The 65,262-nt window shown below is 45.3% G+C and overlaps 6 protein-coding genes and 1 long non-coding RNA gene across 12 annotated transcripts; 3 read left to right on the top strand and 4 right to left on the bottom strand.

Annotated features, from left to right (window-relative positions):
• Positions 1-9,378: 9,378 nt before the first annotated feature.
• On the bottom strand, positions 9,379-16,820 carry tspy (testis specific protein Y-linked). 2 transcript variants are annotated; one of them, XM_055222954.1, is made up of 9 exons: positions 15,818-16,793; positions 15,312-15,784; positions 14,731-14,808; positions 13,721-13,832; positions 13,340-13,494; positions 13,186-13,262; positions 12,041-12,267; positions 11,152-11,202; positions 9,379-11,084 (listed from the first exon to the last, which is right to left on the bottom strand). In XM_055222954.1, exons 1-9 carry the CDS (start codon positions 16,416-16,418, stop codon positions 11,053-11,055), a joined length of 1,806 nt encoding a protein of 601 aa, XP_055078929.1. In that variant the 5' UTR covers positions 16,419-16,793; the 3' UTR covers positions 9,379-11,052. The 2 variants fall into 2 exon arrangements, with proteins under 2 accessions (XP_055078929.1, XP_033825102.1); XM_033969211.2 differs by having other exon boundaries at positions 15,312-16,820.
• Positions 16,821-17,498: 678 nt separating this feature from the next.
• si:ch211-167b20.8 (protein phosphatase 1 regulatory subunit 3F) lies at positions 17,499-23,782 on the top strand. The gene is made up of 5 exons (XM_055222778.1): positions 17,499-18,545; positions 19,686-19,732; positions 19,826-19,911; positions 22,448-22,790; positions 23,388-23,782. The coding sequence occupies exons 1-5, from the start codon at positions 17,698-17,700 to the stop codon at positions 23,780-23,782; spliced, it is 1,719 nt and encodes a 572-aa protein (XP_055078753.1). The 5' UTR covers positions 17,499-17,697.
• A 4,318-nt stretch (positions 23,783-28,100) lies between these two features.
• gpr173 (G protein-coupled receptor 173) lies at positions 28,101-29,378 on the top strand. Its single transcript, XM_033969229.2, has one exon. The coding sequence runs from the start codon at positions 28,165-28,167 to the stop codon at positions 29,368-29,370; it is 1,206 nt and encodes a 401-aa protein (XP_033825120.1). The 5' UTR covers positions 28,101-28,164; the 3' UTR covers positions 29,371-29,378.
• A 6,740-nt stretch (positions 29,379-36,118) lies between these two features.
• Positions 36,119-41,742, bottom strand: wdr13 (WD repeat domain 13). 2 transcript variants are annotated; one of them, XM_033969222.2, is made up of 10 exons: positions 41,686-41,742; positions 41,121-41,180; positions 40,807-41,038; positions 40,474-40,583; positions 40,209-40,339; positions 39,834-40,141; positions 39,119-39,299; positions 38,807-38,948; positions 38,589-38,707; positions 36,119-37,077 (listed from the first exon to the last, which is right to left on the bottom strand). In XM_033969222.2, the coding sequence occupies exons 2-10, from the start codon at positions 41,159-41,161 to the stop codon at positions 36,893-36,895; spliced, it is 1,449 nt and encodes a 482-aa protein (XP_033825113.1). In that variant the 5' UTR covers positions 41,162-41,180; positions 41,686-41,742; the 3' UTR covers positions 36,119-36,892. The 2 variants fall into 2 exon arrangements, with proteins under 2 accessions (XP_033825113.1, XP_055078938.1); XM_055222963.1 differs by lacking the exons at positions 41,121-41,180; positions 41,686-41,742 and having other exon boundaries at positions 40,751-40,888.
• A 638-nt stretch (positions 41,743-42,380) lies between these two features.
• LOC117373295 (uncharacterized) lies at positions 42,381-43,197 on the top strand. The gene is made up of 4 exons (XR_004541571.2): positions 42,381-42,457; positions 42,540-42,571; positions 42,646-42,715; positions 42,927-43,197. It is a non-coding gene; the product is annotated as an uncharacterized LOC117373295 (long non-coding RNA).
• A 1,407-nt stretch (positions 43,198-44,604) lies between these two features.
• LOC117373279 (protein-serine O-palmitoleoyltransferase porcupine-like) lies at positions 44,605-52,251 on the bottom strand. Of its 4 annotated transcripts, XM_033969232.2 has the most exons (14): positions 52,116-52,251; positions 51,843-52,035; positions 50,978-51,021; positions 50,714-50,895; positions 50,075-50,205; positions 49,819-49,839; positions 49,703-49,717; positions 49,129-49,254; positions 48,280-48,380; positions 47,801-47,877; positions 47,659-47,722; positions 46,980-47,065; positions 46,172-46,282; positions 44,605-44,716 (listed from the first exon to the last, which is right to left on the bottom strand). In XM_033969232.2, the coding sequence occupies exons 1-14, from the start codon at positions 52,249-52,251 to the stop codon at positions 44,615-44,617; spliced, it is 1,389 nt and encodes a 462-aa protein (XP_033825123.1). In that variant the 3' UTR covers positions 44,605-44,614. The 4 variants fall into 4 exon arrangements, with proteins under 4 accessions (XP_033825123.1, XP_033825121.1, XP_033825124.1 ...); XM_033969230.2 differs by lacking the exon at positions 49,703-49,717; XM_033969233.2 differs by lacking the exon at positions 49,819-49,839.
• Positions 52,252-57,112: 4,861 nt separating this feature from the next.
• On the bottom strand, positions 57,113-64,882 carry LOC129456358 (uncharacterized). The gene is made up of 5 exons (XM_055222777.1): positions 64,641-64,882; positions 63,487-63,562; positions 60,343-60,484; positions 58,570-59,338; positions 57,113-57,879 (listed from the first exon to the last, which is right to left on the bottom strand). Exons 1-5 carry the CDS (start codon positions 64,843-64,845, stop codon positions 57,113-57,115), a joined length of 1,959 nt encoding a protein of 652 aa, XP_055078752.1. The 5' UTR covers positions 64,846-64,882.
• Between the last annotated feature and the right edge of the window lie 380 nt (positions 64,883-65,262).

The following is a 65,262-nucleotide window of genomic DNA, read 5'->3' as shown; positions in this document are numbered from 1 at the left end:
GACAGTCGGGAGAATATCATCCAAAAATACAGCTCAATTTAGACAAAAATCTGATATTTTAAACATGATTTCAACTAAATAAATGTGTTTTCTTATGATTTTATCTGTCTAATAATAATTTGGTTTGTTCCTGTAAATGGACGATGTGGTTGCTATGGTAACAATTTCAAACCAGGAAGTAAAATCTGAAAAACCTTTAAAAAAATGGCCAAACTGGAGAAAGATTTTTAAGTTTGGTTGGAAAAATCTTAAATCTAATGATCTTAAGTGTGTTTTATTCAAATCCACAGCAGAATGTACTCGAGTATTTGTACTTGTAAGTAATGATACTATGACTAAAGTACATATCCTCTCGATCTGTTTGTGTATAAATATTCTTTTTCAGGGTGGAGATGTGGAGGATCTCTGCGTGTTCCAGCCAAAGAGCCGCCATCTGCCCCCGAGGCCAGACTGGCACCGGCGCCGCGCTGAAATGTGGGAGATGCAGCAGCTGTCCAGCAGGAGGCAGGCCAACGGTCACACGCCAGAGCCACAGAGCGAAGACGAGGAAGCAGAGGAAGAAGAAGAGCAAGAAGAAGAAGAGCAAGAAGAGCAGGAGAACAAGGGCCGAGTTTAATGAGCCACAAATGTAAACGTGACGAGGGAAAACAGCAGGACTTTATAGAAATGTGTGTGATGTGATAAGAAACAGAAACAGACACAGACACACACAGACACACACACACACACACACACACATTGTGGCACAGGGGGGTTAAGTGTCTTGCCCAAGGACAGACATCTTTCATCTGTGGAGCTGGAATCATCATCATTTTGTCCTGAGGGGGATTCAAACCTACAACCTCCAAATCAGAGACAAACACTTTACACTGAACTACAGTCGCACAAAGAGCAAAGGACAGGAGGAAAGAGGGACAGGTGGAAGGGTGGACAGATGGACAGGTGGACAGGTGGACAGGTGGACAGATGGACAGATGGACAGAGGGACAGGTGGACAGATGCACAGGTGGACAGGTGGACAGGGAGCACCTGGACACAGGAAATGGTAAGTTAAAAAATCCACAAAAATTCCAAAAGCCGATCATGACCTGAACAGAAACATGGACGTGATGAAGAGTCGATGAAGAGCCGGACGTCTCATCAGCAGCACACGGAATGTTTGAGGACAGGTGTGCGGTCTGCCAAACAGGACACGCCCCTGCCACGCCCCTGCCACGCCCAGGTAAGATGGAGACTCAGACACAGAGGAGGAGGAGGTAAAAACCAGGAGCGGATCATGACACTTTAGGAATTAAAATGTCTGACTCTAAATAAAACCACAGTTTGTCACTTGCATCACAGAGACAAACCAACAGGGGGCGAGAGAGAGAACGTCCTGCGTCAACAGAATCATCACTTTTACACTTTATATTTACGTTTCATTAAGTAAAGAAACTGTTGAGTCTGTGAAACACGTCAAATATGATTTTAAACTTATGACACGTTTCAGTCACAATAAAAATGTTTTTATTTGAAGTTTTTATCTCGATTTGGCAAAAGCAGCAGAATGTTTCACCTTCGCTCAAGTGAAACAAACAGAAAAGATACAGTTCATAAACCAGATGGAATCATGGGAATCCTCAATCTGACCCAAGCCCCGCCCCCAAACTCTATGCCCCGCCCTCCGCACATAAGCCACGCCCCCTCGTGTCCTTTGTGTCATAAATGTGTCGTCTTTTACACTGGAACAGTTTCATGTTCAAATTAAACATAATTATCTCACATTTGTCTCATCACACGATCATAAAAAATAAAATAAATATCTGTTTATATTTGTTTATATTCAACATTTGAAACGTGTTTGTCTCCTCAGACTCTGCAGTTTAAATAAAATCAAACACACGTCGACCACAGCGACTCATTTCACCTTTTCATTAAGAGAAAAACATCGATTTATCTTATCAGTCCAAACACACACACACACACACACACACACCCCGACACACCACACAGACACACACACACCAACACACCCCCTCTCACACTCACACACCAACACACACTCTCACATACACACACACACACCCACACACAGACACACACACCCCGACACACAAAGGTACACACACGCACAGACACACACACACACACACCCCGACACACCACACAGACACACACACTATCACACACAGACACACCCCGACACACACACACAAACACACACACAAACACACACACAAACACACACACAGACACACAAAGGTACATACACACACTCTCACATACACTCACACACTCAGGGTAAACCCGTCCGTCTGTTCTCTGTCAGACGCTGGTGGAGGTGTGAATGTGGCGTTGGGGGCGGGGCTCTGCGTCCGTCTGGTGAGATTCTGGAGAAGAAGAAATTCAACGTTTTCAAAACGTTTAAAAAAAACAAAATAAATACAAAATAGAGTCGAGGTCGAGATCGATCACGACACAACTGTGTATGCTAGAACGAAGAACTTTAACGTCTGTGGGGTTTTCAGTGTCCACTCCTGGTTTAGTCCTGGTTTAGTCCTGGTTTAGTCCTGGTTTAGTCCTGGTTTAGTCCTGGTTTAGTCCTGGTTCAGTCCCGTTTTAGTCCTGGTTTAGTCCTGGTTTAGTCCTGGTTTAGTCCTGGTTCAGTCCCGTTTTAGTCCTGGTTTAGTCCTGGTTTAGTCCTGGTTTAGTCCCGTTTTAGTCCTGGTTTAGTCCTGGTTTAGTCCTGGTTCAGTCCTGGTTTAGTCCTGGTTTAGTCCCGTTTTAGTCCTGGTTTAGTGCTGGTTTAGACCTGGTTCAGTCCTGGTTTAGTCCTGGTTTAGTCCCGTTTTAGTCCTGGTTTAGTCTTGGTTTAGTCCCGTTTTAGTCCTGGTTTAGTCTTGGTTTAGTCCTGGTTCAGTCCTGGTTCAGTGCTGGTTTAGTCCTGGTTTAGTCCTGGTTTAGTCCTGGTTCGGTCCTGGTTCAGTCCTGGTTCAGTCCTGGTTCAGTCCTGGTTTAGTCCTGGTTTAGTCCTGGTTTAGTCCTGGTTTAGTCCTGGTTTAGTCCTGGTTTAGTCCTGGTTCGGTCCTGGTTCGGTCCTGGTTCGGTCCTGGTTCAGTCCTGGTTTAGTCCTGGTTCAGTCCTGGTTCAGTCCTGGTTCAGTCCTGGTTTAGTCCTGGTTTAGTCCTGGTTTAGTCCTGGTTTAGTCCTGGTTTAGTCCTGGTTTAGTCCTGGTTCAGTCCTGGTTTAGTCCTGGTTTAGTCCCGTTTTAGTCCTGGTTTAGTCCTGGTTTAGTCCTGGTTCAGTCCTGGTTTAGTCCTGGTTTAGTCCCGTTTTAGTCCTGGTTTAGTGCTGGTTTAGACCTGGTTCAGTCCTGGTTTAGTCTTGGTTTAGTCCTGGTTTAGTCCTGGTTTAGTCCTGGTTCAGTCCTGGTTTAGTCCTGGTTTAGTCCCGTTTTAGTCCTGGTTTAGTGCTGGTTTAGACCTGGTTTAGTCCTGGTTTAGTCCTGGTTTGGTCCTGGTTCGGTCCTGGTTCGGTCCTGGTTCAGTCCTGGTTCAGTCCTGGTTCAGTCCTGGTTCAGTCCTGGTTTAGTCCTGGTTTAGTCCTGGTTTAGTCCTGGTTTAGTCCTGGTTTAGTCCTGGTTCGGTCCTGGTTCGGTCCTGGTTCGGTCCTGGTTTAGTCCTGGTTCAGTCCTGGTTCAGTCCTGGTTCAGTCCTGGTTCAGTCCTGGTTTAGTCCTGGTTTAGTCCTGGTTTAGTCCTGGTTTAGTCCTGGTTTAGTCCCGTTTTAGTCCTGGTTTAGTCCTGGTTTAGTCCTGGTTTAGTCCCGTTTTAGTCCTGGTTTAGTCCTGGTTTAGTCCTGGTTCAGTCCTGGTTTAGTCCTGGTTTAGTCCCGTTTTAGTCCTGGTTTAGTGCTGGTTTAGACCTGGTTCAGTCCTGGTTTAGTCTTGGTTTAGTCCTGGTTTAGTCCTGGTTTAGTCCTGGTTCAGTCCTGGTTTAGTCCTGGTTTAGTCCCGTTTTAGTCCTGGTTTAGTGCTGGTTTAGACCTGGTTTAGTCCTGGTTTAGTCCTGGTTTAGTCCTGGTTCAGTCCTGGTTCAGTCCTGGTTCAGTCCTGGTTTAGTCCTGGTTTAGTCCTGGTTCAGTCCTGGTTTAGTCCTGGTTCAGTCCTGGTTCAGTCCTGGTTCAGTCCTGGTTTAGTCCTGGTTCAGTCCTGGTTTAGTCCTGGTTTAGTCCTGGTTTAGTCCTGGTTTAGTCCTGGTTCAGTCCTGGTTCAGTCCTGGTTCAGTCCTGGTTCAGTCCTGGTTTAGTCCTGGTTTAGTCCTGGTTCAGTCCTGGTTTAGTCCTGGTTCAGTCCTGGTTCAGTCCTGGTTCAGTCCTGGTTCAGTCCTGGTTTAGTCCTGGTTCAGTCCTGGTTTAGTCCTGGTTTAGTCCTGGTTTAGTCCTGGTTTAGTCCTGGTTCAGTCCTGGTTTAGTCCTGGTTTAGTCCTGGTTCAGTCCTGGTTCAGTCCTGGTTCAGTCCTGGTTCAGTCCTGGTTTATCTTGTACATTACATAACAGAAATAAAATTACACAGGTCCAGATCTCTTGGCTTGTCTCCAGGGAGATGTCATTGCTTTGCCTTGTTCCGCAGTGTGGCATTAAACGTATCAGTCTGGTGATGTTATTGTTGTCATTTCTCCAAAATACCTTGAAAACCTGTAACGTGTCGGGTTATGACTGCATACCTCCGTGGAAATAAGTTTAATGCCACTGTGGAACATTCCAGGCAAAGCATTAACCTCAATGGAGAGCAGAAAATGTACAGAGTGTAGCTTTAAAGTGTGAGATTTCTGAGTAGAATGTCCCTGTTCTTCCCTGTTCTTCCCTGCAGTTCTTCCTGTGGTGTTCGTTCCAGTGATGTGTGATGCAGTGGAGGTGGGGGTGGGGGTGGAGTGGGGGGGGGGGGTTAGTTGGTGGAGGTGGGGGTGGAGTCGGGGGGGGCGTCGTTCTCGTCTGTCTGGTGTGATCGTGGCGGCGTGTCGCGGGGCGGAGGCGTGAGTGTGCGCTCTGTGATCCTGATAAGACTCATCCATCTGCTCCTCGATGTGTCAGGCCCAGGCTCAGCACCTCCAACCATTACTCCAACCATTACTCCAACCACTACTCCAACCATTACTCCAACCATTACTCCAACCATTACTCCAACCACTACTCCAACCATTACTCCAACCACTACTCCAACCACTACTCCAACCATTACTCCAACCATTACTCCATCTACTACTCCATCCATTACTCCATCTTTTACTGGGTTTTTGGTGCTGATTTGGTTTGTTCTTTTTACATCGTCCACACATTTTGTCTCAAACTTTCCTTAAAGTGAAACTGTTTGATCTGAGTCTTTTGTAGAATCTTCTGTCTGTGATGAAGTTCATTAGAGGGGCCCATATTAAGGGGCCCATATTAAGGGGCCCATATTAAGGGGCCCATATTAAGGGGCCCATATTAACCTCTCCCTGTGGGCCACATGGACCAGGGGACATGGGACTATTTAAGATTTAAAAAAGGTGAAGTTGAAGATTATTATATAATGATGATAATATAATTTGTCCTTTGCAGTAAATTTTATTTTCTAAGGTTTTATCAGGAGTTTGGACATAAATGTAAATAAAACAATTATATAATAAAATATGATAGAAATAATATTAATATTAATATTTATTCACCTACAGAATCATCGACTCGAGAATAAAAAGGATTTGAACCACTGAGCATCCACCCAAAAGACAGGACAGGTCCAGCTCCACCAGTGGGTGGTGCAGTTGTGTCTTTGGGCAAGACTCTTCCTCCACCCTGTGTGAAAGAGGTGAGGGAGGGATTGATGGAGTTGGTGGAGCTGGTGGAGCTGGTGGAGTTGGTGGAGCTGGTGGAGCTGGTGGAGTTGGTGGAGCTGGTGGAGCTGGTGGAGCTGGTGGAGCTGGTGGAGTTGGTGGAGCTGGTGGAGCTGGTGGAGGTGGTGGAGCTGGTGGAGCTGGTGGAGCTGGTGGAGTTGGTGGAGCTGGTGGAGCTGGTGGAGGTGGTGGAGTTGGTGGAGCTGGTGGAGTTGGTGGAGCTGGTGGAGCTGGTGGAGCTGGTGGAGCTGGTGGAGCTGGTGGAGTTGGTGGAGTTGGTGGAGCTGGTGGAGCTGGTGGAGTTGGTGGAGCTGGTGGAGCTGGTGGAGCTGGTGGAGCTGGTGGAGTTGGTGGAGTTGGTGGAGCTGGTGGAGCTGGTGGAGTTGGTGGAGTTGGTGGAGCTGGTGGAGCTGGTGGAGTTGGTGGAGCTGGTGGAGCTGGTGGAGTTGGTGGAGCTGGTGGAGCACATGTGGAGCCTCATTTCTGTTAAAGTGATAAAACTGTGGGTGAATCCTGATGTGAACATTTAAAGCTCAAAGTGACACATTAAACTCGTTACATCAAAACGACGACACAAAGTCATTTTCATGAGTCAGACCTGATTATTTGTCCAGTGTATCAGGTTTTTAGTGTTTGTGTTTTTACCTTAAATCTGCAGCTCTGAGGCACAAACACAAAACAAATGTGACGCTTTAAAATGATCATTTCAAACTCGCACGAAGCAACGAGTATGAGCTCATTAAAGGTATTACGGAACATGTTCTTTCTGTTCATCCAGTGGAGCAAATCCTGCGTTTGACACAAAGAGAAACGAGCCGGTTACATTTATGACGTCTTCACTTTAAACTGTGAGACTGAGGCTTTGTTTGTACAGAAGCACCTCCTGCTCATTTAAAGGGAGTGGAGTTTACTCAGGGGATCGACTTAGGCCTTAGACGCTCCACACAAAACAAAGACTTCACAGACGACGACAACAACAGTCCTGCTTTGTCTCCACTCATTTTGTCCCGTCAGATTCTACCAGTGCAGTTTATTTCACTGTCTGGACAAAAAAAGGTCCCACTCTAATATTTGGTTGTTCCTCCTTTAGCTTTGATTTCTCTTCTGCAACGTCACAGATTTATTTCCATCCAGTTGTTGCTTTAATGTTTCACCTGTTGCATTGATGATGGTCGAGTCTGACGCTGCTCAAAGCTTCAGCACAAAGATTCTCACTGGGGTTAAGGTCTGGACTCTGTGGTGGACGTGTGTGAAAATGACGTCTCTGCTCCTGATCCTCTGTCACAGTCTGAGCTCCATGAATCGTGACATCGTCGTCTTGGAATATGCCCAAAAATCCACAAATGGAATAACCTGGTCATTCAGTTTATTCAGGTGTCAGCTGACCTCACTCTGCTGGACCTCGACTGGACCGACTGCAGGAGGAGACGACCTGTTTGTTTAGTTTAATCCAGGTGGAGACAGTTTATTATCAGGATTTATCTGCAGAACAGAGAGACTGAGGACCTGGAGTCTGGGTGTTTGTTGTGGTTTGGTCCTGGTTTGAGTCCAGTTTGTGGACTCGGTCTGGACTTGGTCCAGTCCAGGTTTAGTTCTGGTTTAGTCACAGGTTTTGATGTGAACTTTAAACTGCCGTTTCACTTTTGAATATGCTGTATATTACACAAGATCCTAACATGTCCTAAAGATGGACAGGACACGTCTTTAGGCCTGTGGTCAATGCAGTGGTCAGTGCTGTGGTCAGTGCAGTGGTCAGTGCTGTGGTCAGTGCTGTGGTCAGTCCTGTGGTCAGTGCTGTGGTCAGTGCTGTGGTCAGTCCTGTGGTCAGTGCTGTGGTCAGTGCAGTGGTCAGTGCTGTGGTCAGCTCTGGTCTCGTCTCAGAACTTCAGGCTGAGTCCATTCTTGGATAAAAGCCCCCTGGAGGTCTCAGGGGACACACTGGGGCAGCAGTGACCTCAGCAGCGGCGCACACTGGCAGCCTCTGTTCTGCAGTCTGCCCCAGGGCAGCTGTGGCACTGCTCTGTAACGAGTTTGAGAGTCCAGAATGTTCTATAGAAATGCATTTATGTATTTATCCGACAGTAAATCACATGTGGTTAACGACTTAAATCTGACACAAGCCGCATGTCACAGGTGAGATTCCTCTGAGATACAGAAGTACGTGCTGACGTCATCAGTATTAATAGTATATGTCTCTCCCCGCGCGCCCGCCCCGCGCGTGCCCGCCCCGCGCGCGCGTGCCCGCCCCCCGCGCGCCCGCCCCGCGCGTGCCCGGGGAGCTGCAGCAGGTTTTTGCCCGTGGAATATTTATAGCTCTGCATTAAACGTGGCATCAAAGGTTTGGGTGTCCTGTTCCAACACCGCCGCTGCTCCTTTGTCTGGGCCTGTCCAAAAATGTCCTACCTCAGGCGGTTTGGGGCTGCTCCGTCCCACATGTCAGAGACATCACACCCTCTGTCATATCAAACACCACAGTCTTTACACAACAGCTGCATCTGCACTGAGCATCTGTCAACAACAAGTTCAAGCAAAGTTTTACATAAAGTCTAAACGGAAGATAATGTGTTTCAAGTTCATACAAAAGAGATTAGGACTGACAAGACTCAGAGGTCAGACTCCTGCAGAGGTCAGAGTCCTGCAGAGGTCAGACTCCTGCAGAGGTCAGAGTCCTGCAGAGGTCAGACTCCTGCAGAGGTCAGACTCCTGCAGAGGTCAGAGTCCTGCAGGAGGCTGGAGCACACTTCACTTCAGTCTTCAGAGGACACTCCCTGAACATAAAGTGAGCAGCACTGCCCTCTTCTGGACAAACTAAACTTGACACATAAATGAAAACACACTGTTGCTCTAAAACAGAGCTTAAAGCTGCACTGTGCACTTTTCTAGGGGGAGTCTGCCACCTGCTCGTCTCTATGGAGATGTTGTTGCTTTTCCTGGATGTTCCACTGTGCGGCATTAAACACATTTATTACATTAGAGATCTGAGCTTGACCTTGTGGCGTCACCTGCTTATTTCCATGGAGACAGGTTTAAAGCTATACTACGGAACAATGCAGTGACATAGAGACACAGAAAGGGTCAACCCTCCACCTGTAAAAGTTTAAAAGTTCATATTAAGATGTGCAGACAAAACTAAATCCAATATAAAAGGCACAATTTGAAAACCTCGGAGAATAAAAGTATTTAAGGCTGTTTATGTTTTCACTGAGTTTTATAGAATTCAGTTTATTTTATTTAATGCGCTTTTTATATAAATATAGTAGCTGCATTTATTAGGACTTGAAATGGTAAAAAAAAAAACATGAAATAAAAAAACAAACATTGAAATTGTTGCTCAGTTCAGGCCCATCGACTGAACTTGAAGAGCCCGGAGCAAACAGCCTCACGTCGGCCCCGTCTAATATAAATTTATAAGAAGAGGGTCCAGTTCTGGGCCCCTAAGACCCTGGGGCCCGGGACAATAGACCCCTTTGCCCCCCAGTCGACTCCCCTGGCTCAGAATATGCAAAAAGAATAAAAAATCATGACAAAAATCAAGTCAAACAACTGGCCGTTTTATTAAGTATCAGTTGAAAGGTGAAACATCCTAAAAATATATCAAAGAAACAAAGTATTTCACTACAATATTCTATAAAACATCACAAAATATTATTTCCAAATCAGGTTCATGAAACAGACTGAAGGTTCATAGATTCTGGTTGTGTTTTGGGTCTGGGTGACGTTTCGCTCGTGTGTGAAATCTGATAAATCGTGAGATATTTTCAAACATGCTGAGAGATCCTGAACACCGACAAAAAGGAGTGATCGTCTTTTTGTTTTACGCAACATTTAGAGGCTTTTTCCTCTATTCAAAACATAATATTTTTGGTTTAAATGGAGCTCCACAGACAGTCTAAGTTTCCAGAAGTTAAATTTCCATTCATTTTTCCCCACAGACTTTTCGAAAAAAAATTAAATATTAAAGTTCAAAGGCATCGCGTCGACCAACAGTGACGCGCTAACATCCATAAACGGCTGTTTTAAGTCGAAAAAGACCGTTTAAAATGCAAGATTCATCAAAATGTTTTCTTTTTTTATATAATTTAGCAGTTTATTAAGTTTCATAAACATCTTCTGGTCATTACTTCCACAGATCTGATTATCCTTGAGCAGCTTTCAAACATTTAATTTATTTTTTTTCGTAAAGTCTATGAAAAACGAGCTCCATTTTGAATCACTATGGCAACAGTCCTTACTCTCCATTATCCTGAACTCACAGAAACAAGTCCTTCTTATAAATGCCAAGTTCACTATTTTCAGTTTTCGTTATTTCGTCAATAACGATCACAAATATTCTCGTTTATTCCATGATGTACATTTCTGCGGCTCACATCGTCCAGTCCTAAAGTCCTCCCTGAAAACGTGACACATAATTCTCCGTCTCTGAAACACGATGATGAACTGAAACACGACGCTCCTGTTTTTCAAATGTACACGAGCAGATTTATGCACAGTGGATTATTTTACTTTCCATGGCACAACACATGGAAAATGAAACAGGTCTATTCACAAAAATACATCATTTCTATTCACACGAAAAAATAAAAAATAAACTTAAAGCAACGCATGTAAATTACACAAAGGAAAAGGTCAAAGGTGAACAGTTAATTTAACAGCACGATCTGTTGAGATACGACCAGGGAGAGGTTCTAAGAGCAGAATGACAAAAGCAAGTCCGGGTTTGTTTACAACAGTAGAACACACATCGTAAAATACAGAAAAAACCTCTAAAAAGCTCCACTCAAACATGATGATCCCTGAGAACTCGTTTGGTTGGTACTCAGAACATTTACACTTCATTTACGACAGAACCCATCTGTCAAGCTTAAATAAGAATAGTTATAACAATATCTGATAAGAATATGTTGGCTTGATTAAAATCTTCTGATTGAGGTTAACAGACGTGTTGTGACGGTACAGGTTTAACCGTGTACGTTCAAACGTGTGAAACAATAAACTGTCTCTATATTATGTGAATTTTGTCTCATTATAATACAATGATTTATCAAAATGTTAAGTATAAAATACAGGGGGAACACAACACCGTGGCTTGGCTTCGTAGCAAACCTGATTTTAAATGTCGATTTCAAGGTAGAAAAAAATATTCTTGTGCATATTATTTCCTTACATAGTTCTGGTCCCTCAGTGACGCCTCCTGCTGGTCACGTTTAAGAGTCGTCCTGGTCCGTCTCATCAGAGCCTGAGCGACACAAACCATTTATGACACGTACAAACAGGAACCAGAGCATTATCTGAGTGTGTTTTACCATCGATGACGATCTCTCCAGCGTCGTCCTCCTCCTCGGCTGGACTCTCATCTGTGGAACATGTTTGGGTTTAATTTGGGCACATTTAAAATACGACTTCAGCCATCATCAAAAACTCAAATCCAAATAGAGTCGTCCCTCGATATATCGCGGTTCACCTTTCACGGCCTAGCTCATTTATTTTAGTTAATTTAAATAGATAAAACAACAACAATAAATGTTCAACAGATAAAATAAGACAAAGAGTAGTAAATTAACTAAAAGCTTGTCTGAATAACAGTGTCTTCAGCTGCTTTTTAAAGGAGTCAACAGAGTCAGCCACACGAAGAGATAAGGGCAGGGCATTCCACAGTTTAGGGGCTTGAAAGGACAGGTCTCCTCCAGTTTTAAACCGGGTCTTAGGGACCTTCAAAAGGTTTTGGCCCGAAGACCGGAGGGAGTGGCCAGAGGTGTAAGGAACCAGCATTTCTGAGATATATTCAGGGGCCTGTCCATTAAAAGCTCTAAAAGTCGAGACTAAAATTTTAAAATCAATTCTAAATTTGACAGGTAACCAGTGTAAAGAGGAGAAAACCGGAGTGACGTGTGCCCTTCTGTTGGTTCCTGTTAAAAGCCTCGCTGCAGCGCCTACGAAGGTTTGAACTTTGAGAGAGTTTAAACGAGAGAGAAATGTGAGAAAATGTTAACGCCTGTGTGAGAAAAGTGTATAAAGTGTGTGGTGAGGGGTTTTACAGCAAAAACAGAGAGAATAATGTAAAAAATAAAGATGAAACTTCACAGATTTCGCCTGTTGTGGGTTATTTTTAGAACATAACACCCGCGATAAACCAGGGACCATTGAATTTCACTGTGAACCCAAACCACCCGAGCTGAGGTCTGCGTCTCATACCTGCCCCTGGGTTCATGCCTTCCTCCTCTTCTCCTTCGTCGTCGTCGTCCTCTCCTTCTTCCTCCTCCTCCTCTTCTTCCTCCTCTCGTTCGTCTCCTCCTCGGCTGCTCTGGTCCTCTTCTGCCTCGCTGCCCTCCGCTCCGGCCTCATCGTCCGAGTCGGAGATGACCACACACTCGCTGCCGTCGTCCTTCCCGTTGCCGGCGGCTCTGGTCCCACTGGTGCTACTGCAACACAAACATCATTTACCCCTGAGTCTAAAAAAACAGCTGCTCTAACGCACTGGCACAACAAAAACCCATCGCACAACAAAAACACACAAAAGTATCTACTGTCAAATCAGCCCTACTGAGCTTGTGTCTCTATGGTTCTCATCTCTGTTATAATTTACACATTTTAAATCACAATATTCATCTAAAACCACATCAAAAAGAAACAAATCCGCTGACTTCCGTGTTAGAAAACTGCAGTGTCCATTGGAGCTGACGTCGCTGTAAACGTCGTCACAACAAAGCGCCGCCTGCTGTGGCGCCCCCTATGGACAGATGCACGTCACACTAGAGCAGCACATTTTTATACATTTGTACCAAAATGACGACGTGACGCTGCAGAATCCTACGAGAATCAACGATTAAGAAAATAAAACTGGAGAAGGAAAAGCGGACGTCAGAGTGGGCGTGTCACAGTGGGCGTGTCACAGTGGGCGTGTCACAGTGGGCGTGTCACAGTGGGCGTGTCACAGTGGGGGGTAAACGGGGGTAGAAATCGGCAAAATTGCGTCATTTTGGTCTTAAATGTTCGTATTAACCCTCTACATGATCCTGGGGTTTTTATTTCACTATTGTGTCTGTAAATCCAGATATGAACATTAATAACAGACACATCAGGCGCTTCCTTCTTTCCCCGAGGTCGCTCCTGTTAGCGTTAGCAACAGGTTTGATTGACAGCGTTGCTAAGCAGGAAGGGGCGTTACCTTCAACAGCCTGGCTCCTGATTGGCTCTCTGGTTGCTATGATACTCGTGCTCAGACTCCTGCTCCAAATCCTCCCTATACCTGCTCTAGCCTCGGTGAGTTTCACTTGGAGCCTGACTCTGTGGATGACGTCACTCAGTCCACGTTGTTCTACCGTCTGTGGTGTTCGTACCTTCCGTTCTCTCTGGGCTCCCACAGCGGTGTGAGGTAGTATCTGAGCGGGTCTCTGAACAGGTCATCCTTCAGAATCTTAAAAACACAAACAACATTAATAGTACGTATTTAAAACGGAATGTGCTGCTCAAATCCGGGTCGGTCCGTCTAACCTGTGCTACATCGTCTTGTGCCGGGTTGCCGTGGTCACTAAACCAGTTAAAAAACGTCTGGTAGACTCCGCGTCCGGTTTTCTTGGGCTCACTGTGGGTGGTGAGGTTGTGCCCGCGGTGCCAGAGGATGGGGTTGGAGTACGACATGGGAGGTCCTGAGACAAACATGGGTCAAACGTATGAGATATTTGACCCATGAAATGTTTAAAAATGGCCCATATGTTCTCTGATCTCTGTTCTAATGCAGTTTCCTCGTCACAAACGCATCTGGAGTTGCGTTTGTATGTTTTTGAGGAGGTAACAGCATAATAACACGGCTTATAGCTTTAATTAATACATTTTGATTAATTTTACATCATATATCGACAGGAGACACTTTACCTCCCATTCCAAGGTGAAGTTCTTTCATGATTATATTGTTCTGAAAATATGGATTCCTCCTGAAGTGAAATCGAATCCTGTAACCCAACTTGTTATTTTTGAACGTTTCAATCTGGAAAATATAAATAAAATATAAACAGTTTAGCCTTAAAAAAAACCCAAAAACAGCAGTACGTAACTTTCTAGAGCAGGAATCGCCACCTGCTTGCTTCTACGGAGATGTTTTCATTTTGCCTGGAATATTACAAAACTGATACTTCACAGTGATGTCACGCTGGGGGTGTTCTATGTGTATCTCAATGGTGGAATGTTCAGCAGTTTCCATGGTGACACACATTAGCGAACACTGACAAAAAAGTTTGAAGACGGTCTCAAAAAATCCAAAACTGATTTAAAGAGCACATTTTCAAGAGCCTGTGTCAGTCCGAGCTCACCGTGCTGTTTAGAGTTTGATTTTACACGAAAGGTGAAAGTGACAAAACTGTTGGCTAATGCTAATGCTAATGCTAGTTAGCTTGTGACTGTAATGTTATTTGAGAGGGTCTTGTTTAACAGCACAGATCAGCTCTTCTGTTGTAGTTCAGATAAGTCAGTTCTTTATGATCGGATTGTGTAAAAGTAAAGCTCAGATTAAAGTTTAACTTGAGTAACAACTTCAGACAGAGCAGTGCCTACAGTTAGCATCACACCCCCAGATAATGTTGAAAAAACATCAGCTGCAAAGTATCAACACATTATGGCATTAAAAAACCTCCACCTCCATGGAAACAAGCATGAGACATTATCAGGCCAAGTTACAGATCAGCTCTGTGGAAAGGCAAGTCTGCTCAGAGTAAGAATGTGTCTATGTTAAGCAAAATAAACACACACGGGCAGATTAATGTCACACTGTGTAACATATTTAGGCAAAGCGACAGCATCCCCATGGAGACAGGCGTTCTCCGTGGTGACACTCCACCATCAAAATGACACATTGCACCTTTAAATAACATTTGTATAAAAGCCGTCACCTCTAAGTCCGTCATGTAGCTCAAAGCGTCTTCATCCGTTTCATCGATGTGAGCGGAAAGATGAGGGTGATTCAACAGCTGACGCACGGGTCAAAGAAAAAACCCAACCGTCTAAAATGAAAACCACACACTCTCCGATCCGGCTCTTTCAGCTCCGATACCGATTCTATGGCTTTAAGTGTCTGCCGATATCAACTGATACCAGAGCAGAGACTGAAAACAGCATTTATTTAATTTAAAGAAAAATAAAATAAGAAACTGATCCAAATGTGTTATAAAGCTGTTACGTGTATTATCTACAGAATGATATTGTATAAATAAACAATAGAACATTCTGAGACTTTCTGGGCCGACAATGACCTGTAAATAGTCTCATTACATCAGTTTAAATTTCCTACCAGAATATCGACTGAATCGATATTTGGAAGCCAATATCTGACCCATTTTTTTCAAATTTTCAGTATCGGTGCTGATATTCATCTGGATCGGTGTAAAACTGTGATCTCCTCATGTTGTAGTTTAATATTAACAACCAGAAAAAGCTTAACAATTCAACAACGACCTTACAGAGTGAAGGATACAGCTGTGACCCAAAACCCAGGGATGGTTTTGGCGATGGAGCTGCGCTGGTCGAGATGTGGACGTCTAAGGCGGCTTATCTTCACGTCGACGCGCTGATGAAGCTTGGCGCTCCTCTTCTCCAAAGCCTCCAACTTCATCTGAACCTGAGCCAAAAGAGTCACGGACTGCCTCATCTCTGGGGCCATCTTAACGGAGACGATGGCGCACTCTCCATCATCGTTCTCTTCATTTTCAGAAACAAAAGATGAGCTCTGAGAAGAGGAAGACCCGGACACAGAGTCCTCCTCTTCCTCAGCCTCTCTTTCCTCATCCTCGTCCTCTTTGGCGCTGCTGTGCATGGACGTGGAGCTGTCCGCCGCTGCTGCCTGGGTTTTAGAGTTCACACGCAGTTTAGATTTACTTAACAGTTTGACGTGTTTGTCTCTGTCTGAGGAGCAGGCGGCTTCCTCGTCCCCGTGTCTCCCTGTGAGATCTGCGTCCTCGTCCCTGTCTCTCCCTGGGACACTGTCCTCCTCGTCCCTGTGTCTCCCTGTGAGACTGGCCAGTGCCTCTGCAGCAGCTCTGGCCGCAGACTCGAGCTGGTGCAGGGGGGTTGGAGACTTGTCTTCTTGTTGTTCCTGTGCACCTGATGTCTCGGGTTTGTCACAGTTCTGATCATTCTGTGGATCAGGACTCACAGTCTGTGCAGTGGACGCGCTCTCTGAGCCTCTGTCCTCACGCGCGCTCTCTTTGGACACACTTCCTTCTGTGTCTTTACAGTCCGACTCACTGTTTTTGCCATTTTCCGCCGTTTCCTGCGCTTGTTCGCCGTCTTTGCGGCTGTTGGGGGGCGCAGGGTCGCTGTCTTTGCGGCTGTTGGGGGGCACAGGGTCGCTGTCTTTGCGGCTGTTGGGGGGCGCAGGGTCGCTGTCTTTGCGGCTGTTGGGGGGCGCAGGGTCGCTGTCTTTGCGGCTGTTGGGGGGCGCAGGGTCGCTGTCTTTGCGGCTGTTGGGGGGCACAGGGTCGCTGTCTTTGCGGCTCTTGGGGGGCACAGGGTCGCGCTCTTCTGGTGATGCGCGGCGCTTCTTTGGGGCAGCGGACACTTTACAGTCCGTCACTTCACTCATACTAACGACGCAGGTAACAAGCTCTGAAGCTTGTGAGCTTTTCTGCTCCTCAAAGTGACGCAAACGGTTTGTTTGCGGTGTCAAACCAGCAAAACCACTCCAACTATTAAGCTACGAGAACAACTATCTACTGTATCTAACCAGGAAGAGCCTGGGCCCTGCGCAGTGCCACAAACTAGCAACACAATGCTAAAGCTAATGCTAATATGTTACGTCTCCCAGAGCGAGCGCGTGTCTCTGCGGTCGGACCCGGTCATCACGGCTCTGGTCTGGACCTTTCTGTCCTTTGTGGCCCTGAGGTTTCACACAGTGAGCGCTTTAAGGCGTTAGCTTTAATGCGTTAGCTTTAATGCGTTAGCTTTAGCAGCTCACTGTTCGTGCAACGGACTGAAAGAAAAACAATCTTCTGATTGGCTCAACGCAACGCGCTAAAATCCTCCTGACCAATCAGGTGCGCCCCAGTGTTTACTGCGCACCCCCACTGCGCACCGCTCCACTGCGCACTCCCACTGCGCACCGCGAGATTAACGTCTAATCCTAAAATAGCTCCGAGCAGATAATGAATAACTGTCAGACATGAGGCCAAACAACAGAAGAAACAACGAGCAGCGCAGAGTTTGACACGAGATAAATGTGAGAAATGATAAATGTGACACAGGCCTGAGACACAGGCCGAACTATGAGTGTTATGATCAAACTGTGTCCAGATCTGCTCCAGTGATTAGCCCCGAGAATAAACTACAGCCACGTGACTCTTTCACCGCGTTTTTGTTCTGATTAGATCAGGTCTAAAATAAAAGGTTGGTATTATTAGGCCTCATGTTGTGTATTTACAGAGTATTTACAGAGTATTTCCAGTATATTTTCAGTGTATTTGCAGTGTTTCTGCTGTGTATTGGTGGTGTATTTACAGAGTTTTCGCAGAGTATTTTCAGAGTATTTGCAGTGTATTTTCAGAGTATTTGCAGAGTATTTGCAGTGTTTTTGCTGTGTTTTTTGCAGACAGGTGCCTGACCCCAGAGTCCAGCCTGAACCAAACACGGGGGAGTGTCAGGATTATACCAAAGACACATGAGGGGCAGGAGTCTGGGAGGTCACTGCTAAAATTAGTCCGCTTCACCACTGAAGCCACTTTACGGGGCACAGAGCGCTGTGGTTTGGGGGACACGCGCACAGGCGCACGGGGTGGACCAGGAGGAGGACACTCGGGCCTTTACGCGCTGTGCGTAACGCTCCTCTGATTTTTAAAGACGCCACAGAACGTGACGCTGCCGCAGAAATGTCTTTTTTAACCATCCCCAGTCAGGAAAACCTGTTCACCACCGTGAGAGGCAGAGCGGCGGATGGAGCAGACAGAGTCCGCTCTGTGGACGCGGAGGAAGAGGACGATGATGATGAAGATGACACAGACGTGCGCCTCATCCCGCGGTGCTCCCCGGTGCCCCGCAAGAGAGGCTCGTCCATCGCAGATGAGACAGAGGAGTACCTGCGCATCCAGCGCGCCCTGAGCGAAGGGAAGAGAGTGTCCTTCGCGGACACCACGGGCCGGGACCTCGTGGACGTCAAAGAGTTTACAGCGTTTGACTCTGACGAAGAGGACGGCGGCAAATGGGAGGAAGAGCAGGCGAAGTACAGACTGTCCCAGGGAGAGCCAGTGTTTCATGTGCAGCCGGAGTTCAGCGTGCGCAGCGGCGGAGACCTGCTCCAGGCCGTGCGCAAAAACAAAGTGGAAGTGGAGAACATCTCAGTGGTGGAGGACGAGCCTCTGGCCGTGAGTGGAGTCATCCGGGTCCTGAACATATCCTTCAATAAGGCGGTGTACGTCCGCTGCACGATGGACAGCTGGAGCTCCTACTACGACCACCCCGCGGACTATGTGCAGGGCTCCCACGACGGAGACACGGACCAGTTCTGCTTTAAACTGTGCTTTGCTTCACCTTACACCACCCACGGCTCGCGCATGGAGTTTGTGGTCCGGTATGAGACCTCAGAGGGCGACTACTGGGCCAATAACTCCAACATGAACTATGTGCTGACACTGCTCCTGTCCTATGAAGACAAGTCCTCAGAGACACACACGGAACTGAGGGACGTGAGGAGCATCCTGAAGCCTCCAAAGACGCACAGGTACAAGTCACGTGTCTCAGTCTTTTCTATATTTTCAGCTCTGCAGCAGGTTTAGGTCCTGGTTATTCAGGATCTGATCACAAAAGCTTCACAAACATCTTAAGTTTTGTTCATGTTGAGCCCAGGGAGAGGGTCACCATGAGCTCAGGACTGGGTATTTTATTTATTTATTCATTATTATTATAATAATTATTATTATTATTTTATTTATTTTTGTATTTTTTATTTATTATTATTTATGTATTTATTATATATATTTTTTATGTTTTATTCATTATGTTTTTGTTTGGTTTTTTTGTTATCATAATTTTTTTTTTCTAATGATTGCAAAAAAAAACAAAACAAATGCTTGTGTCTTGGGCCTTCAGCCTCGACTTTCAGCTCTGGAACTATGAAGTCACCAGTGAAGCAGAGTAAAAAAAAAAAAATCCACACACAAATCCAAAGTGAGCAGCTGTTGTGTGATGAAACGCGGCTCATGCGTAATGTTTAATGTTATTTCTGACTGGGGACGGGCTTTGATATGTTCTACAGGAGGCCGAGCATGCGCAGTCTGATCACAGGAAAGGGCAGGTGTCGTTTTCAGCGGTGGCATTTCCCTGCAGGAAAATCTACCTCTGACCTTTATCACAGACTCGATGGACACGCTCACCCTGTTCAGAGACGCATGTGCTTATAATCCAGACCCTATTGTTGCAGGATAATGGGAGAACACAGAGTTACTGCAGCTTAAATGTTTAAATAACATGGATTTAACTCACAAAATTCACGTATAAATGTCAGGAGGAGACTGCACCACTGCCTTTGACTCGCCTTTGTCAGATTCAGTTACACAGATGTCTCGTGTCATCGTCTATTTTTACCCCCATAGTCGTATTAAAATTAGACTTTTTGCTCGTTGTATCATAAATACACAGACGTGGCTCAGTTTGTAGAGCGTTTATCCACCGATCCGCAGGTTGGAGGTGCGATTCCAGCTCCGACAGGTGAATGAGCCACTTAAAAGTAGAAAAGTGCTGCAGAAAAATGTGACCGTTCACTAAAAAACTGTGTTAAATAAACGGTGGAGCTTTGCCCTGTGGGACTCGCTGGTTCTGTCTTTGTATTTTGTTCTAATTTGACTTTTTCACCCTCCCTCAGGACAGAGATAAACTTCGAATCGGAGGACGAGCCAAACGACACAGAAGGTTAAGTGTTTGACCATTCGAGCTTATGTGTATTTTCATATGTTAATTATATTTAAAGTACTTTTCATATAAATACGATACAAATGTTTTCAGGAGAACAAGAGGATTCCACTAGATCTGGATTAGTTCGGCCTGAAGCCATTCGTCCTGTGGTCTTCCAGCCAGAGCTTGATGTGGAGGTAAAGGTCAAAAAGCTAAACAATTAAAAAAAAATCATAAATATGTCTGAATAATTTTGACGTTTACTGAAAAAAAACAATGTTACTCTGCTCTGATCTGCTCTAATGTTGTTTCCTCGTCACACACAGACCTGGAGTTGTGTTTTTTTGTTTCATTCTCACATGTTTCACACACAAACCTGCAGATTTAGGCTGAGTTCTTCTTCTCTCAGACTGAAAACACTCTGTTCCACCTTGTGATGTCATCATGTGGTGATACAGGAAGTGCTCCACACACCTTCATTTCTAGAATCATTTGAATCATTCCAGTAATTTCAGTCGTGGAATAGCCAAATCTCGACTGAACTGAAGGTAAAATGAGCTGTTAACTTGAAAATAACTACCACTTGATGACATCACAAGGTGGAACAGAGCGTTTTGAGCTTTGGAGACGTAACAGACGAATAATAAACGTGTGTGGATGAAACAAAAACACAACTCCAGGTCTGGTTTTGAGGAGGAAACAGCATTAGAACATGGATTAAAATCAGTTTGTGTCATATTGGAGCTTTAAGTAAATGATGAGCTGCACGTGAACCTCCTCTTCTTCACATTTACCTCCTCTTCTTCACATTTACCTCCTCTTCTTCACATTTACCTCCTCTTCTTCCTCATTATTCAGATTAAATCCTCCATCTGCAGGTTTTCTAATCCAAACGTAACTTCGCCGTTAAAAGCTTGTTTTGTTCACAGCTCATTGAAGCTTCAGCAACAACTTAGGTAAAGTCTGACACGTAGCACGCCGCATCGTGAGTCATGTGACCGTCTTGTCCTCCGCTCACCTCACATGACGAACGCCGCACTTTCATTATTAACATCCACGTTCACGTCTGTGTCTCTGTCAGTGTGAAGTCTAAGCATCGTGAGAAAAACACAAACAGAGACGAGGGACGATTAGGGATGCACCGATACGATACTGGCATCAGATATCGGTTTCCAAATATCGGTTCAGTCGATATCCTGGTTGTACAATGATGTAATGAGACTGTTTGTTTGTATAAATCTGTTCTGTGTTACGTTACACTGGTCCCTGGTTTATCGCGGGGGTTACGTTCTAAAAATAACCCGCAATATATGAAATCTGTGAAGTATCGTCTTTATTTTTTACATTATTCTCTCTGTTTTTGTCTGTAAAACCCCTCACCACACACTTTATACACTTTTCTCACACAGGCGTTAACATTTTCTCACATTTCTCTCTCGTTTAAACTCTCTCAAAGTTCAAACCTTCGTAGGCGTCTTTGTCGGTGCAGAACGTTTCATCGACATTGTGGGTTTTGTCGGGGAGAAAACAAATCGCAAACGTACAGCACTTCAGAGTCACACTGAGATCCAACGTTTATGTAAATTTGTCTGAACACATTCTGTACTGGACAGGAGACACGGCACGGAGGAGACTGATGGACAATGGTCTACAGTCCAACAGCCAATCAGGACGCACGACACAATGGTCTACAGTCCAACAGCCAATCAGGACGCACGACACAATGGTCTACAGTCCAACAGCCAATCAGGACGCACGACACAATGGTCTACAGTCCAACAGCCAATCAGGACGCACAACACAATGGTCTACAGTCCAACAGCCAATCAGGACGCACGACACAATGGTCTACAGTCCAACAGCCAATCAGGACGCACGACACAATGCACGTTCATACACTGTAAAAAAAAAAAGACGCAAAATTGCACTAAAAAAAATCCAGGAAACAGTGAGACCGTGAAAGGTGAACCGTGATGTGGTGATGGACGACTGTAATTGTGTTTTTAGTAAATAGATGCTGTTTTCGTTGCGCGCTCTGGTATCTCGTTGTTGTATCGCAGACTCTCGTTGTCGGTGCATCCCTATAAACTCTACGCCGCATCAACGATTAATCAAAATAATGATGATTAATCGACGTCTGACTCTCTTGTCTGTTTGAATGGCTGTTATCTGTGGTTCACACAAAGGGGCGTCGCACTGAGGGGGCGGAGTTTACCATTTACCCGGGGCCCAGTGCAGAGGGGCCCCTCGCAGAGTCATGTGTAATGTGCATTTGTCTTTAGACGCCTGTAGTGGGGCCCAGGGACAGCAGCAGGATCAAATCAAAATGTCCAAAATAATTCTTTTCCTCTTCTAATTAATTTAAATCATGTTATTATTTATTATCCAGTCGACATAATCCACTTTTATCTGTGTGGAAATGTATTTTAAAAATCTCAATAAACAATAGAAATAGCGACTTTAGAATAAAACTGATCTGATTCTAATAAAAATGTAAATATTTGCTGATGTTTGTTCCAGAGTGTTTGTTCCCTCAGTCTTTTATTTTCCTAATGAGGTTGTGGCGTTTGAAACTTTCCACAGTTTGATTTTTTTTTTTCTGTTTGTTTTCATTTGCATTTTTCTGTTTTGACGTCAGCATGGGATCCATTTTGTAGAAGTCATTTGTTTGTGCCTCTCTGTTAATGTCGTCTTTCACGCTCTGCTCCTCCTTTTTCGCTCCTTCGCCTTAAGCTGACTGAGGTCCACTCGTCTCCCGCCGTCCCACACGACGACGGGACAGAATCCACTCACTGTGAAACTGCACAGTCTCTGTGTCCCGTCCCCTCACTCCCTCATGAGACACGTTTAGCCCATGTCCTCCAGGCCAGTGCAGTGCTCCCCCCTCATGAGTCTGAGCAGCCGGACCCGCCCGCCCCCGGCCCCCCTGAGCCCGAGCAGCCGGACCCCGGCCCGCCCGCCCCCGGCCCCCCTGAGCCCGAGCAGCCGGACCCCGGCCCGCCCGCCCCCGGCCCCCCTGAGCCCCAAGAGTCCACACGGAGCCCGAAGTGGTCCCAGGCCGAAGAGGAGGGAGCGGGTCCATGTGTGTTAGTGTCTTTGGAGAGGCCTCCTCCTGTCGACTCTGCTCCTCCTGTCGACTCTGCTCCTCCTGTCCACTCTGCTCCTCCTGTCCACTCTGCTCCTCCTGTCCACTCTGCTCCTCCTGCTCTTCCTGTCGTCTCTGCTCCTTCTGTCGTCTCTGCTCCTCCTATCGACTCTGCTCCTCCTGCTGCTCCTGCTCCTCCTACTCCTCCTGTCAACTCTGCTCCTCCTGTCGACTCTGCTCCTCCTGCTGCTCCTCCTGCTGCTCCTCCCGTCGTCTCTGCTGCTCCTGCTCCTCCCGTCGTCTCTGCTCCTCCTGCTCCTCCTGCTGCTCTTGCTCCTCCCGTCGTCTCTGCTCCTCCTGCTGCTCCTGCTCCTGTTGCTCCTCCTCCTCCTGTTGTCTCTGCTCCTCCTGCTGCTCCTCTTCCTCCTGTCGTCTCTGCTCCTCCTGCTGCTCTTGCTCCTCCTGTTGTCTCTGCTCCTCCTGCTGCTCTTGCTCCTCCCGTCGTCTCTGCTCCTCCTGCTGCTCCTCCTCCTCCTCCTGTCGTCTCTGCTGCTCTGGGCTCAGGTCTGTGTGGAGCGGGTTTGTCAGGAGAACATCTCTGCAGCAGCTGCTCCTCTGCACAGCCCCAGGCTCCTCCTCAAACCTCTGGAGGTGAAAGTGGAGCGTCCGGACAGCAGGACTCAGACTGTGTGGACGTCCCTGAGCTGGACCCGGAATCTGGAGCTGACCCGACCTGTGGAGCGGCCCCTGACCTGGCCCTTGGCCTGGCCCTTGGAGCTCCTGAGGACTGTGGAGCGGCCCCTGAGCCGCTCTCAGAGTGTGACCTGCTCCCAGACCGTCCTCTGGCTCCTTCAGATGAGGTCCTCAGGAGCCTGAGGTCCTCCGTGGTCTCGGTGAGCGTCCTCGTGTCCTTGGTGGTTGTGCTGCAGGAGCCCGGCGCCCTGTTTGTCATTGGACTCTTTCTGATTTTGTGTCTTGTGTGATTTGATCACATGTCCCTCCATCAAAGTGCCTTGTCATGATTCCAGGATAAACCCATAAAACATTTGAGATGTTTCTAAAACACTCAGTGTAAAACTGTAAAGTTTGTTGTTGGTATAAGTCGTAGCTCGCGGCTCTTTGTCTCTGATCTCACTTAAGTCTGATTCAGGCTTGTTTAGTTTTACTGTGATGTAGCGTTTTGTTCTGTAGAACAATCCTCCAGTGCCGTTGTGTTCCACATGTCTCTGTATCTAACCTCACATAGATAGAATATATAGAAACTGTATTTTGTTTACATGATGGTTCGTGGGCATGAGATGCCTCCTGTTACTTAACGTTCACACGGCCCAAGGCTCTGGGCTCTTCCTCTGTGAAGTCTTCCTCTGGACACTGCCACAGAGCAGCAGGTTCAGCCGTGTCTGAGTGAAACTGTATGACGTGATGAATGAAACGTGGGTTAATACAAACGAAGCTTTTGTGTGTTTCTTTCTGATCTAAATTACTGTCCAATCACAAACTGGAGCCTAAAGTAGATCTGAGCTCCGCCTATGGAAAAGTGCAGTGTAACAGGAGGTGCAGACAGACGCTAAAGGTCACACACTCTATTCATGTCAGGGTTTAAGAGCGACGACTGGAGCTGCTTTAAAGAAGAAACGCTTCATTCAGACTTTATGTTTACAGCGTCTTTAGACACAGTCCTGTCAGAACAGAGACCAAACCCACTGTGTGAGTTTAAACACGACACAGAGATGATCTGGACCAAGAGGAAGTCTCCAGACGTCACTAAACACACCGTCCATGATCAGAAAATGAGACTCCCCTGACCCTTCACCCGCTGACCCTTCACAGAGTTTAAATATATTTATAATGGTTCTGACCCCAGACCTCCCAAATATTATAAACAAACACAGTGTCAGAGTTTTAGTCAAACCAACCTCAAACAGACAGAGATGGAACAACAACTTTACACTGGAAACAAAGTCTTTTCATTTATTTCAAGTCTTTATTTGTGCAGGGAGACTCTAATGAGACCCCAGACTCTCTAATGAGGCCTGTTAAAACACAGAACAATACAAACTAAAGCAAACACCTGCACAGATCCATTTAAAACATTCAAAACAGGAGCAGGTGTGACATTATTAAAGAGCATTAGTGGCACAAACAAATCCAGAAAAACCCAAATCTGTTTCCTCCTGTCAGTTCCAGTGCTGCCAGTTTACACCTACTTAATCAGGAAGTTCAGATGTATTTAATGAACGCGCTGACCCCCATCATGTCCAGGCTAACAGGAGGAGGATGAGAGCAGAGAGGAGAGAGGAGAGGGGCCCCCGCTCCAGCTTTGCGCCTGTGCGTAAAGCTGCTCCTCTGCGTGTGGAATAAACCTCAGCATCACGCACGAGAGCGGGCATCTGGCATAAAACAGCACTTTGAAGCTGAGTCCGGCTCGTTGCACCCTCCTCCTCCTCCTCCTCCTCCCCCCTCCTCCTCCTCCCTGCATCCATGTCCGCGCGCTCTCCGGGAAAAGCCGAGCGAGTCCGAAGCAGCGCTCGGGCAGCTCCTCGCGCTCCTCCTCGCGCTCCTCCTCGCGCTCCTCCTCGCGCTGCCTCCTCGCGCAGCCATAATTGGGATTATTCAGGAATAATTCGCCTAACCCATCAGCCTTGTTTTCGTCTTCTTTTCCTTTGGCCACGTTCGCGCGCGTTCATGTTGCGTTTCGACGGTGTGTGTGATGTAAAAGCGCCTCGTGACATCGCTGGATCTGTCCAAAATGTCCCCCTTTTACCGTGGACTGTTGAGATGTAGATGGACAGCAAAACAAAGCCTGCACATCCGGACATGAAGCTGAAGCAGTCACCTCTTTGGACTGAAACACGAGCAGAGGGATCGAGCCCGTCTGTGTGGACTGATGCCACAAACCAACATCCAAGACGTTTCATTTAGGGGACGCTTCGTTTCGGGGACGCTTCATTTCGGGGACGTGCGGGGTGTTTTTCTGCTCTTACATTTGTGGGTGGGTTAAAATAAAACGCTGAAAACCGGACATCATTTGGAATACATGAAGAAAAGCAGATCTGGTGGTGCTGAGCGCGAGTGGAGAGGGTTTCTCGACGTGATGCAACAAAAACCTGTTTTCTGGACCAAATGAACACATCCCTGTGAAGAGCAGGGGAAGGCGGTGGATTTTTCCCTCTGTATCTTAATGTGTCTTCACGACAGCGTCCCCATCCTGTGTTTGCTCAGCTGTTGATGGTCACAGCCCTGCTCCTGATGTGAAGCTGTGGGTTTATAACAGGTGTTGTTTCAGACACGGCGCACGGCTCTATTATGTGTTTGGATGTGCGCGTAAAGAGCAGTGACACAAAGCGAACAGGAGCGAGGAGCTGTTTATCCACCGAGGCACAAGACCAAGAAAAGCTCCATAAATGTGAGGTATGTTTCCATCTCACACATCTGACACCTGTTCGTGTGTTTTTGCTCCGGTCTGTGGTCCAGGCCTGAGCCTCTGAGGTGGAGTGATGTTTGTGTGGAGCAAAACGCCTCAGTAAAATCTAATGATTGTGTTTCGTGGCCTACATAGAGGCCAGGCCCACCCTGAGCACAGCGGCTCCTCTTATTATTATTGCCTGGTGCCAGAGCTGTGGGTGAGGCTGCATCAGCTTCAGAAAGAAACAGAGATGTGTCTCTGTTTCTTATATAAACGAGGTAATGTGAGGATGCACAGCTCCAACAGCTCAGGCTTTAAAATGCTCCTGTTTCCTGCTTCAGTCCCATCTCTCTCTCTCTCCTGTTTCCTAATTCCTCTCTTCTGTTTCCTTCCTCAGTTCCATCCCTCTCCTTCAGTTTCTTCCCTCTCTCCTGTTTCCCCCTTCCTCTTTCATGTTTCCTCCCTCAGTTTCATCCGAGCTTCATCCCTCTCTCCTATTTCCTGCTTCAGTTCCATCCCTCTCTTGTGTTTCCTCCCTCAGTTTCTTCCCTCTCTCCTGTTTCCTTCTTCCTCCCTCAGTTTCTTCCCTCTCTCCTGTTTCCGTCTTCCTCTCGTGTTTCCTCCCTCAGTTTCATCCCTCTCTCCTGTTTCCTCCCTCTGTTTCATCCCTCTCTCGTGTTTCCTCCCTCAGTTTCATCCCTCTCTCGTGTTTCCTCCCTCCGTTTCATCCCTCTCTCGTGTTTCCTCCCTCCGTTTCATCCCTCTCTCGTGTTTCCTCCCTCCGTTTCATCCCTCTCTCGTGTTTCCTCCCTCCGTTTCATCCCTCTCTCGTGTTTCCTCCCTCCGTTTCATCCCTCTCTCGTGTCGCTGTCAGGCCTAGAGTCTAAATGGCTGCCTGCCCTGCCATTACATTCTCACATTTGTTATAAGATTTCACATCTGCCGTGTGGCGTCGCGGCGGAGACGAGCGGGACGCCCGTCCAGCTCCTTTTATCAATTACAATCTGGGTGTTTGTTGGACAGGGCCGGCGCTGGTCGTACTGTCTGCTCCGTCCCTGTACACCCCCGTGCATTCACTCAAACACCCACACTCGCACAAAGTATGTGAGCTGGTGTATCTTAGCAACGGGCAAGGTAATTACTGAGAGAGCCAAGGAGCTGGCATGTGTAGAGCTGCTGATCTGATCCCAGCCTCAGAGCAGGACAGAGACACAGAGACACACAGAGAGACACAGAGAGACACAGAGAGACACAGCACAGACACAGCAGAGACACAGAGAGACACAGAGACAGAGAGACACAGAGAGACACAGCAAAGACACAGCAGAGACACAGAGAGACACAGAGAGACACAGAGAGACACAGAGACAGAGAGACACAGAGAGACACAGCAGAGACACAGCAGAGACACAGAGAGACACAGCAGAGACACAGAGAGACACAGCAGAGACACAGAGAGACACAGAGAGACACAGCAGAGACACAGCAGAGACACAGAGAGACACAGCAGAGACACAGAAGAGACACAGAGAGACACAGCAGAGACACAGAGAGACACAGAGAGACACAGAGTGACACAGAGTGACACAGAGAGACACAGAAGAGACACAGAGAGACACAGCAGAGACACAGAGAGACACAGAGAGACACAGAGTGACACAGAGAGACACAGCAGAGACACAGAGTGACACAGAGACACACAGCAGAGACACAGAGACACACAGCAGAGACACAGCTCTTCTGGACCCTTTAGACTGTTGAAGATGTAACAAACATGTCAGACATCTTGTTTTCCACATGAGCTTCATAAAGTGTGTCTGTGTTCACAGGTGATGTGGACAAAGAGGAGAGATGATTGTGTCGTGTAGAACAGAGCGCTCGGGCCTCTTGTAAAGGGCTGTGGGAGGATCTAGAGCCGGTGAAAGGGCCACAGACTCGGGCTCAGTCGGGAGCAGCAGAATGGCTAACCAGAGTTTCGCCATAGACGGCCCCGGGAGCCTGCTGGCCGTCCTGGCCTCTCAGAGCGGACTGGCCCGAGGAGGCAGCAGCAGCAGCAGCGACAGCAGCAGTAACGCCGGAGGACTCTCGGCCACAGATGTGTCTGCCTACTTCAAGCTGGTCTTTTTGGGCCTGATAATCTGTGTGAGTCTGGTGGGGAACCTCCTGGTGTCTGTGCTCGTGCTCCGGGACAGGACGCTTCATAAGGCTCCGTACTTCTTCCTGTTGGATCTGTGCCTGGCCGATGCAGTGCGCTCCGCCGCCTGCTTCCCCTTCGTGCTCGTGTCGGTTCATAACAGCTCGGCCTGGACTTACAGCGCCTTGAGTTGCAAAGTCGTGGCTTTTATGGCCGTGTTGTTCTGTTTTCACGCTGCCTTCATGCTCTTCTGCGTGGCCGTCACGCGCTACCTTGCCATCGCCCACCACCGGTTTTATGCCAAGCGCATGACCATCTGGACCTGTGCTGCCATTATCTGCATGGTTTGGACTCTGGCCGTGGCCATGGCGTTCCCACCTGTCTTCGATGTGGGAACGTACAAGTTCATCCGCGACGAAGACCAGTGCATATTCGAACACCGCTACCTGAAGACCAACGACACGCTGGGCTTCATGCTGATGCTGGCCGTGGTGGTCCTGGCCACGCACGGCTTCTACGCCAAACTGCTCCTGTTCGAGTACAGGCACCGGAAAATGAAGCCGGTTCAGCTGGTGCCGGCCATCAGTCAGAATTGGACCTTCCACGGTCCGGGGGCCACGGGGCAGGCGGCGGCAAACTGGATCGCGGGGTTCGGCCGCGGCCCCATGCCGCCCACTCTGCTGGGCATCAGGCAGAACCTTCACAATCAGCACCGCCGGCTGCTGGGCATGGAGGAGGTGCGGTCGGAGCGCAGGCTGGGCAGGATGTTCTACACCATCACTCTGCTCTTCCTGGTGCTGTGGGCTCCTTACATCATCGCCTGCTTCTGGAGGGTCTTTGTGAAGTCCTGCTCCATCCCACATAAGTATCTGTCCATCACGGTGTGGATGAGCTTCGCCCAGGCCGGAGTCAACCCCATCTTCTGCCTCCTGCTGAACGAGGACCTGAGGAAGGTGCTGCGAGCGCACCTGCCCACCTACTGGAGGACTAAACAACACCTGCCCCAGGACGAGGCCTACTGCATCATGTGATGACGTCATGTGATCACCTGGGCTTCTCTGAGCAGACACGAGGAGAATGTTCAGGTTTACTGGAGGTGAGGAGATGTATTGCACCTTGGTGATAGTGTCTGTTTTGTTGTTTTGCACAACAAAATCAAAATTTGCCAACAAATGCAGGCACTGTGCCATTTTATCAAGAATGTTGTGTGTGAGTAAAGTTTCCCTCAGAGGAACCTGCCGAGGTTTGACCGGGCGACAGAAACCTCCTGGTGACACTTTAAAGGCTTGTATTTGTGATGATGTTCTGTCCAAGAACCACAATCACCACGAGACACGAGACGAGAGACGAGAGACGAGTCCGACAGACGCCATTTCAAATAATGTTGCCTTATTTCCGAGGGACAGACCCTGAAGCTTTCACCATCAACCCATCATTGCCACAGCAGCACAGGACAGACAGGACAGAGACACAGGACATAGGAACAGACACGGGACAGACACAGGACATGGGACACAGACATAGGACAGGGACATGGGACACAGACATAGGACACAGACACAGTACAGTCACAGGACAAGAGACACAGAGATTTCAGATGTTTCATGATGAAAACTGCGTTGACTTTGAGAGACAATGAGGATCTTTCTCTGACTCTGAGACGTGGAAAACTTTGAGGACCAGAGTGGATCTGACCGATCTGACCACACTGACCACACTGACCACACTGAGCGCCTTCACATCTGAGTCACAGGAGGCTAAAACGATGGGACGAACCCGGAGCTGGAGACGGGCCTGAGACGGGCCTGAGACGGGCCTGAGACGGGCCTGAGACGGGCTCGTTGGCTCTTTGGACTTCACTTGGGCGTGTCAGGTTTCTTTGTATCATAAAAATGCCTGTTTTTCCTTTATTTGTAACTCGACATGTTAAGCAGATGACACTATTTTCAAATATGACTTGATTTCATATTGTATAGACTGTACGGGGACGATTCCCGCTCGTGTGTTTTTATATATCTTTGTGTGTAAGTGTGTGTGTGAGGGGGGACGCGGGACACGGGAGACAGATCATAGATAGATTTCAGTAATAGAGTCGATATGAAGCAGCATGACGTCTCCCAATCGTACAAAAACGAAGCAGTCTTATGGAAAACGCCGTTAGGGAATCGATTTCGAACCATAATGTAAACGCGAGAGACTGCGATCGAAACACGGAGACTTTAGAAAACGATACTTTAAAACAGGTCATAGGATTTAAAGATTTTAGGGGACGATGCAAATGTGTTTTAGAATAACATATTAATTACATTTTTTGAAAAAGATGATTTTGAGAATGTCCTAACGCTATGCTCTTAACAGAATACCAATAGTGGAACTTACTGAGATGGAAACTTGAATGTTACTAGGCCCTCTGAAACTGAAACTGAACTGAAATCCCAAATGTGTTTAATTTCCAAATTACAATTCCTACAATCCGTTGGGCGTAGGTGATTTGTCCAGTTGTTTTCTCTGGACGCTGGTGCAGATGTCTTTAATAGCATGCATTCCACTGCATTTCATAGAGGGGGCGCTGTAGGTTTCAGCTTGTACAGACGTGGACACGGGGCTGTGAACTCAAACGTGAACTGGGGTCTATCATTTTTACATCTGGCGTTCTGCAGATGATTCTGTTTGTGTACAGTTTAACAGAGGTGGCTCTTTTACCCACTCATCAATAAAGACTCTACTTTTGATGCATTTATGTTTCATATCTGAGAACGACACAGGGCGGCTCAGGCGGTAGAGCGTCTGTCCACTGAAGGTCCACAGTATAAACATCACCGGTTAAGGGCCAGGGCCGGCCCCAGCTTTCAGGGGGCCCTGGGCTGTGTCTCTGGGGCCCCCTCCTCTCAGGGGCCCTGGGCTGTGTCTCTGGGGCCCCCTCCTGGCTCAGCTGTTGGTGATTCACATTTGACACATTCTGACTCTCATCACTTTGACCAGTTGTTTTTGTTTTTATCTGAACAACATCAGACTGAAAACATCCAGAACGACTCAACTACAACAACACAACAACAACACAAACATATAAGAACGACACAAACACATAAGAACGACACAAACACATAAGAACGACACAAACACATAAGAACGACACAAACATATAAGAACGACACAAACACATAAGAACGACACAAACATATAAGAACGACACAAACACATAAGAACGACACAAACATAAGAACAACACAAACATATAAGAGGGCACAAGATTTTCAACATTCTAGACATTTTTTCTTCGTTTCTCTTTGATTTTACTGTGTTCACTTGTGTGTCCAGTTGTGTGTTCAGTTGTGTGTTTCTCACATTTCCATGATGTCGGGTCCTTGCTCCGGTGTAAACACAGAGCTGCCCTCACCTCTGCCCGACTCAAAAACAAATGTAGCAGCAGCAGAAATTTTACTACTATAAATACACTTCCTCTCCAAAAAAAAAGGTCCCACACACTAATATTTGTTTGTTCCTTTAGCTTTGATTACGTCACATTCTCTGTGTCATTGTTTCGATTTCACTTCTTCAACGTCACAGATTTATTTCCATCCAGTTGTTGCTTTAATGTTTCTCCTGTTTCATTGATGATGGTCGAGTCTGACGCTGCTCAAAGCTTCTCCAGCACAAAGATTCTCACTGGGGTTAAGGTCTGGACTCTGTGGTGGACACGTGTGAAAATGACGTCTCTGCTCCTGATCCACTTTTGAATCGTGACATCGTCGTCTTGGAATATGCCCAAAAATCCACTGATGGAATAACCTGGTCATTCAGTATATTCAGGCGTCAGCTGACCTCACTCTGCTGAACCTTGACTGGACCGACTGCAGCAACACCAACCAGTTTGCTTAGTTAAATCCAGGTAGTGACAAATGCTGTCATTGTGTCCTTGGGCAAAACACTTAACCCTTTGAGCCTTGAAGGTGGAAAACCGCTGTATAAAAATGTGACCATTTAACTTTTACGCAGGTGTTTTGAGTTTCCTGATAAAGATTATTCAGATTTTGTGTCAAACGAAAAAAGATTGACATTAAATCTTCCAACGTTTAGTTTGTTTTCATGCCTGACAGTTTGTTCTGCTCACTAGCGCCTCACAGTGGTCACGTGACGACGTCATGTGATCACCTGGGCTTCTCTGAGCACGAGGAGAATGTTCAGGTTTACTGGAGGTGAGGAGATGTATTGCACCTTGGTGATAGTGTCTGTTTTGTTGTTTTGCACAACAAAATCAAAATTTGCCAACAAATGCAGGCACTGTGCCATTTTATCAAGAATGTTGTGTGTGAGTAAAGTTTCCCACAGAGGAACCTGCCGAGGTTTGACCGGGCGACAGAAACCTCCTGGTGACACTTTAAAGGCTTGTATTTGTGATGATGTTCTGTCCAAGAACCACAATCACCACGAGACACGAGACGAGAGACGGGACGAGAGACGAGTCCGACAGACGCCATTTCAAATAATGTTGCCTTATTTCCGAGGGACAGACCCTGAAGCTTTCACCATCAACCCATCATTGCCACAGCAGCACAGGACAGACAGGACAGAGACACAGGACATAGGAACAGACACGGGACACAGGACACGGGACAGACGCAGACACAGGACACAGACATAGGACAGGGACATGGGACACAGTACAGTCACAGGACAAGAGACAGAGAGAGTTCAAATGTTTCATGATGAAAACTGCATTGACTTTGAGACAGTGAGGATTTATTTTCCAGCTTCTGTCTTTATTTTAATCGGCCTTGGACTCAATATTCAATTTTTGTATATTTTCAAAACAACATTCACACATTTCTGCCCACGTCTACAACTTTTTAAAAACGAGCTGCGGAGCTTTTTTCCTGAAGGACAGATCTGTACAGACGCAGAATCTATATTAAAAACAACTAAAAGTGAAAAAGAAAATAAATAGTCGTAAATCTACCGTATTTTCTGGAGAATAAGTCGCACTTTTTTCATAGTTTGGCCGAGGGTGGGACTTCTAAACCTGCCCAGGTCACACTCGGGACGTTCAATCTGGTGTTTAGTTCACGTTTGTCTTATTTGTGTGTTTAAAAACGTAAAAACGAATGTGGTGGGACTAGAGGGACATCAGCGTTTTATCTGGACGCTGGGAGCCGCAGGACGGGCCCCGGGGCTGCGTCACTGCCAAACGTTTAACGACAAGGTTGAGTTTGTTTAAGGTAAACAACACTTAAGAAATGAATCAATTCTCATTATGTTAAATACTGAATATGCTGTGGCGTAAAAATGGAAAACAAAGAGGAGGGATCAGGCTGTTTCACAAAGAGCAGATTAAATTGATTCAAACATATTGTGTTGTTTCGGAGCCAGTTTAAGTCTCGGTGTTTACTCGGGGAAATGGCAGAGGCTTTATGTGCTTCATGAATCAAACACAAAGTGCGTTCGCTCGTTCTGCCATGTTCAAAGATAATCGTCCCTCCTCCGGCTCTGAAGCGCATCGTTAAAAGGAGGTTAACGTGTTTCATTAGTTTTAACATGCGCTCTGTGACGTCCAGGCCTAAATATGCAGCCGTTTGACTGTAGTGTCCCACAGAGGAGTCCTTTGGGACGCAGGACTCAGCTCTGATTGGACAGTGTCTCTGTGTCTTTTACTGTTTCCTGTTGAACTTTAACTTTGACACAGATTTGACTCGTTCCATTTTTCTCATGTGAATCGTTCAGTGCAATTTGTGTTTTCGACTCAGTTTAATCCAAGTTTGTTTCTATGTCACATTTAAAACAAACTCAAACACAAAAAGGGGCTTCACGTAAAAGTCACAGAGTCTTTATGACCAAAAGAGTTTGGTCCAGTCTGAGCCCAGTCCAGTTTAGTCCTGGTTTAGTCCTGGTTTAGTCCTGGTTCAGTCCTGGTCCAGTCCTGGTCCAGTCCTGGTCTGGTCCAGTGGTGGAACAGAACAAACTAAAAGTATTAAAGTACAGATGTCTCAAATTTATACTTCAGTACATTTTACAGTGGTACTTTTGACTTTTACTCGAGTACATTTGAGAGCAGTATTTGTACTTTCTACCCCACTACATTAATGAACTGAAAAGTAAAAGTATTTTTCTTATTGTGTGAGACCTGCTGAAAAGGCTGAGGTTTATTTTTAACACTTTCAGAATTTGAACAAAACAAAAATAAACAAATAAAACAAAATTCAGCTCAAATCTTTATCAAAATCACCACATTAAGATTTTGTAAGACTCAAAATCTGTGAGAAATATTTTAACTATTTTTTTATGCGATACTTTTACTTTGTTCCAGTATCTGTACTTTTCTTACTTCTTATTTACTTATCTGTACTTTTTTTTTTACTTAAGTAACATTGAGTACTTCTTCCACCTTTGGTCTCGTCCAGATTTATTCTGGGTGTGACTTGTCACGATAAAACTTTACAGTCGATTTTGAGGCTCGATACGATTTTAGCAGCACAATAATAAGACGAGACTGTAATTTTCCACACTACATAATACGATTTTATATATATTTCCCTGTGGTTTTATACTTGTTCTGCTCAAGATCATTCTAAAACTCTTCAGGAAAAGTCCAGTTCTGTCGTCTCTTTGGGATTTTTCATATTGATATTTGCTCAAATTAGTTTCGATGTGTTAGTTTCAGTATTGATTAGTATCTGATTTCTGATCCTTTTGACAGTTCAGTCCTTTAAATCCTTCATGGAGCAGGTTTATTCTGTGGCTGATGTCGCTGCATTGGGTTTATGAAAATGAAAGTGTTCACATAAAAACATGTGGGTTTGGGGCAGTGTACGTCTTTATCACTTTTCCAGGCTGAACTGAAATGGATAGATGGAATAATGGAATAAGCAACTTATCAGGCCAATTATTGGTTCCCTTTACTGTTTATCTTTGTAGCAGGATGTCGTGCTTCAAAATGTGTTATGGCAGACAGACCGGTTTCATCCCAGTTCTGATGTGGTGTGTGTGAACGCACCATAGACTGTTTATATAAATGGACCAAGCTGACCTGCTAACCACTGTGTTCAAAACAGGAACTGATCATGGGCGACTGACTCCATTTCAATCTGTCCCCTCTCTCTGTCTCTGCTGCTTCAGACTCATTCTGGTCTTAAATGTTCGTATTAACCCTCTACATGATCCTGGGGTTCATTTTTTTAAATTATTATTATTTTGAGTTAATTTTTGTTTTTAGTTTTTTTTTATTGTTTCTATTATCATTATTTTTGTAGTTATTTTGAGTTTTTTTTTTTATTTTAGTTTATTTTCTTTTTAAAAAAAAAATATTATTATTATTATTATTTTAAGTTTGTTTGTTTTTTTTGTTTTTTTTTATTAAAATTTTTGTTTTTAAACTGTGTCCTCTCTCTGTCTCTGCTGCTTCAGACTCATTCTGGTCTTAAATGTTCGTATTAACCCTCTACATGATCCTGGGGTTTTTATTTCACTATTGTGTCTGTAAATCAAGATATGAACATTAATAACAGACAAATCAGGTCCTTCTTTCCCCGAGGTCGCTCCTGTTAGCGTTAGCAACAGGTTTGATTGACAGTGTTGCTAAGCGCCCGCCCCCTGATAAACCAGTGGTCAACAGCCTCGCTCTGGATTGGCTCTTTGGTTGCTATGATACTCTGGGCGGCTCTACCTGCTCTGGCCTCGATGAGCTTCATTTGGAGCTGAATTCACCAAGTCCTCGTCTTTACACAGTCTATGGGACGCACCCTTAATAAACAAGACACAGGAGAATCACAGAAGACAGTAGCAGTAGTTTATTTTAAATATGCATTAAATAAATTATGATTCTGCGACAACAACATGAGCCAAACACGTCAGAGATTAAGATAAAACTCCAAACAAACCTTCACATTATTCCCCATCAGCCGGTTCCTTCAGCGACTCGGTTTGGTCGTGCACGTGGTTTAAACAAGATCAGGCAGGTAAAATAAGGCAATCACTAGAGTTCATAACACGCATAAATAACAGTTACATAAATAGTGAGGGATCCAGGCCGAAATGTGCGTTAGTGTCAGAAAGATACAATTTTAAGAATAAGAATCATCGTGACCTGTTCAGTCTAATTTCAGTCAAAGTCATGCAAAGGATCTCACAAAACGGATGAATGAAAACCCCGACCACCGACACACAAAGCTCCCCATTGCACTCATTAATTATCATGGCATTACACATAAAAAGCAGTCGTGGAACGTCCCGGTGAACATGGAGGCTAGAGGTTGTTTTTCTCGTGATATCATATCGATCTAACGAGCCCATAGTTTGAAAATGAATTCTTAACGCGAAAATGTGCCTTTAAATGGTTGAAATGCAGATTATTCAGGCTTGGTTTAAGTTAATATCTCACTAGTTACAGGAGCTAACCACATGAAACACAAATCGATATTCTCCGTTAGCGCAAATGAACTGAGAGACCCCAGCTCGCCGTTTGAAATCACGACATCATCAGTTTTTACATCATGAACTGAGCGTGGTGGGCGGTTACCTAGCAGCAGCAGCAGCAGCAGCGTGTTTTTATTGGTGCGTCGGTCACTTCTGCTCGCGTCTCCAGATGATGACCATGCCAGTGGAGTCGGCAGAAGCCAGTAAACTCTCGTCACAGTTGAAGCTGACGTCCAGGACCGGCCCCCCGTGACCCTGCAGCTTGTTCACGATCGCTTTAGTGTTACGCTCCACGTCGAAGAAGTAAACACAGCCGTCCTCGCTGCCGGTCACTGAGGAACAACGAGGGATTCAAAACAGAAATGGACAGAATTATATCCTCCAAATAAACAACTTTAGATGGTTTTCTTTCTTTACATAATGTCCGACTCGCAGATGGAGTTAGGAGCCCGTATTCCAGCGTCAACAGTGGTATTTTCTCATCCGAAATGGAAAAAACTGCTGGATCAGATATCGCCTTCCAAATATAGGTTCTGACTCGATGTAATAAAACTATTTACCGTTTACTGTTCTGTTGCTATTCGAAAGATTAAATCAGTTTTTTCTTATTTTATTTTTGTTTTAAAAGGTCCTGTATCACACAAAACGGACTCTAATGCTGTTCCCTCCTCAAAAACAGACCTGGAGTTGTGTTTTGTTTCATTCACACATGTTTGAGTCACACTTTATTATTAGTCTGTCACATCTCCAAATCTCAAAACGCTCTGTTCCACCTTGTGATGTCATCAGGTGGTAGTTTTCAAGTGAACAGCTCCTTTTACCTTTAGTTCAGTAAAGATTGGCAACTCCAGGATTCCTGAAACGATCCAAATGATTCTATAAATGAAGGTGTGTGGAGTTTAAAAACACAGTGGAGCACTTCCTGTATCACCACATGATGACATCACAAGGTGGGACAGAGTGTTTTTTTCTGTTTGAGAGAAGAAATCTGCAGGTTTGTGTGTTAAACGTGTGTAAATGAAACAAAACACAACTCCAGGTCTGTTTGTGACGAGGAAACGACATTAGAAAAGAATAGAATAGAATCATATCTAAGGAAATAAATGCTGTTTTTAGCCTCAGTTCTGGTATCGGCCATAGTATCGAAATTGGTATCGGAACTGAAAAACCTGTATCGGTGCATCCCTAGTGTTTTATAATCCAAATATAAACAGTCAGTGCTGGTGACGAGGTTTACTGTCTCATGAAACGGCGCCAGTCTACAGTGGAATGTTGTGACGTCGTCTGAAACGCAGCGATAGCAACACTATAAAAGATTAAAAGACTCATTCAAAAATCTATAAAAGAATAATGATGTACAAATAATCCTCCGCTGGTCCTGACCACAGACGCTGAAGTGTTAACGCCTCACGCGCAGCCAGATAAAACATTTAAATATTAGTCAAAACAACCACAGCGTGACTTTCCTGGTCTTCGCTCCGTCTCTGTACATTCATTATAGATGGCAGCCATGTTTACCGGGTATAACATGACATAACGTACTGAAACATGACATAACATACTAAATCACATCTCTGCAGGGATCCGGCGAAGTAAGGTGAGTTTGATTAAAGTCTAGAAGAAACCACGGCTGCAAATTAACGCCGGCTTGAAGTGTTATTTTTTTTCTTCTAAAAGATGAAAAAGATATTCTCTCTCTCTTTTCAGATTGGTTCTATTGTTCCAACTAAATTATACCAATTATTTATTTTACTTGAGTGGCCCCAGTGGGATAATCGAATGCCCTGCAGACTTTAATACAACATGGAGAGCATCACAGCATGAGAATGGAATAACGTCTTACCCACACACGCCCCCTGTCTGAACGACATCAGGGGGCAGAAAATGCTGTGGACGAGCTGGGAGCCGTGTTGAATTGGAAAGTTTCTCTTCAGCTGCAGTGTTCCTTCATTGTCCACTACCCTGTAATAACACATGACACAAACTGAATCAGAAAAGAGTTTTCTTTCTTATGTAACAATCGTCTGCAGCAGAAACTACAAACACAGGCTCATGGCTGACCTGTACAGCAGCAGCTTATTGACACAGGCGTTGACCAGCAGGGAGGGGTCCCTGGCCTCTCGGCTAATCCAAGAGCGAGCAGAGATACTGCAGATGGAGCTGCCCTCGCTCACCACCAGACGCTTGGCTTTGGTCAGTTTCCCTGTGGAGGAACGGCACAAACAGGCCCACACACATTAGCCAGAGACACTCCATTCAGGAGTATTTTTATATTCTGCTGCAGTCAACTGAACTGGCCGCTGTGCGCACTACTGTGCCCGCTGCTGCGCCCGCTGTTGTACCCGCTGCCAAATAAAAACAGTGTGACTCAACCTGTGGCCATGTCAAAGAGGAAGGAGAAGATGCTTCCTCTGTCGTCGCCGGCCCACAGGATCCTCCCCGGAGCGTCAAAGGAGAGCGACAGCACGCGGCCGGTCAGTTTACTCGAGCCGCCCTTCACCTTCTTCCCAGTGGAGATGTTCACCACCTGGAGGTGGTGCTTACTGTTCCCCACCTGCAACACACAACTATCTGTGAGGATTTAATGAGTAAAAAAAAAACTCAAACAGGGATCTACACAACACATACACCACATGTGTACCACACATACACCACACATGTACCGCACATACACCACACATGTACCGCACATACACCACACATGTACCGCACATACACCACACATGTACCGCACATACACCACACATGTACCGCACATACACCACACATGTACCACATACACCACACGTGTACCACACATACACATCTGTACCACACATACACCACACATGTACCACACATACACCACACGTGTACCACACATGTACCGCACATACACATCTGTACCACACATACACACACATGTGTAACATCAGTCACATCATTAAATTAAAGATAAAAACAGTAATCATAATAACAGATCACATACTGTGCACAGCTCTCACCCTCTGTACTTTATTGTTCCATAATTACACTTGTGGTGGTTTCTACCAGGACCTGGGTGATAATGAGGGATTAAAGCTTCTGCTGTGACACATGTTTGACGTACCACAGTCAGGTTATTATTCATGGGCTGGAACGTGCAGCAGAGCAGCTCACTGGACTCTGGATCTCTGACCTCTCGAATACAGCGCCCATCCTCTGTGTTCCAGATGCGCAGAGTGCCGTCGAGGGACGTGGAGACGATGATGTCATTGCTTAAAGACCAAGCAAAGTCTGTGACGGGACCACCGTGACCTTTGAGAGTGACCTTGACACTGGGAGGAGACGGAGACAGTGTCATGATGGACAAGCTTCCGTCCAGTGAGCAGCAAGCAAGGAGGTGCTTGTCATCATTGGCAAACTGTATACGAGGAACTGAAACATAACACACAAAAGTTAAATCTCAGTCTATTTCATTATTATACTGTTTTTATAAACTCACCAGCAGAGTCCACGTGTTGGTCAAATATGTGATGCATGCCAGCGAAGGCATAGTTTTCACTAAGAGTCGTGTCCCCTGCCATGGCTCTGCTGGCCTCTGCCACTGATGTGGGCACCAAACTGCCCGGGGGTCTTCAAAAGGAAAAGAACACAAAATAACAACTTTGAAAAGGAATATGAAAACTTCTATAGCTTAATGTGTTTTCTGAATTTTAGGCTCCGGTTTAGTCCTGTTGCTTTAAATACTCAAATACAGTTCTTTGTACCTCTCATCATAGACTGCTCGGTTCATCTGGGCTTGGAGCTGGTATGAGCCTCTGCTGACAGATCGGCGGTGACCACGGGCCCCTTGGGCTCGAGGATCTTCTTCAAAGTCCTGACAGAAGAAAAACAGAAATGATCATAATGCTAGAATGTGTGGTGTCTGTGTGTATGTAGTTTCCCTGTGCTTCTCAAACCCATGTATGGGGTATGCACAATGTCCTCTTGCTGATGATATAATTTTCCTAATAATCCACTTGAGGTTTTTAAAGTTATATACACCATAAAAGTAAGTATTTAGCCAACACCATCTGCTGTTTCGTGTGACTGGCTCTGACCTCCATGCGATCCAGAGTAGTGCGGGAGCTGCGCACACTGCTGGCCCTAAAGCTGCTCTGCTCAGACAGGGGCCCGTAGCGCAGGGCCAACAGCTGACTGCGCAGCTTCAGGTACTGTCTGCGCAGACTGGGCTCATAGCCACACTTAGCATTCTCTCTGAGCAGCTGGCTGCGTCTGCGGATGTACTGAGTTCGAAACTGTGGGAAGGTAGGTGTGCGATATGCATTGTACCTGCAAAGAGAAAATGATAACACACAACTTAAGTCAAATACATTTAAACAGATTCACGTTTATGTTGTAAACTGTGGCTCACCTTGCATCCACTGCCAACACCTGCTGCCAAACTGCAGCCATTCCACAAGAGGACAGATTTCTGACAAAATCAACAAATCAATGTATGACTAAAGCACGCGTGTATTTGATTCAACCAAACTAATTCAAGTCATAATCATCAGTAAACAGCCTGGTTCAGTCTGGTTCAGCCCATGTCCTCAGTATTCAAATGACCCGGATCACGCCCAGCTCTGACAGCGCATTACTCTGCTCTTTGCATCGTGTTTTATGTGTTTAACGCGTTTATTTCATACTTTCTGCTTAGCTTTTTAAACAGCCTTTACACATGTGAGCCTTGTCAAGTTTTATTAAAGTGACATGTTGCTGCTGGAGGAGAAAAACCTTCGTAGAAGCTTTAGCTATGCTAACAGTTAGCTACCGCACAGACGTTAGCTTTAATGCTATCGGAGATTCCTTTGCAGAAACGGATCTTTCGCTCGAATATATTAAACTGTGGGTTTATTTTTATGTCTGCTAAATTTTTAGATCACAACTGTTATAAAAGAAACGCAAAATATCCGACTGTTTAACAGAAAGTGGCTCACCTTCCTTAGCTTCTCTCCATCGCGGCTTCTGTAGACAGGTCACATGACCCGGAAGTGACCGCCCCCTCCTGGTGCACTGAATCATAACAATAATAATAAAATACTACTAATAATAATAATAATAATAATAATAATGATGATGATAATAATAATAATGATAATGATAATAATAATAATATCTGCAAACATCATTGGATAAGCGGTCAGATCCACTGCCCCAAAGGTTAGTGGGGCAATTCCACCTCACACAGATGAATACTGTCGTTGTGTCCTTGGGCAGGACACTCAACCCCCTCACCCCACTGTGTGTGTACACTGGTGTGTGAATGTGTGTGTGAATGTGTGTGTGGTTCCTTCATGTAAAGCACTTTGAGCCTTGAAGGTTGACGAGGTTATAATAAATGTGACCATTTGCCAAGATTTATGTAAAAAAAACACCCAACAAATTCCTATTGATCACTTTAAATCTATAACATGATGAAATACCATTCTTGTCAGACAATAGGTGTGCGCACAGTGGTTCACAATGGCAGTATTACCAGGTCAGCTGGGAGCTTTCGCCTGCCTCAGCAGAGGCTCTGGGGGTGTGGGTTGTGCTGCTCAGCTGACTGGGCTCTTTGCTTTTTCACATGGCTCTTTGTGGAAGAGGCCCCAGTGTCAGACCCATTCATGAGCACGGGCCATAAATGACGGAGGTGAAGACCACGCATAGCACTGCATTTGAAAAAAGAGCACAGACTCTGGAGCACAGCCAAAATGCCAGGAACAAAAGGTAAGTCTCGGAAAAACCAACAGAAGTGTGTGTTTGAAATATCTGTCACAGAAAAGCATCAATAATGTTCTACCTGCGACAGGTAATAAGTCGGACAAGAAGTCAACTACCAAGGTACGAGCATTAACTATGTACAGAAGAATTCAACGCTATGGTCAGTATTTACCAAACCCCTTTTCTGTTTACAGCCACCTCAGAGTCCTAAAGAGCAGCCGAAGAAAGGTGATCAGAAAGGAGATGACAGCAAGAAGCAAGGAGGTAAGCATTTATATGAACGACAGCACATTCTGAAACTGTCAGCAGGGCTCAAAGACATCAGAGTTTAAACAGTCTACAGGGCAAAGCATAGACAGAGTCTACAGTCTATGGGGCAGAGTCTACAGTCTATGGGGCAGAGTGGACGTGGGCAGAGTGGACGTGGGGAGCTGTTGGTGCCAGTGAAGTTATCTGTCTGTGTCATCTCTTCCAGGACAGCCGAAGGGAGAGAAGCAATAACTTCCAGGCGTTTGTGAAAATGGCTTTGGAGACTCTGCTGGGGTCCTGCCGTCGTAAACATGGAGGTCCTCGAGGCCGAGAGGGCTGAACGGCCCCTCCCACACGCACTGCTGCCATCCGCCTGTACACTGGCCCATTGTGAGGTCTGCAACAGCATCTGCTCAGCTCTTCAGGCGTGAAGTAACCTGATCCATCACATCTGTGGTCCTCTGCCCCTCACTGTCTCCTCGCTGTCCCCTCTCTGTCCCCTCGATGTCCCCTCACTGTCCCCTCACTGTCCCCTCGCTGTCCCCTCGCTGTCCCCTCTCTGTCCCCTCGCTGTCCCCTCGCTGTCCCCTCTCTGTCCCCTCTCTGTCCCCTCGCTGTCCCCGCTGGCTGAAGCACACTCCAGATTTACCATCCTCAGTTAGTCTGTTATTCTGATGCAGTCCTTCCCCTGCTGCTCGCTCAAACCGACTGTGTGACAGTCGAAACCATGTAAATAAACTATTTATTACTGCACAAAGTCTCTGGACGTTCTCATTTCTGCATCAGATCATCAGAGTTCAAAAACAGGAAGAATGTGTTTGTTTGAAAAGTTTTATAAAAATATCACAAGTGTTTTAGTGCGTTCACATTTACAGGGAAAAGACATAAATATCAGAGTAGGACTGAAAATAGATTTGGACACATTGGCTCTGGAGTGGAGACTAATCCTCTAAAAACAGCGTTTGTGTCAGAACTTGAAGCCAGAGGTTAAAATATATGTATTTTTCTGTTCTACGCCTACAGCAGTGTATAATAATGTCATATAATACAAGCAGCATGTGGTTTAAATAGAAACATGTAAATACTGTGTGAATCCGTTGAATTCTGTTTCAGCTTCTTATTTTAACTGTTTTGGATAAAAGTATCTACAAAAACATTAGAAATACACCATTCAGTCACAATATATTCAACATTTTCTCTTCTGTTTCATATTTAATGGTATAAAATGTGTTCTTGTGCTCTGTTCTCTCCAGTGTAAACTTTTCTCATGCTCAAACAAAAGGCCCTGTTAAAATTAAACTTATTATTAATGATGTGCCTCGGTCTGGAGCTCATCTCCTTCATGATCAGTATCGATTATATAACTCACAGTAAGACTCTGGTCACTGCTGTGGTCACGTGACGCTCGACCGCTGTGACTCGAGTGGAGCTGCACAGTCCCGTCCACTCTGAGGTTCGCTCTGGTTCCAGAAGTAAATGTTCGATTCATTTTCCCCATAAACTTTTCAAAAAACCTCTAATATTATGAGCACAAAGCCACGTAACACTATATAAACTCACTAATATCCATAATGTGGCTGTTTTAACCCCAAAAAACACATTTAAAACACAAGATTGGCCATTTATAAAGTTTCAGAGTTTAAATAAAAGTAAAAGTCTTGTGGTGATTAGATTCCACAGAGCAGATTAGCCCTGAGCTTTCAAACTTATATTTATTTTTATTTTTTTCAGAAAGTCTATGGGAAAAACGAATGAGGGATGTACTTCCAGAGCCAGGGGGCGCTGTCACTGTGAGCGCCGTAGAAAAGGGCGGAGTGGGTTATGAGTTTGTCACAGTCTTTGTCCAAACCGTGTCCCGTGTCCTGAAGCTTTTCACATGAGGTTATTGCTTTGTTCAGTGTTTTCAGTTCATCTTCACAGAATGAGACGGTACAAAATCCAACTCCCAAACGTGACCCAGTGGCTCGTCCAGCTCAGCCCTGACCAGCGCTGGATGGTGTGATGGGTGATGTCGTCCTGAAGGGGGCGGTAAAGACAATATTTTGTGAGTCAAGTGTAGAACAAATGTCACCGTTTTATTTCAAGATATTTAAGTGAATCTAAATCAAATATTGTATTAGTAGTGTTTATATCTCACACACAAAATGTTCTTTTATTGTGAAAGGGCCTGAGGAGGATGTTATCACTCAAATAGATTTTAACTGGTCTAATCTGTTAAAAATCAGACCTATTGTGCGCTTTTTTCACGGTGTATAAACGTGCATGGTGTCGTGCGTCCTGATTGGCTGTTGGACTGTAGACCATTGTCCATCAGTCTCCTCCGTGCCGTGTCTCCTGTCCAGTACAGAATGTGTTCAGACAAATTTACATAAACGTTGGATCTCAGTGTGACTCTGAAGTGCTGTACGTTTGCAATTTGTTTTCTCCCCGACAAAACCCACAATGTCGATGAAACGTTCTGCACCGACAAAGACGCCTACGAAGGTTTGAACTTTGAGAGAGTTTAAACGAGAGAGAAATGTGAGAAAATGTTAACGCCTGTGTGAGAAAAGTGTATAAAGTGTGTGGTGAGGGGTTTTACAGATAAAAACAGACAGAATAATGTAAAAAATAAAGCTGATACTTCGTGGATTTCACCTTTTGTGGGTTATTTTTAGAACATGACCCCCGAGATAAACCAGGGACCAGTGTTTTCAAAATAGGAAATCAAAATGTTTCAGTAAATAGTGGAAATAACTGCACAACAAACCTTTTTCACGATGTAATAATAATGATATGCACTGATTTATGACCCCTGGGGAATCCACAGTGTTTATATGAACCTGGGCCTGTGGGACATGTGTCATAGGACGTCCACATGTGTCATAGGACGTCCACATGTGTCATACAGACGTGCACATATAGACGTACATATGTGTCGGACTGTGGGTCACATTTACCGCTCGTGTTTAGAGCTTTGGGGGATGTGCACGGTTAATGCACTAATGTAAGCGGAGGGCACAGTCTGTTTTATTTATTCAAAGCATAAAGTGAGGTGCCATTTTTCATGGTTAATTTGTCCTAATGTAATGTTTTATTTATAACGTACAGACTGATGTGAGCGTGAGGCCGCGCTGTGAGGACGGCACGTGACTGTGGATTGTGTTTTTTGGTCCTTTGAGCCAATTCAAGTATCATTAAAGCCTAAAGGATGGATTATTTTAAATCAGCCTCATGAGCAGCTTCTTTTTAGTCGTCTTTTAGTAACAGACGCTCCTGATTGGCTAATGCACCTGTCAATCAAACATATCTGAACTCAAGGAGATAAGACCAGCGCTCACGTGTTTGTGGCGTGTCTTGGAGATGAGCACTGGGCAAATCTTATACCATTTATACCGTCGTTTTGTACCGGCTGTAATGTTGACGAATAGACTCATGTGGAGCCATTAAATAAACACCACCTCCCTCCACCAGAGTAAACCCCATCATCACCTCCTCCTCCTCCATGAAGTCCACACTGGAGTTGAACACGGAGCCCAGGTACGTCATGTGAAGAACGGCCAACGCGCTGAACACCAGGTTTATCAGGTGCACCCACAGGCTCTGCAGAAACAACGCGATTTATAAAGTTAGATTTTTCTGTCGCTTTATTTAACGCAAAACTTCAACGATTTGTTAAAATAAAAATCAGCTACAGTGGGGCAAAAAAGTATTTAGTCAGCTACCAATTGTGCAAGTTCTCCCACTTATTGGATCTCGTGTTTGGAGGAGAAAGAATGCTGAGTTGCATCCAAAGAACAGCATACCTCCTGTGAATCATGAGGGTGGAAACATCATGCTTTGGGAATGTTTTTTTTCTGCAAAGGGACCATGGAAATTACAGGCCTCTCTCATCTTTTTAAGTGGGAGAACTTTCACAATTGGAGGCTGAAAAAATACTTTCTTTTTTTTTATTTTAAAGCCCAAGAAGCTATTGTCTTAGAAGGAAAAATATCAGTATTTTCTGGTCAGTAAAGTTTAATTAGTAACAGTCATGATTATCATAGAAGCAGTTAATAATATCCCAACCACTCATAATTAATATAACCCAGTCTGGACCTCGTTTTTAGAAACCTCTGACCTCTGTTTCTAGAATTCAGCTGCGTGTTCTGTTTGTCAATACTAGAAAGTTGTCTAATTTTGAAGCAGTGACAAAACTGTGACCATTTACCGACAAACAAAAGAAGTGATTTTTCTAAGACACATAATGATCCAAAAGCCTCGACATAATGTGATTCTGATCCTGGAGAAGAGCTCGTACCTTTGTGTTCCTGTGGGAGCAGTTTGATTGACACTTCCTCGACGACACACAGGCGCTGAGCACGTCTGCGAGTCTTTTACGTAACACTAAAAACAGCAGAGCAGATCGTTATGGCGTTTATGTAACTTATGTAATTAAACTAAAGGTGTTTTATTGTGCAGTCTGCACTGGGAGAACACCACGGATTATATATATGCGTGTGTTTATATAAATGTTTATATTGTTTATAGATTGTGTGTGTGTGTATATATATATATATATATATATATATATGTTTATACAGTTTATACAGTGTATATATATATATGTTTGTATATATGTTTATACAGTTTATAGAGTGTATATATATGTTTGTATATATGTTTATACAGTTTATAGAGTGTATATATATATGTTTGTATATATGTTTATACAGTTTATAGAGTGTATATATATGTTTGTATATATGTTTATACAGTTTATAGAGTGTATATATATGTTTGTATATATGTTTATACAGTTTATAGAGTGTATATATATATATGTTTGTATATAGTTTGTACAGTTTATAGAGTGTATATATATGTTTGTATATATGTTTATACAGTTTATAGAGTGTGTGTATATATATGTTTATACAGTTTATAGAGTGTATATATATGTTTGTATATATGTTTGTATCGTTTCGAGCGACACTCACCGTGTTCGACGTACGTGATGAATCCCAGAGAAATGAGAACAGCTGCGAGGTGAAAACTTAAACCCTGAAATCAAACACGATCACTGATACAAAACAACACTAATGATGTTCATATTAATAAATGTTACTAAATGTTACTTACATGTAACAGCGCACAGGCCGTGTACGTGACCATGACGGCCGTGAACGTTCCAAATTTAAGAGCACTTTTAAAAACATCTGTCAATCAAATATAAGCAGGTAGTAAAAAAGTACTCGAGTAAACATTTTAGGTATCTGTACTTTACAGGACTGAAAAGTAAAAGTATTTTTCTTATTGTGTGAGACCTGCTGAAAAGGCTGAGGGTTTATTTTTAACACGTTCAGAATTTGAACAAAACAAAAATAAACAAAAACAAACAGAAAAATCGATTTAATTGTTTCTGTTGAACAAAATTCTCAAAAATCTTTATTAAAATCTCCACATTTGAAGCTTTAAAGACTCAAAATCTGTGAGAAATACTTTCACTTTTTACTCTTTAAGTACTTTTTTAAACAGGTACTTTAATACTTTTACTTAAGTAGATTTTTCATGTGATACTTTTACTTGTACTTGAGTATTTCACGAGTGCAGTTACTCACACGTGTGCAGAAAGTTGGACATGGGTGTGTTCCAGGCGGTGACGACTTCCACCGTGGAGCGAGGAAACTCCACGGTCAGAGGCCTGGACACACTCAGGTCCCTGTGAGACGCAGATCAGAAGTGTCACTCACAGTTGTGTGTTTGTGTTGTGTTTGTGTGTGTGTTTGTGTTGTGTTTGTGTTGTGTGTGTGTCTGTGTTGTGTCTGTGTTGTGTCTGTGTCTGTGTTTGTGTTTGTGTTGTGTCTGTGTTGTGTTTGTGTCTGTGTTGTGTCTGTGTTGTGTCTGTGTCTGTGTTTGTGTTTGTGTTGTGTCTGTGTTGTGTTTGTGTGTGTGTCTGTGTTGTGTCTGTGTTGTGTTTGTGTGTGTGTCTGTGTTTGTGTCTGTGTTGTGTTTGTGTTGTGTTTGTGTTTGTGTTGTGTCTGTGTTTGTGTTTGTGTTGTGTTTGTGTTGTGTTTGTGTTTGTGTTGTGTTTGTGTTGTGTGTGTGTTTGTGTCTGTGTTGTGTCTGTGTTGTGTTTGTGTGTGTGTCTGTGTTTGTGTCTGTGTTGTGTTTGTGTTTGTGTTGTGTTTGTGTTTGTGTTTGTGTTGTGTCTGTGTTTGTGTTTGTGTTGTGTTTGTGTTGTGTTTGTGTTTGTGTTGTGTTTGTGTTTGTGTTGTGTTTGTGTTTGTGTTTGTGTTGTGTTTGTGTTTGTGTTTGTGTTGTGTTTGTGTTTGTGTTGTTTGTGTTGTGTTTGTGTTGTGTTTGTGTTTGTGTTTGTGTTGTGTTTGTGTGTGTGTGTGTTGTGTTTGTGTTGTGTTTGTGTTTGTGTTGTGTTTGTGTGTTGTGTTGTGTTTGTGTTGTGTTTTTACCATTTCAAATTGTCTTTTTCTTCAGTGAAACCTGCTCCTGACAAAGTGGCTGTGGTTTCACTCAAATATCCCACAAAATAGTTACTGAAGTGAAAGGACAGAGTGTTTTCATAGGCCAAGAGCCACCTGCAGGAAAACAAGAAGAAGAAAAAATAATGCACAAAAAATATAAAATAAATCATAAAAAACAAAAAACAAAAAAGTAAAAGTAATAATTAATTAAGTGCATTTTACGGTGAATACTTTTTACTTTTACTTGAGTACATTTGAGAGCAGTATCTGTACTTTTACTGCACTACATTTATGAACTCGACTGAAAAGTAAAAGTATTTTTAAGGTTTTATTTCCATCATATCAGCTTCATGGAAACATCCAGAATAAAGTTTAAGAGATCGAGCTTCAAACTTTGAGCAAAACAAAAATAAAAACACAAAATTCATAAGAAAAATGAAGACTTTGTACCTCTGTATAATGTACTTTTACTTAAGTAACTAAACTGCGTACTTCTTCCATTTCTGTTAATAACAAAATAAAACTGTTTATTTTCAACAAATTAGCAACAAAAGTCACTCACTTTGTCCCGGTTCCTCTGAGACAAAAAGAAAAGAATCAGATCAACAGGAGACACATTAATACAATAAAATGAATCATTATTAATGTTACTGAAATAAACGTGTGTGGCAAATTTACCGAATCTTCCTCCTTTTTTTACTGTGAACAAAACATTAAAGACGTTAATACATAAAAAATCACAAACATAAACATATTTGTCTCCACAGACGTTTAAAGAAATGGACAAAGTGACGTCTCCAAATGAAGCTCATAATAATAAATAATAAAACAGGAAGTGCACCGTGGTCACTTCCTGTTTGTAGCACGGCCGTGGCTAGCAGGTTAGCTCAGTGCATTTCCATAAACGTCTCATTGTCTCTGAAGCGTCTCGTACCTTCGCAGGAGTTTGTCTCCGTAAACGGGGATGAAATAAGGGAAGAGATATGGAGCCACACAGTTGGAAACACAAAGACAAATCTGACTCTTCACCCACGAACACGACACTTTAAAGAACCACGATAAACTCTGGAGGGAAGAGAAGAAAAGAGAAGAGAATAAAAAAGAAGAGAAGAAAAACAGGATTAGACTCTGTGTGGAGCTTGTGTCTCTATGGTTCTCATCTCTGTGGGTCATTCTGTTATAATTTACACATTTTAAATTAAAGAAACCCGCTGATTTCAAGTTCATAAACTGCGGTGTCCAGTGGAGCTGACGCTGTCGTAAACGTCGTCACAACAAAGCGCCGCCTGCTGTGGCGCCCCCTGTGGACACACGTCACACTAGAGCAGCACGTTTTTATTTATTTGTACCAAAATGACGACGCGACGCTGCAGAATCTACGAGAATCAACGAGTAAGAAAATAAAACTGGAGAAGGAAGAGCGGACGTCACAGGGGGCGTGTCACAGGGGGCGTGTCACAGTGGGCGTGTCACAGTGGGCGTGTCACAGTGGGCGTGTCACAGTGGGCGTGTCACAGTGGGCGTGTCACAGGGGGCGTGTCACAGGGGGCGTGTCACAGGGGGCAGGTCGTACCAGCCGACGCCCCTCCAGCGTCTCTTTGTAGCTGTTGAAGCTGATCCACGGCCCAAACACGATGGTCCCCACAAAGTAAATGTATCCCATGAACTCGACGGGCGACGGGACGCTGGACACGACGCCTCTGTCCAGGTCAAACGCCAGAGAAATCGCCTTCATGGCGACGACCATCTGCGACCCTGAGGAGCGAAGCACACGCCACGTACGTCAGAACGGTTTGATCCGCCGGGGTCAAAGTTCAACATGTAAAACTGACCCCACCTCTCATTTTGTGCCAGTTTGTGGCGTCCATCATGTGCAGCTCTCTGAGGAAAGAATAGAAACAAAAGGAAGAAAAACAACAGGAACCCCTCTCCTCTGCATTCTTACCCTCCTCTCTCCGTTCTTACCCTCCTCTCTTCGTTCTTACCCCCGTCTCTCCGTTCTTACCCCCCTCTCTCTGTTCTTACCCCCGTCTCTCCGTTCTTACCCCCCTCTCTCCGTTCTTACCCTCCTCTCTCCGTTCTTACCCCGTCTCTCCGTTCTTACCCTCCTCTCTCCGTTCTTACCCTCCTCTCTTCATTCTTACCCCCGTCTCTCCGTTCTTACCCTCCTCTCTTCGTTCTTACCCCCGTCTCTCCGTTCTTACCCCCCTCTCTCTGTTCTTACCCCCGTCTCTCCGTTCTTACCCCCCTCTCTCCGTTCTTACCCCCCTCTCTCCGTTCTTACCCTCCTCTCTCCGTTCTTACCCTCCTCTCTCCATTCTTACCCCCCTCTCTCCGTTCTTACCCCCGTCTCTCCGTTCTTACCCTCCTCTCTCCGTTCTTACCCTCCTCTCTCCGTTCTTACCCCTGTCTCTCCGTTCTTACCCCTGTCTCTCCGTTCTTACCCTCCTCTCTCTGTTCTTACCCCTCTCTCCGTTCTTACCCTCCTCTCTCCGTTCTTACCCCCGTCTCTCCGTTCTTACCCTCCTCTCTCCGTTCTTACCCTCCTCTCTTCATTCTTACCCCCGTCTCTCCGTTCTTACCCTCCTCTCTTCGTTCTTACCCTCCTCTCTCCGTTCTTACCCTCCTCTCTCCGTTCTTACCCCCCTCTCTCCGTTCTTACCCTCCTCTCTCCGTTCTTACCCTCCTCTCTCCATTCTTACCCCAGCAGGAGGTAGATCAGGACGGTGATGGAGAGAAACGAGCCTCTCATGGTCGAGTGTCGGCACAAAAATAAAAAAAGGTAACAGAGGAGACTGAGCAGCACCACCCAGATCATGTGGAGCTCGAAGAACAGGTAGAGGGTGTAGAACCCGGCCGCCACCGTGGTCAGGTGTTTGACGAACGACGGGAGGCCTGGACGACACGGACGGAGGGAAGACGTTAAACGACAGAGAGAAATAAACGAGTGGATAAACCACATAAACCGCACCTACCCAACATCCACAGGAGTCGACACAAGAAACACATGAGCAGCAGCTGCCACACCTGCTCCAGGCCCTGCTGCGCCGTGGGCCACAAGCAGCCCCGGGACAGCTCCTCAAAGAACCTCTGACGACTGAAGACGCCCATCACTGGAGACAAAGGAGACGAGAGAGACATGAGACGAGAGACAAGAGACAGGAGACACACGAGAGATGAGAGACAGACGAGAGGAAAGACACACGAGAGGAGAGACAGCTCCTCAAAGAACCTCTGTCGACTGAAGACGCCCATCACTGGAGACAAAGGAGACGAGAGAGACAAGAGAGACATGAGACGAGGGACAAGAGACAGAAAACACACGAGAGACGAGAGATAAAAGACAGAGAGACAGACGAGAGGAGAGACACACAACTTTGAGACAGCTCCTCAAAGAACCTCTGACGACTGAAGACGCCCATCACTGGAGACAGAGAGACAAGAGAGACAAGAGAGACATGAGACGAGAGACAAGAGAGACACGTGAGACGAGAGACAGACGAGAGGAGAGACAAACGACTTTGAGACAGCTCCTCAAAGAACCTCTGTCGACTGAAGACGCCCATCACTGGAGACAGAGAGACAACAGAGACATGAGACGAGGGACAAGAGAGACACGTGAGACGAGAGACAGACGAGAGGAGAGACACACGACTTTGAGACAGCTCCTTAAAGAACTTCTGTCGACTGAAGACGCCCATCACTGGAGACAAAGGAGACGAGAGAGACAAGAGAGACATGAGACGAGGGACAAGAGAGACACGTGAGACGAATGACAGGAGAGACACGAGAGGAGAGACAAACGACTTTGAGACAGCTCCTCAAAGAACCTCTGTCAATTGAAGACGCCCATCACTGGAGACAAAGGAGACAAAAGAGACATGAGACACGTGAGACGAGAGACAAGAGACAGGAGAGACACGTGAGACGAGAGACAGACGAAAAGAGAGACACACAACTTTGACACAGCTCCTCAAAGAACCTCTGACGACTGAAGACGCCCATCACTGGGGACAAAGGAGACGAGAGAGACATGAGACGAGAGATAAGAGACAGGAGACACACGAGAGAGGAGAGACAGACGAGAGGAGAGACACACGAGAGGAGAGACAGCTCCTCAAAGAACCTCTGTCGACTGAAGACGCCCATCACTGGAGACAAAGGAGACAAGAGAGACATGAGACGAGGGACAAGAGACAGAGAGAGACACGAGAGGAGAGACAGACGAGAGGAGACACACAACTTTGAGACAGCTCCTCAAATAACTTCTGTCGACTGAAAACACCCATCACTGGAGACAAAAGAGACAACAGAGACATGAGACAAGGGACAAAAGACAGGAGAGACATGTGAGACGAGAGACAAAAGACAGGAGAGACATGTGAGACGAGAGACAAAAGACAGGAGAGACACACGACTTTGAGACAGCTCTTCAAAGAACTTCTGTTGACTGAAAACACCCATCACTAGAGACAAAGGAGACAAGAGAGACATGAGACGAGAGACAAAACAGACAAGACACATAAGAGGACAGACAAATGAGATTATAGACAAACGAGAGGAGAGACAAACGAGAGACAAACGACAGGAGAGACATACATGAGGAGAGACACATGACAGAGAGACGAGTTACAACAAATATGGCAAAATATGTTTCTGTAAATCCAGAGACAACAGTGGGACATGAATTTCCAACGTCATGTCCAAAGAGACGAGAACTTCAGTCTGTCCTCAGCTCTGTAAATGTCCCACACACTGTCCCCAAAGAGAATGATCAGGACATCACAAAGACATGTGAGACATGAGGCTGTGACAGGGCCAGAGACACAGAGGGACAGACACAGAGGGACAGACACAGAGGGACAGACACAGACACAGAGGGACAGACACAGAGGGACAGACACAGACACAGAGGGACAGACACAGAGGGACAGACACAGACACAGAGGGACAGACACAGAGGGACAGACACAGAGGGACAGACACAGAGGACCCAGGGGCCTCTGGGACACAAACAAACACAAACAGAAAGAAACAAAAGAAACGCATTAAACTGAAAAAATGCAGCAATTTGAGGATAAACAGAGACACTGTGTGTGTCCTGTGTTTGTGTGTCCAGTTTGTCCTGTTGTGTGTCCAGTTGTGTGTCCTGTGTTTGTGTGTCCTGTTTGTCCTGTTGTGTGTCCAGTTGTGTTGTTGTGTGTCCTGTTGTGTGTCCTGTTGTGTGTCCAGTTGTGTGTCCTGTTGTGTGTCCTGTTTGTCCTGTTGTGTTGTTGTGTGTCCTGTTTGTCCTGTTGTGTTGTTGTGTGTCCTGTTTGTCCTGTTGTGTGTGTGTGTGTGTGTCCTGTTGTGTTGTTGTATGTCCAGTTGTGTGTCCTGTTGTGTGTCCAGTTGTGTGTCCTGTTGTGTGTCCTGTTTGTCCTGTTGTGTTGTTGTGTGTCCTGTTTGTCCTGTTGTTTGTCCTGTTGTGTTGTTGTGTGTCCTGTTTGTCCTGTTGTTTGTCCAGTTGTGTTGTTGTGTGTCCTGTTGTGTGTCCAGTTGTCTTGTTGTGTGTCCTGTTGTGTGTCCAGTTGTCTTGTTGTGTGTCCTGTTTGTCCTGTTGTTTGTCCAGTTGTCTTGTTGTGTGTCCTGTTGTGTGTCCAGTTGTCTTGTTGTGTGTCCTGTTTGTCCTGTTGTTTGTCCAGTTGTGTTGTTGTGTGTCTTGTTGTGTGTCCTGTTGTGTGTCCTGTTGTGTGTCCTGTTGTGTGTCCAGTTGTGTGTCCTGTTGTGTGTCCAGTTGTGTGTCCTGTTGTGTGTCCAGTTGTTTGTCCTGTTGTATGTCCTGTTGTGTGTTTGTGTGTCTTGTTGTGTGTCCTGTTTGTCCTGTCTCTCTCGCGCTCTGAGCCGGATCAGTCTCACACTGACGCTCCCAGCCCCCACAGGAGGAGACCCGGACCCACCGTCACAGCCGCGGCTCCGGCTCTCGGCTCTGTCCTCACGGCTCTTCCTCTCGGCTCCGGCTCTCGGCTCCTCCTCACGGCTCACGGCTCCGGCTCTCGGCTCGTCCTGTTTCACGCGCTCTGGATCCAGATGATGCTGATGTTTTTTCTCATAGTCTCAGCATCAGCACCACTGTGTCTCCCAGAACACCACGCGCAAATGTCACGACCAATCAGATCCTCCTGCACGCGACATCAGCCAATCACCTGCGTCTGAGGCTCTGACTGACACCTGAGCGGACCAATCAGAACTCAGGGATTTAGGAGCACGAGACCAATAAGAGGAAGACAGCGCAGCTGCAGCGACAGGGCCGGACCAGAGGAGGAGAAGAGGAGGAGGAGAGGAAGAGGAGGAGAGGAAGAGGAGGAGAGGAAGAGGAGGAGAGGAAGAGGAGGAGAGGAAGAGGAGGTGTAAAGGACCAGAGGAGGAGAGGAAGAGGAGGAGAGGAAGAGGAGGAGTAAAGGACCAGAGGAGGAGAGGAAGAGGAGGAGGAGAGAGGAGGAGGAGAGGAAGAGAGGAGGAAGAGGAGGAGAGGAAGAGGAGGAGTAAAGGACCAGAGGAGGAGAGGAAGAGGAGGAGTAAAGGACCAGAGGAGGAGAGGAAGAGGAGGTGTAAAGGACCAGAGGAGGAGAAGAAGAGGAAGATGAGGAGGAGAGGAAGAGGAGGAGTAAAGGACCAGAGGAGGAGAAGAGGAGGAGAGGAAGAGGAGGAGTAAAGGACCAGAGGAGGAGGAGAGGAAGAGGAGGAGTAAAGGACCAGAGGAGGAGAGGAAGAGGAGGAGGAGAGGAAGAGTAAAGGACCAGAGGAGGAGGAGAGGAAGAGGAGGAGGAGAGGAAGAGTAAAGGACCAGAGGAGGAGGAGGGGAAGAAGAGGAGAGGAAGAGGAGGAGAGGAAGAGTAAAGGACCAGAGGAGGAGAGGAAGAGGAGGAGTAAAGGACCAGAGGAGGAGAGAGGAAGAGGAGGAGAGGAAGAGGAGTAAAGGACCAGAGGAGGAGGAGAGGAGGAGGAGAGGAAGAGGAGGAGAGGAAGAGGAGGAGAGGAAGAGTAAAGGACCAGAGGAGGAGAGGAAGAGGAGGAGAGGAAGAGGAGGAGTAAAGGACCAGAGGAGGAGAGGAGAAAAGAGGAGAGGAAGAGGAGGAGAGGAAGAGGAGGAGGACAGGACCAGAGGAGAGAAGATATATATATATATATATATATATACACACACACACACACAGTTTAGTGACTCTTTGACTGAACAGTCTAATCAATAAACTATACAAACATCATCAATATATTTTATTGATTAAAAACTGTTTCACTGTTTTAATTTATGAAACAAAGATTAAAATAAAACCAACATCAATAGATGTGTATTTTTTTATTACAAAATATAGATAAAAATGTATAAAAAGTTTCATTGTAAACATAAAAACAGCAGCATCTTCAACTTCCAACGTCACGAGTTTCATTAAATATATTTATAATAAACACGGAACATGTGGAAAAAAAACAACTTTTTTAAATCAGACGTGTTCAATCTGTTCAGATGTTTCTCCTGTTTCAGTCGTTTCTTCTCTTTGAGTCTCTGATGTTTTATTTGGACTGATTCATGTTTGAGTTTAATCTTTAATCCACTATTTTCAAGACGCCATTTTGTGACACGCCCCCTGTGACACGCCCACTGTGACACGCCCACTGTGACGTCCGCTCTTCCTTCTCCAGTTTTATTTTCTTAATCGTTGATACTCGTAGATTCTGCAGCGTCGCGTCGTCATTTTGGTACAAATGAAAATAAATGTGCTGCTCTAGTGTGGCGTGCATCTGTCCATAGGGGGCGCTACAGCAGGCGGCGCTTTAGTGTGATGACGTTTCCCAATGGACACCACAGTTTTCTAACGCAGACGTCAGCAGATTTGTTTCTTTTATGAAGTGGTTTAAGATGAACATTGTGATTTAAAGAGCAGGGCTGATTCTGCATGTTTCTTTTTGTTCTTTTGCATTTATAAAAGTGTCACTTGCTCAAAATAAAGTCAAAGTTTCGATGGACCTCGAGCGTGGCGGAGGTGAGGAGCTGTGGGGAGAACATCTGCAGCTCAGGGGGCAGCTCTGGCGTCTGGGGGAGGTGCGGCTGGATGAAAACTCTGGGGTAGTTTGGAATCGGCGAGTCCCATGGGCCTTTTTTAATTTTTGCCAAGATCGGCTCCGGTGAAGGAGGCCGTGAGCCGTGGACGTAGGCTCGTTTGTACGGCTCCTGCAGCGTCGTCTTAGTTTGTCGCACTTTCTTACTTTTAATCGTAGACTGAACAGGAGACACGGTTCTTTTCGAGAGCGGCGGTTTCTGACTGGGCGGTTTCATCATTTCCGTGGAGGTTTTGAGTCCTGACTTTGGCGTCGTGATGGGAAACGTCACTTGTTCCTGTTTCGGACATAAAGTTGATTTTTCGGGAGTCGTCGACGGCTCGGGTTTGATTACCGCGGCCGTTTCTTTCGTCTCCTGTTTGGCTAAACCTTGGTCCTGTTTCGGGGTCAAAGCCACGAGCCGCGGCGGCGTCGTCGAGTTCACGCTCTCGCTTTGGCTCACAAACGTCATGAGCTCCTTCAGAATGTTGGTTGGAAACGGTTTGGAGAAAGACACGCACACGGTCGACGGCTCCGTCTTCGGTTCCTTCGTGGGGACAACGATGACAGCGTTTCCGGGTTTGGGAGTTATGGGATTTGTAGAAGTCGTCAAAGCGTTCGTTTGGATGGACGGTTCTGTCTCTGGCTCTGGTTTGACGCCTGAAGTGGACGCCGTAAGAGACGTAGAAGCCGTAGGTGTAATCGAAGGAGTAACCATAGTAAGAGGGGCCGTAACTGTAGTAACACGAGGGGCAATAGTAGTAACAGGTGCAGGAACAGTAGTAAAACGAGGGAAGATAGTAATAGAGGCAGTTCTGGGAGTAATATGGGCAGTTCTACGAGTATTACAAGGGGAACAAGTAGGAATACGAGGGGTTATAGTAGTAGTACGAGGGGTAATAGTGGTAATACGAGGGGTAACAGTAGTAATACGAGGGGTAACAGTAGTAATACGAGGGGTAATAGTACTAATAGGTGGGGTATTATTAGTAATAGATGCAGTAGTAGTAGTAAAACGAGGGAAAATAGCAATAGTGGCAGTTCTAGGAGTAATAGGGGCAGTAGTTGTAGTAGTAATATGAGGGGTTATAGTTGTAATAGGAGCTGTAGTAGTAACGGGGGCAGTTACAGTTGTAATAGAGGCAGTTACAGGAGTAATAGGGGCAGTAGTAGTAGTAGTAACATGAGGGGTAATAGTTGTAATAGGTGGGGTAATAGTAAGAGGAGGCGTAGTAGTAACAGGAGGGGTAGTAGTAGTAACAGGAGGCGTAGTAGTAGTAGTAGTAAGAGGAGGGGTAGTAGTAGTATTAGTGCATGCGTCAGTAGTTTCTACAGGTGTGCCACATTTACGGCGAATAATGAATTTGATTTTCTTTTTGTTGGCGTTGGATTTATGTCTGGTCAAAAAGGACTTGAACGCCGTCAGGAGGCCGGGTTTGCGCGGGTTGTAGGTGATGACCGGGGCTTTCTTCTGAACGGGGTCGGTCGGCGATTCGGGCGGTTCTTGTGCGGCCGCTATGGCTTCCAGCGTCTGACTGTCGGAGTTTAGCAGCAGCTCTAAATCTTCATCCAGATTATCGCCGTCGCTTGGGCTCGGACTTTCTGCGGTTTCATTCGTGTCGATCGTTTCGGCGTCTTCAAAGTTCGTTCCCGTGGAGATCTGCGGCTGCGTTACGACGTGATTGTGTCTCTTGCAGAACATCGTGCCACACAGCGGACACTTCCTCGAATCTCGAACGTGTAAAAGTTTGTGGCGTTTCAGGCTGTGGGCGCCGGGGAAGGATCGGCTGCACATGTTACACTGAAACGGCGGATCCTCCAACGGACTTTCAATATATTCACTCTTTATCTCAAAGTCGGACACTAGGGGCAGCGTTTCGTCTTCATCGGACCACTCTTGCTCGTGGAGTTGTTTGTGTTTAAGAAGCGCCGGGCCAGTCGGGAATTTACCATCGCACAAGTCACATCGAAAACAACCACAATCATCAACGACCGGCTTCAGCTGCAGCTTCAGCCTTTTCAGTGTCACATATTGGATAGTTTCACTGCTGATCGGCTGAGGCGTCTCTTCCTCCTTTATTTCCTTCTTCACTTCTTTCTCCATCGTTATCTCTTCATCCTGAAAAAAGAAGAAAGAACTACAGTTACAGAATAGGCCTGTCACGATAACATCCTCGACCTCTTCTTTTCCAAACATCAGACAGAGAATCAGCTCCAGACGCTGAAACTGTCTGTAGATTTAAATTATTTTAATAGAAATTTGAAAAAGCACATTTTAGATAATCAAACATCAGTGTGATTCATTTGTTCTGTTCTGTTTCACTGTAAAAACCTGCAAATAATGATTTTTTTATATTGGTTTAGACTGAAGGAAACATCATGTACTGGACGTGGGAATATTTTATTTAGTTTAACTGTTAATGTTAATGAAAAATCTGGAACAAATCATTTTTTCTGTTGTAAGATTAAATTATTTTGTGCACGGTCCCTGACAAATACAGAATAAATAAATAAAGTGCGATATGTGGCTCAAAAAGACGATTAATGATCAAACTGAATCCAAACCATAAAGCAGAATTTTCCCGAAAAAAACGTTTTATAAATGAACAAAAATATTAAAACTCACAAAAACAGAATGAAACACTTAAGTCATGGGTTTGTGTTTATCATGAGACACAGATTCAGCTCAAATCTCATCACAGAACAGAACAATAATAAACATTTTCCCTCTAGCGCAAAGAAAAAGTCGCATAACTTGGGTCTGCCTGTCTCCGTGGTTATTGCGTTGTCTATAATATTCCTCAGTGTGGCATTAAACTTATCTATCTCCATTGGGACAAGCACCAGGACAGGTTACAGGTCAGATCTGTGGAGTGAGAGACCCGACTCACAATAAGAATGTTTGTTTTAATGTATTTTTCAACCATAAAGTCACTTCTAATAAAATCAATACATTATAGATAAGTGTAATGCCACATTACGGAACACTCAAGGCCAAAACAATAACATCCCTATGGAGACCCCCCCCCCCCCCCCCCCCAAACCAGTAATACCACGTAACATAAGTAAAGTAATAAAACGCCCCTTTAAAACAGAAAAGTGGGCCGTTTCTTTGTTCCGTACCTCCAGAGGTTCACAATAATCATTCTCAGTCTGAATGACGTCGTTGGGCTGGTCCAGATTCTCATTGGCTGATCTCCGTTTCTTTGGCGACACTTTGGGGGATTCAGGAAGTACCCCAGAGCGCGGTCTCAGTGTTTTCCTTCTGAAAAAACAAAAGTGTGAAAGATAAGCAAAAATGTATTCTCTAAAAACATGCTTTAGAAAGTCTTTAGTGAGCCTGAATCATTCTTAATAAAACGATTTGTTCATTATGAATTCAGTTTTTCTTGATGCTTTAGTGAAGCTAATTAGAGGCAGTTACTATAAAGAACTAAAACTCCTTAAGGAGGAACACGTCTTATATGTCTTATATTTAATAATTAGGGCTTTCTCATGAAAAACAAACCTGAGTTGTGTTTTGTTTCATTCACATACAAACATGGAGTTAAAGTCTGACTGAGACTCAGGAGCAGATCACACCCAAACCTCCACCTGCTCCTCCACCTGCTCCTCTCCAGCAAACCACAGCCACAGCTCGAATTACCCAGAAGCCCTGAATCGGCTGGACTAAGCGCCTGAGACAAAGCCTGAGTCTCTACCCCCCCTCCACATCTATACATATCAAAAAATATCCACCCATCCATTTTCTTCCGCTTATCCGGGTCACGGGGGCGGAGTGTGATTCCCCTGTAATTGGAACACACCCTCCGGTCCCCCTTCTTATACAGAGGGACCACCACCCCGGTCTGCCAGTCCAGTGGTACTGTCCCCGACCGCCACGCGATGTTGCAGAGACGTGTCAGCCAAGACAGTCCCACAACATCCAGAGACTTGAGGTACTCAGGACGGATCTCGTCCACCCCCGGAGCCTTGCCACCGAGGAGCTTGCCAACCACCTCAGTGACTTCAGCCAGGGTGATGGACGAGTCCGCCTCTGGGTCCCCAGTTTCTGCTTCCTCCTCGGAAGACGTGACAGTGGGATTGAGGAGATCCTTAAAGTATTCCTTCCACCGCCCGACAACATCCCCAGTGGAGGTCAGCAGCTCTCCACCCGCACTGTAAACAGTGTTGGTGAAGCACTGCTTCCCCCTCCTGAGGCGTCGGACGGTTTGCCCGAATATCTTTGAGGCCGTCCGATAGTCCTCCTCCATGGCCTCCCCGAACTCCTCCCAACCCCGAGTTTTTGCCTCTGCAACAGCACGAGCCGCAGCACGCTTGGCCCACTTGTACTCATCGGCTGCCTCAGGAGTCCCACGAGCCAACAAGGCTCGATAGGACTCCTTCTTCAGCTTGACGGCATCCCTTACTTCCGGTGTCCACCACCGGGTTCGGGGATTGCCGCCGCGACAAGCACCACAGACCTTACGACCACAGCTACGAGCGGCCGCATCGACAATAGAGGTGGAGAACATGGCCCACTCGGAGTCCATGTCTCCAACCTCCCCTGGGATCAGGGAGAAGTTCTCCCGGAGGTGTGAGTTGAAGACCCCCCTGACAGAGGGCTCCGCCAGACGTTCCCAACAGACCCTCACAATGCGCTTGGGCCTGCCAGGTCTGTCCGGCTTCCCCCTCCGCCAGCGGATCCAACTCACCACCAGGTGGTGATCAGTTGACAGCTCAGCCCCTCTCTTCACCCGAGTGTCCAAGACACGCGGTCGGAGGTCAGATGACACGACAACAGAGTCGATCATCGACCTCCGACCTAGAGTGTCCTGGTGCCACGTGCACCGATGGACACCCTTGTGCTCGAACATGGTGTTTGTTATGGACAAACTGTGACTAGCACAGAAGTCCAATAACAAAACACCGCTCGGGTTCAGATCGGGGAGGCCGTTCCTCCCAATCACGCCCCTCCAAGTGTCACTGTCGTTACCCACATGGGCGTTGAAGTCCCCCAGGAGAACAACGGAGTCCCCGGTCGGTGCACTGTCTAGTACCCCTCCCAGGGACTCCAAGAAGGCCGGGTACTCTGCACTGCTGTTTGGCCCGTAGGCCGACACAACAGTGAGAGACCTGTCCCCGACCCGAAGGGACCCTCTCGTTCACCGGAGTGAACCTCAACACGAAGTGGCAAAAAATATCTTTAGCGTATATCGTGGTTGTGGCGTGGTTCTTTCTACTGAATGCACAAATCTTTAATCCAATCGAACTTGTACAGAGCTCATTTTATAAACATCTTCCAAAGTACTGCACAGATATGCAATGTAAAACTAACTGAACTAGTGTAGTTATAATGAGTCTGTCTCCCTCTGGTGGTAATACAGATCATCTCAAACTGATCCAATTAATTAGGTTTATTACAACATTATATTACATCACTTATGTTTGGTGTGAATTAAAGACGCGTGTGTCACTGATATTCCTGGCACCGCATCACTCCAACTCTGTAACATTCCCCTTGGAGAGAGATTTTTTTTTCCCTGTTCTTTGGAATATTTGAGGCAAAGTAAAAACATCTCCATGGAGATGAGGTGGCAGAACCTTCACCAAAGAAGTTACAGCTCAGGTCTGTGGAGAGACAAGCTCCCTCATAACAAGAGTGCATGTTTTTTAAGGTTTCATTTCTTTGTTTTTTGCAAACCAAAAAATAAAGAAATGATAACACAACAACCAAGAAAACCAAGTCTAAACTTGGACTTAACCAGGACTACACCAGGTCTATATGTACGTAGACCTGTCACAATAACAAATGTTGAAGCTCGATATATCGCTGCAGAGAAATATTGTGATAAACGATAATATTGAAACAACTACTAAGATTTAAATAAAGCAAGATAATCTCAGTGAACAAGTAAGTAGCAGAACGTACCAATAATTAGCCATAAAAGGGACTTATTCACCCCTCCGCAGCTCAAATCTGATCATATTACTACAAAAATACCCCAAATCTCCTCACTTTTGCAAAGAAAAAGAACTCACAATAAATATTGAGCCTCAAAATGTATTGTTCCAGCTTTATACACTGAAGGATAAATTGATACAGTGATTATCATGACAAGTCTATGTGTATGTAGAACACACCTACTGAACCTGTCTGTCATATTCACAGGTTTTACAAAAATGATTCCTTCTTCATTTAAAGGATTTATGTGACTCTTTCTACACGGTTAGTTCACTGCTGTAATCGTGGTTGAAGCTGTTCTCAGGTGGATATTTACGACTTGCCTGGACTTTGCTGAGTGCTGTTTGGGAAACACAGATGGGACAAAATCTGGGTCAGACATTTCCAGAGACATTTGCCCTGAGGAAAATGGAAAACAGATCTGGTCAGTTTGAGGCGACGGGTTAAACCATCAAGTTCTAGATTAAAAGTATAATTTTCACCTCCACAGATTAAATTTACGACAACAATAACGGAAAAAGTGAACATCTTTAGTGTGTGGACTGTGTGAGATCTATTGTCTAATCTGTTAATATTTCTTATCACATTCAACTCAATATTCCATTTACATGTTTATTTATTAATTTTATTTCATTCATAAAATATAAAAAGACATTAACAGTGTCAGTTACTGATGATTACTTTAAAACATTTCAGCACATTTCATTTATATCACAAACTTTAATCCAAACAGAAATAAAGGGGAGAGTGTAATGAATGGAATGTGCAATATTTATTTCTATTCCTTTTGTGACCTCTGCCCTTTAGGACAACGGATGGAAATGATCATTTGTCTGTAATCCAATGTGTTTGTTTTATCATGTCTGTTCATTAACATACATTGTCCCAATTAAATAAATAATATAAATTAAATTAAATAAATCCACTGCAAACAGATATCTGCCTTTTTTTTGGACAGATTTAATGAGCTGTTTTTATGCATTTCTAAAATACCATCAATGTTCTCGATTCTTTCATTTCTTTGTCACGAATATTCAATGAACTCATTTCACAGCAAATCTATTGACACAGCTAAAAGGAGCTGTTCTGCCCACATTGACTATATAAATATAAAATAAACAAAGTTCTATTCTATCACCTGATTTCTGCATGCTGCTTTTTACTCTATCATGGTTTATATTTTATTTACTATAATTATTCTTTGTTTAATGTTGCTCTATTTTGTATTTATATATTTTAAAGTTGTATTCTATCACCTGATTCCTGCATGCTTTTGACTCTATCATAGTTTACATTTTATTAATAATATTCTCTGTTTAATCTTGCTTTAATTTGTATTATAGTAAAACTTTCCTGACTCTTGTTGACTCCAGGTGAGGGTGAAGCTGCTGATACGAGCTCCCTCTTTGTGCAAACGTCTTATAAGCAGAAAAGGCCTGATTTAAAGCGCATTTGTCCTTGTTTTGTGGGGTTTTACCTGAGATAAAGTGCGCGCTGCAGACCTGTGCGTCCTGGCCCAGTCCTTCTTTAGTTCCATTCGCCTTTTCGATCGCGTCCAGCCAAAGCCGCCGCCGCTTCACTTTCTGCGGCCGGGAGCTTTTCGCGGTGGGCAACGTGTAAAACTTCACCTCTCCGCGTTTTTCTGCTTTGTTATCACATCCAATAATACAACAATCAGCCATTTTAAACGCGCTCGTGTGTGGATTTGGCTAAGGGGGGATGTTTTGCTAACAGAAGCTAATGTTTACTTCCGGGGCACGCAGCCACCGGACGCCTCTGATTGGCTGCGTCTTCCTGGACGTCATAGACCGACCCACGTGCGCGCCTCGACAAAAAAAAAAAAAAAAAAAAAAGGCAGCAGCAAACAAATACAAGATTTTTATTACTGATTTAACTGTCTGTCTTTGTCTGTGTAATATTTATACTTTTAAATAACCTTTGTTGCTATATTATATGAAAGTAACACATCGGGTCTGACGTGTATCGCTGCAGTTCGTCTGGAATCCAAACTACTGTGGACAGGTAAGACTGAAAATAAAATCCAAACTACTGTGGACAGGTAAGACTGAAAATAAAATCCAAACTACTGTGGACAGGTA

This window comes from Periophthalmus magnuspinnatus, chromosome 7 (assembly GCF_009829125.3).
Source record: "Periophthalmus magnuspinnatus isolate fPerMag1 chromosome 7, fPerMag1.2.pri, whole genome shotgun sequence".
Lineage (NCBI taxonomy): Eukaryota > Metazoa > Chordata > Actinopteri > Gobiiformes > Gobiidae > Periophthalmus > Periophthalmus magnuspinnatus.
The sequence above is the reverse complement of the archived record's forward strand: the minus strand, read 5'-3'. Positions and strand labels throughout refer to the sequence as shown.

What these genes read in the sequence shown, in the direction of transcription:
- gpr173 (XM_033969229.2), top strand. Translation starts at nt 28,165, where the DNA reads ATGGCTAACCAGAGTTTCGCCATAGACGGCCCCGGGAGCCTGCTGGCC.
- LOC117373279 (XM_033969232.2), bottom strand. Translation starts at nt 52,251, where the DNA reads ATGGGCGTCTTCAGTCGTCAGAGGTTCTTTGAGGAGCTGTCCCGGGGC. An exon ending in TCGACTCCTGTGGATGTTGG is followed by an intron (nt 52,036 to 52,115) that starts GTAGGTGCGGTT and finishes CGTGTCGTCCAG; the next exon opens with GCCTCCCGTCGTTCGTCAAA. An exon ending in CGCTGGAGGGGCGTCGGCTG is followed by an intron (nt 50,206 to 50,713) that starts GTACGACCTGCC and finishes TCTTCCCTCCAG; the next exon opens with AGTTTATCGTGGTTCTTTAA.
- tspy (XM_033969211.2), bottom strand. Translation starts at nt 16,418, where the DNA reads ATGAGTGAAGTGACGGACTGTAAAGTGTCCGCTGCCCCAAAGAAGCGC. An exon ending in ACTTCACCTTGGAATGGGAG is followed by an intron (nt 13,495 to 13,720) that starts GTAAAGTGTCTC and finishes TGTTTGTCTCAG; the next exon opens with GACCTCCCATGTCGTACTCC. An exon ending in CACAAGACGATGTAGCACAG is followed by an intron (nt 13,263 to 13,339) that starts GTTAGACGGACC and finishes TGTGTTTTTAAG; the next exon opens with ATTCTGAAGGATGACCTGTT.
- si:ch211-167b20.8 (XM_055222778.1), top strand. Translation starts at nt 17,698, where the DNA reads ATGTCTTTTTTAACCATCCCCAGTCAGGAAAACCTGTTCACCACCGTG. An exon ending in AAGCCTCCAAAGACGCACAG is followed by an intron (nt 18,546 to 19,685) that starts GTACAAGTCACG and finishes ACCCTCCCTCAG; the next exon opens with GACAGAGATAAACTTCGAAT. An exon ending in GGCCGAAGAGGAGGGAGCGG is followed by an intron (nt 22,791 to 23,387) that starts GTCCATGTGTGT and finishes CGGGTTTGTCAG; the next exon opens with GAGAACATCTCTGCAGCAGC.
- LOC129456358 (XM_055222777.1), bottom strand. Translation starts at nt 64,845, where the DNA reads ATGGCTGATTGTTGTATTATTGGATGTGATAACAAAGCAGAAAAACGC. An exon ending in CAGCACTCAGCAAAGTCCAG is followed by an intron (nt 60,485 to 63,486) that starts GCAAGTCGTAAA and finishes TTGTTTTTTCAG; the next exon opens with AAGGAAAACACTGAGACCGC. An exon ending in ATTATTGTGAACCTCTGGAG is followed by an intron (nt 59,339 to 60,342) that starts GTACGGAACAAA and finishes TTCTTTTTTCAG; the next exon opens with GATGAAGAGATAACGATGGA.
- wdr13 (XM_033969222.2), bottom strand. Translation starts at nt 41,161, where the DNA reads ATGGCTGCAGTTTGGCAGCAGGTGTTGGCAGTGGATGCAAG. An exon ending in GTGTTGGCAGTGGATGCAAG is followed by an intron (nt 41,039 to 41,120) that starts GTGAGCCACAGT and finishes TTCTCTTTGCAG; the next exon opens with GTACAATGCATATCGCACAC. An exon ending in CGAGCAGTCTATGATGAGAG is followed by an intron (nt 40,340 to 40,473) that starts GTACAAAGAACT and finishes TTCCTTTTGAAG; the next exon opens with ACCCCCGGGCAGTTTGGTGC.